General features: G+C 40.0%; 1 pseudogene; it reads right to left on the reverse strand.

Annotated features, from left to right (window-relative positions):
* Positions 1-5,989: 5,989 nt before the first annotated feature.
* On the reverse strand, positions 5,990-27,211 carry LOC141573988 (cytoplasmic FMR1-interacting protein 1-like; annotated as a pseudogene).
* Positions 27,212-72,089: the final 44,878 nt, after the last annotated feature.

Raw genomic sequence — 72,089 nt, forward strand, 5'->3', positions numbered from 1 at the left:
ATTGGTAAAATGCAGGTGTATGTTTAAAGCAGCAACACACATTGAAAGCTCACAGTGCTCACCCCTTGGCACAGAGACTGGGCCATGTTGTGAGTTTATGCTCAAACCATCACCAAGACAGAAGTCTTTGTATATCCTTGTAGCTCATTTTATACCTAATAATTTGTACCTCTTATTCTCCTCCCCTACATTGCCCCTCCACCTTCCCTCTTCCAACTGGTAACCACTAGAGAAATTTATTTTTCAGTATGATATGAGGTGTGGCTGCAAGTTCATTGAATGTCACCTGACAATCAGATGAGCCTGGGTCTATGCCCTGGTTCTCTATTTGTTCCTTTGGTCTGTATTTAACCCTGCACCAATTTCACACTGCCCTTGGCCAATACCTCCCAACTTACCAACACAGGTGAGGTAGAGCACTGCATAGGCCAGGGGCAGGGTCTCATGGCTGGAATGGTAGAGAATCTGAACTTGTAGAGAGATGGGCCCAGGGTCAAGCTGGCTGAAGCCAAGAGCCTGCCCCCAAACAGGTCTTGGGGGATCTGGCAGGGAGGGGAGGAGACCTCAGGAATCTCTGTACACTGAAGTTGGGTTTACCACCCTGACTCCTCCTTTAGTCTTCTCTGTGTCATTTATTTTTACATGCCTCAACTGGCCCATCTGTAAAATGGGAACTATATGTGAGGGACCCCATGGAGACCTATGTCCCATTGCTGCCAGTGACTACTGTAGGATTTGGGTGAGCCTCCACTCCCCTTTGCATCTCCATTTCACCAGTCATCAAATGAGGGGTTTGGACGGGGCAGGCTTTAGGGATTCTATTTTCATGGTAGGATTCAGATAAGCCTCAACTTGAGCCCAGGAAATTTGGATTCTGTGACCTTGGCCAAGGCCCTTCACCTTTCTGAGCTGCCTCAGTTTCCTCACCTGCAAAATGAGGACCACACAGGTCCCTACCTCAGAGGATGGTCATGTAGCTCTGAAACAATCCACATAAAAGACTAATCCCATTGGAAATGCCCAAGAACTACCAGTTTCTGTTATTAGAAGGAGTTAGTGTAAAGCTCAGGAGTCAGACAGCCTGGGCTGGGATTCAGAATCTACCAGGTGAGGACATCCCTGGAAAAGTTACTGTTCTCACTGGGCCTCAGTTTCCTCAGCTGTAGAGGGGATGATAACATTTCCATAGGACTGATTTCAGGCTATGAGGATGAAAGACAGAACCATGTGACATATCTATCATGGTGCCTGGTCTGCAGTAGGGACCGAATACCTGCCAGAGGTGAGGCTGAAGATGCGGGTGATGAGAAAGCAATTCCATGCAGATGCAACAAAGCCCCTTTGCCCCCCAGCTCTCATCCTGCACATTCCCTCCTGCTGTGGGTCCCTCCACTCTCTGGCTCTGATGTCCTCATCTCAGCCAGAAGGTTCAGGATCTTGTAGGGGCCACACACCCCTCCAGTCCTGGGAGCCCCTAAATCCTGTGGTTATTTGACCCCATGTGCCAAGCCCCAGCAATGATGTTCACTGCAGGCAATTACTTGAATCTTGGCCAAAAGTGGGGGGGAGGAACTGAGGACCCCTCTGACCACCCTCCTCAATCCCTGTGATCCTTAGGGCAAGGAACTTAGAGCACCCAGGGAGGAGGCTGGATTTGTTGTTGGAATAGGAAACCTTGGATCTGCTACAGACTGGCTGAGTGCCTCCAGGGGCCTCCTACCCTCTGGGCCTCAGCATCCTCACCTTTGAAGTGGGGAGATGCTGCCCTCAAGCTTGGATGGTTAGGGAGTTCTGGGAAAAGGTCCAGCTCACGGTAGGTGCTTAAGTAATGTTGGCATTCTCCACTCCCCTAGAGGGGGAGAAAGGTGAGTCAGCTCATGTCCAGAACTCTGCCCTGGTGTGTGTGCCCACTGGCACTGGGGATATTGGGGAGGGCCAGCTGCCAGTCTGAGGTAGGTTTGAAGGAGCATCATGGTATATCAGGAGCTGAAACTCTGGCCCTGAGCTCTGCCTTCAGAGCCATTCATGTGGGTCAGAATCCCTGCAGGGTAGCTGAGCAGTGATGCTGAGAATCCAGGAACACAAGCTGCCCCATAGCCCCCTTCACCTTGCAGGCAGTGCACATGCTGGTCACAGTTGTCCTGGTCATCACAGTTCAGATTGTCCCTGGCACAGCCCACCAGCAGGATGGCTCCATACCCACCAGGCCCCCAGACCCACTTCTGCTGCCAATGGCAAAGCAGAGCTGGTGGTGGGGTCTCAGACCAGACCAGCACCCATCCCCAGTGTCCCCTTGGCCAGCCTCTGAACCCCATCTCTTCATCTTCACCCCACCCTCTGAGGATAGGTCTGCTCCTGCTCAAGAAATGGAAATGGCTCCCTAGTGCCCACACCATCAAGTCCAACTACACGGCTGTCTTTCATGGATGTCCGTGTTATGTCTCCAGCCAGCATCCTTTTTCCCTAGGCAACTTCCTGACTGCAAGATCCATTCCTCCCTCCAGGCCTTGGACCCTGCTGTCCCCGCACCTGGAATGTCCCCCTTATGGCATCGCTTTGGAGCCCAGCTCAAGTGGACTTCAAGTGAGTCCTCTTTGCTCACAAAGGCCAACTTGACCCTTCTTCTCTGTACTCCTAATGCATTAAGTGCCACCACAGTCCAGCCCAAAGCTCTTAGTTTCAACCTTGGTAGATTTCCCTTTTCACTTAGATTGGGGGCTTGACATGCTACTGTCCAAGGACGACATTTGTCTCAGCAACTGCCTGTTTTTCTAAGTGAACTTTTATTGGAACATTGTCACATCCCTTTGCTTCCATGTTGCCTGCAGCTCTCTCATCTCACAGTGGCAGAACCAAGCACCTGCAGCGGAGACAGCATGGCTCTCAAAGCCTCAAATACTTACTAGCTTGCTCTTGCAGAAAATGTTTGCCGACCCCCAGTCTAGACTGAAAATCCAGAAGGACTTTTCCCTTCAAAGGAACGTTTGGGCACCTGTGTGCTTGAAAATTCTTGATGATGATTTTTCTCCCAATGGAAGACCCCCAGCCACTCCTGGTTCCTCTTTGGCAACCCCCTGACCTTGGCATCAGCTGGGAGGCAGGGGGACACCTGGGTGGCCTCATCCCTTTTAGCCCAGCCTAGAGCAGATCCAAACTCCATCCCCCTTTCTGGGCCTAGCCAGAGATCCCCTGCCTTGTCCACAAAGCCCCTGTCCTGCCTGACTTCACAGTTCAGGTCGCAGTCCAGGGCTGTGTCTGCAAGGGGAGGGCAGAGGGTAAGTCACGACAGGGTTCCCTGGAGCCCAGCACAGGCCCATGGCCTCCAACTTCTAACCTGTTTGAGGACCCATCTGGGGCCAGGCAAACAGAAGTCATTTCCAAGAAGATACTGCCCAGAGGTGAGAGCATCTGGAGCCCCTCACCCTGGGCTAGGGGCAGAGGCCTTGGGGAAGAAGAAGGGTCAGAGCAAAGGTCAACTGCTGCCCCCTCCAGGAAGCCTTCCCTGAACTCTCTCTTCTGCATCCCTACAGTCCTTGCTGTCCAGGGTGTGCCCTGTATGGAGCCCGGGTCACCCTGGATGCCCTTGGTCTGTATGAAGCTGCTTCATCTCTTTGGGATGGGGCAGTGAGCCTGGACTCTGGTGTCAGACAGTCACGGGTGTGAATCTGGGATGGCGCCTACTGGCTGTGTGGCATCTCTGAGCCTCAGCTTCTTCCCAATTCGCATCCCCCTTCCCACCTTCTTAACCTTTCTGCCTAGAAATGTGGGGAGATTTTACAACACCAGTGAAACACTGAAGGGAGAGAGGAGACCCCCCCTGCTCCCAGTATAGAGAGAGAGAATTTGAAATGATTGTTAATCATGTGAAATGATACCAAATCACCATGCAACAGTGTATGAATCTCAGAAACATAACATGGGGCAAAAAAGTCCATCCCCAAAGAACGTGTGTAATATGATTTCATCCATAGAAAATTCAAATGTATGCCAAAATAGACTGTATTGTTTGGGCATGACCACAAGATAGTGGTTACCTCTGTGGGAGGGAGGGGCTTATGATCAGAGAGGAGCTTGGTGGCAAGGTGTACTTTGGGGTGCTGGTCACATTCCATATTATGTTTCTTGACCTGATGGTTGCCACACATTTAAAATAAAGCTTTGTGCACGTTTCTGTATGTATATTTTCTTTTTTTAATTAAAAAAAATTTTAATTGAAGTATAGTCAGTTACAATGTGTCAATTTCTGGTGCACAGCCTAATGTTTCAGCCATTCATGTACATATGTATACTCCTTTTCATATTCTTTTTCATTATAGGTTACTACCAGATATTGAATATAGTTCCCTGTGCTATACAGTAGAAATTTGTTTTTTCTGTATGTGTATTTACCAATGAACAAGGATGTGTATGTGTTCTGGGATGGGGAGGCAGAGAGATACCCAACCTCAATCCTAACAAAAGAAAGGCAAATTAAAGCAACAGTGAGAACCTGTCCTCTCAGATTGTCAAAAATGGAAAAGGTTGATGATGTACAGTGTTAACAAGGCACTCCCATATGCTGTTGGTGGGTGTGTGAAGTTGTGTGGTCTTTTTTGAAGAACCATTTGGCAATATCTACCAGAGTGTTAAATGTGCATTCCCTGTAGCTCACTGGATCTGCTTCTAAAAATGCTTCCTGCAAACAGAAAACAAACTATGGTTCCCAAAGGACAAAGCATAGGGGAGGGATAAATTGGGAGTTTGGGATTAACAGATACACATAACTCTATACAAAATAGATAAACAACAAGGTCCTATTATAGAGCACAAGGAATGATGCTCAATTTCTTGTAATGACATATAATGGAAAAAAATCTAAAGAGAAGAAATATATATGTATTTATATGCATAACTGAATTGCTTTGCTGTACATGTGAAACTGTTACTGAGTCCAAACTCTGCTCACGACATGACAGGCCAATAAATCAAAAGATAAGGTGTTGGTGCAAAGAATGGCAACTTTATTTGGAAAGCCAGCAGACTGAGAGGACGGTGGACTAATGCCTTGGACAACTATCCTCCCCTAGTCAGAATACAGGATCATTTTATACCAAAAAAAAAAAAAAAAAAAAAAAAAAAAGACAGGGTTGGGGGTATGTTAGTTGTTGTAAACTTCTTGGTGTAGGAATACTTTGTTCCTGCAGCTGTCCACATGCACCAGGTCATGGTGCTCCTCCAAATCCTCCATCAAAACAAATGTTACTTTCTAGTCTGCAGCTTGTTATCTTTATAGGAGTGCAGAAGTGCTGACAACCTTAAAGGTCAGTACCCCGAGAACAGGCTCTGCTGTCTATTTCAGGCTACAGGCAACATTGTTTTACAAAAGGTGCAGAGCCGGCAAGGCTAAGCCTGGGAGACTGGGCACAGGGTTAAAGCTTAAGGAACAGATCTAAGGTGGACTCAGATTTGCTCTTTTCTATTACATCACCAGTATTTGTTATTGTCACTGTTTTTTAAACTGCAAATGAAAAGATGCTCAAGTTCACTAATAATTAGAGAAATGCAAATCCAACCAGCAATGTATTGAAAAATCCAAAGTAATCAAAAGCAGAGCATAGGACAGTGAACCCTCAGTGCCCATCTGCTGCAAGGATCACGAGCTCCTGCCACTCTCGTTGGACAAATACTCAACATCCCTGCTTCTATGCAATTTTGTGTGGGTTTTTCCTGGGGGGGGTGGTAATTAGGCTTATTTATTTTAATGGAGATACTGGAGATTGAAGCCACGACCTTGTGTAGGCTAGGCACATGCTCTACCACTGAGCAATACCATCTCTCCCTACCCAGGCTTTTCTGGCACACATCCAAGACATCATTTCAGCCCTAACTACTTCAGTTATTCAATACTCACTTAACTGTATTAAATTACTCATTACCCCAATGAACAGGCACTGAAATCAAAACAAAACTGGCCTTCAGTCCTCTAGCCACACAGATGTACGTCCCCACCCTAGTCAGAAGACACTGGCTCTCCTTTCATGTGGACTCTTGGCAAGATGTTCTGGAAAGGGGCTGTGTGCATCAGGTCACATAATTCTAAAAACCAGAACAGAGAAGTTCACATTAGGTAGTTTATCTCACAACAAAGATGGACAAAGAAATCAGTGCTGAAAACAAGGCACATCTTTGTCATTTAGTGTAAAATAAATGGAGTCTTGGGGCTGGTGGAAATGTTCTCTGCAGTCCACCGAGGTAGCTGCCAGCCACATGTGGTGATCAAGTCCTTGGCTGAGGAACTGCATTTTCAGTTTACTTACTTTTGACTAACTTCAATGTGGACATGCGCAAACACAGCCTCGAACGTGGCCTTTGCTTTCCAGCATTGATGGACTGACAGCCGTCCCTGCACAGGTAGAAAGAAGGCAGTTCCTGTGCAAACAGGGCAGGAGGGATGGCACCAGTGTCCCCAGAGCCCTGGACAAAGTTCTGAGCAGTGGCCCTGAATGTGCTGTTGGGTCACCAGCTCCTTTAGAGAGGTGATAACACCCTACACCATGCAAGGCCCATCCACTTTCCAGGAGAACCCAATGTGGAGAAAAATTTACTTCCAGCATCACAGGGGTGACAGAACTCCCAAAGCCCCACCGTGCATCCACAGATGGTCAAGCACAGGACACCCTTCCCGAGTGTGGGGCCTGCAATCAGGGGAGGGCTCTCCTGACTGTGGTGCCTTCACCTCAGGGCTCAACTGTCCACCTAACCTGAAACCATAATAAAGCAGTTATTAAACAGAAATCAGAGAGTCCAAACATATGACTGTAAAGAGTTTCCCTTGAGGAGCTCCCCCAAGGTGACAGCAAAGCTAAGACCAAGAGGAGGGAGAGAAGGCTTTCTGTCCCCAACAGGTGAGGGTCCTGTTGTCACCTAACAGACACCTAATGCAGCGGTCAGCCAGCCATCCCTGGCTCCACCAGAACCCCCCAGAAGGAGGCTGACCCCTCAAGCTCCTGGTCACCTGTGCCTGAATCCTGTGCCCACAATACATGTGACAGGTGCCCTCTGAGCCAGCACACACACGAGCTGCTCCCAGGCCTCCCGCACTAGGAGTGTGTGTGTGTTGGGGGGACATACTCAAGGAAGGAGAGCATCAGATGGTGAGGCACAGCTTGCAAACAGGAATGAGGGTGGTGTCTGTGGGAGCCTATGTATCTACAAAAAGGTACAGGAATGTCACCACTCATGTGCTATGATCTCCAGGACATACTTACTGTCAAGGAAAAAATGCAAAGTGGAGACGGGTGATTGGCCAGCCTGCACCAATAGGGCAGGAGGGCATTTGGAAGGTGACTGAGTGCAAGAAAGTGGACTGGCCAGTGTGTGGCATCACGGGGACAGTGCCACACAGACAGGGTCTCTACCGGTGGTAAAGCACCTGCCTACCAGCAGTGCCCCACCAGACGGCCCATCCAGCCATCTATGCTGCTTCCTGCCGCCACAGCCAATGAGCTCAAATTTTTGCCCCCAAACCAAACTATAGAAAGATAGTGAGTGGCTATAAAAGTCAGCATTAGAAACAAACAAGAATGCAGCAATGTGGGTGGATTTGGATAGCATCATTTTAAGTGAAATAAGCCAGAAAGAGAAAGAAAAACACCATATATCATTCATATGTGGAATCTAAAAAAAGAAAAAAGAGGACACTAATGAACTCATCTACAAAACAGAAACAGACTCACAGACTTAGTAAATAATCTTCTATTACTGGTGGTGGGGAAATAGGGGCTGAGACAAGATAAATTCAGAAGTTTGAGATTTGCAAACATTAACCATATATAAAAATAGATAAAACAAATTTCTGTACAGCACAGGTAATTATACTCAGTATCTTCTAATAACCTTTAATAAAAAATAATATAAAAATGAATATATGTATGTAATGCATAACTGGGACACTATGCTATACACCAGACAGTGACACACTGTAACTGACTATACATCAATTAAAACAAAACAAAACAAAGCAGTGTAAAACTATTGTAAAACAAAGTTTAACAAGTATACACACATACAAGTTAAAAAGAATAAACTACATTACCAAAAATTTCAGGTTGGGCTTAGATGGCAGAATTTGGAAAACAAAATGAAACAACCCTTCTCCAGAAAGCTATAAGAAGCATCTATCTAATGCAAAGATTCAGAGCAAGATCGACATTTTTGGTTACTGAACAAATTCCCGGTGCCAGCCAGGGCCACCACCACCCTGGAGCCTCACCACAGGCACAGTTTCCCCGGAAGCTGGGGGATGGCTAACCCATTTGTCTAATTTGTGGCAATTTGAAGGCCACATCCATCCTTAACATCTCCATCTATATTAGTGGGAGCCCATATGGATGCCAAACGTAATTTACCACCACTTTCCTTGGAGACATGAAAATAACCACCAAGGAGAGGTCAGTGTCTGGAGTCTGGATGTGATGAGATGGAGTGCGAGCAGCCAGGCATCTTCCACTTTCCAAAGTCCACCCGGTGGACCAACTGGAAGACATTACCCCTATTTCTATAAGGACCAAAGCAACAGTGCAGAATTCCAGACTGGAGCTGAGGAGACTGCACTCAGCTTGGCTGCAGGCCATCTTTTTATCTATGTTTCGGAAGCAGCCATCCACTCATAAGTCAAAGCTTTAAGATCAACTGACAGCTATTCATAACATCTTTTCTAGATGCCCAGTTCCTCACTCAGGGGAGTCATTACATGGTGTAGACTTGAGACCCAGGCCCAGGTGTCATAAGGAAGGAGACACCAAGGATGTGTGTCAGTGGGCAGATGGGACAAGCCCTCATCCACCTCCTGAGAGCTGGAAGGTCCAACCACTGTGGGGGCCTGTCTCCCAGGGCTGGGGGGCCTTTGAGAGTCCCAGACACCTCAGAAAGTCTATGCTTGTGTCCAGGGATAGACAATGAGAATTTAAGGGTCTGGGCAGGTAAGGATCTCATCGGTCCCAGATTTTTCTTTTCCAAGGTTTTCTTTTTTTTTTTTTAAGTATTTTTCATTACTTTATTTATTTATTTATTTATTTATTTATTTATTTATTTATTTATTTATTTATTTATTTATTGGAAGTAATTAGGTTTATTTATTTTACTGGAAGTGCTGTGGACTGAACCCAGGACCTCATTGCATGCTAAGCACTCCCTGTACCACTGTGCTATACCCTCCCCCTTCTTTTCCAAAGTATCTAACACAGGATCACACTCCTTTCAGAAGCCAACAAATGTCCAAGTGTTGCCCTGACAACTCCTTTCAGCTGATAATTGATGAGTTCTGCCCCTCCAGCTTCAAACTCCTGTGGTTCCATATATTTTTCTCCTGTGGAACAGAATATTATTATTTTATTGTATTATATCATTGTGCTGTATTACATTACCTTATACTGTAATGAGAGGTACTAAGATTATTTTATCATCAAGGTTACCCATTTGTAGGTTAATCACCAGTGAACCCAACCCATCTTCAGTTATTTTAGACAGAACAATGAAAAGTCAGCAAGAAAACAGTTGTTCAAGAAAATCAATCATCTGAAAACTAGAATTTTTTAAAAATTAAAGTGTAGTGATTTACAAGTTGCATTAGTTTCATGTGTATTGCAAAGGGACTCAGTTATACATATTTATCTCTATTCTTTTTCAGATTCTTTTCCATTATTGGTTATCACAAGAGACTGAATACAGTCCCCTGTGCTGTATGGTAGGCCCTTGTTGGTTATGTATTTTAGATATAGCCATGTGCATCCGTTAGTCCCAAACGCCTAATTTAGGAGTTTGGTTCCATAATTATTTTTTGTTCATACAAGGCATCCTTGACATTTTCTATTTTGTAAAGGAAAAGCTTTTGACAGTTAATCTTATTTCCTAAAAGGGCAGCAGGACCAGAAGAGACCCCAGACACTAAGAAGCCCCTGCCACTAACCCGATCAATCCCACAGGGTGGCACCCACCCTGCCCTGGAGCCAGTGACTAAGGGGCTCCTTCAGGCCTGGACACACATGGATGAGGCTGTGCTTTATGTGTGTGTTCACAAAAGCCACACGTGAGGGGAACTTTTCTATATTTAACATTTCAATTTCATGATAAGTGATTACTATCTAAAGGAATATTCCCTAACGTATTTGGTTATAAAACATTCACATGTATTTAGGGTGAAGATTCAGCTCTCCCTCAGCTGTTCCTGGGGCAAGGCTGCCCTGGACAGCTGCTTCTCAGGGAGCCACACACCACCTCCCCGCCACCTGTCCTGCAGGTTAAGGTGGCCATGCGAGTCACAGGGGGCAGGACAATGAGGGCCTGGGGGTCCCCTCTCTCTGGAAAGGGTCTCCTGGCAGCAGAGCAGCAGAAGGAAACCTGGAAGATGTGGATCCTGACCAGAGGTTGTACCCAGCACACTTTGATCTTTGCAGACACACATGTGAGGTGGCCAGTCCTGTGGCACAGCCAGCCCCTACAGGCCTGGCAGTCTGACTGTCATGTCCAGCACAGTGTACAGGGCTCCCTTGTCTTGGTCATTGCACAACACAACCCTGCCCCTGCCAAGCTGCCAGGGCCCTGGAGACAAGAGACTGCTTTAAGAAGCAACAGAGCAGGAGGAGAAGGGACACCTCAAGTGGTAAAGCGTGTGCTTAGCATGCACAGGGTCCTGGGTTCAGTCCCCAGTACTGCCTCAAAAAATATATAAATAAACCTAATTACCTCCCCGCAAATAAACACCAAAGAAGCAACAGAGCAAAGACCTCCCTATATGGATCTAGAAAGGCAACACAATTCCCACTGAAATCCCAATATGCTTTTTTAACCCACTTGGCAAGCTGATTTTAATCCTTCCAAAGCAGAAACAGGATCCACGAAGAGGCAGAAGGTGGTTGAAGACATAAGGTCAGGAACACGTCCTGTCAGGCGTCAGGACTGAAGTTAGAGCTACAATGCATAAGACTATGAGTTGGAAGCCAGGGGCAGATGCACAGACCAGTGGGACATGGAATAAAGCCAGGAGACAGAGCAGCATATCCACTGGGAGCTGCAGGGGGACAGAGTGACCCTAGGGACCAGCAAGGAGAGGCATCATCCTTCAGCCGCTGGAGGAGGGACAGCTGGTCACCCCCCAGGGAGAGACAAAAATCTTCCTCCACGTCTCATATCAGACACCAAAACCAACCCCAGAAGGATTAGAACTGAAATGTAGAAAGCAAAACCTGCAACGTGTAGATGGAAATACACAAGAATATCTCCATGGCTCCTAAGTAACAAAGGACTTCTTTTAAGCCATACAAAATGTGTTAACCATGAAAAAAAGTGACTATATTCAAAGAGTATCAGTTTATCAAATACCTTGAGTGAAAACTCAAGCCACAAATGGGAGAGGTGTGTGCATCAAATGTAACACAGAAGATACACAAATTATAGTAAAATGGACACATGACAAGAAGGGAGCATTTAGCAGCAGGGAAGATGCCCTGCTCCTCAGTCCTGAGGGAAATGCAGAGTGAAGCCCATGAGAGCCCGTGTCACACTCACTAGGCCCTCAGTTCAGAGCTGTCAGTGGACATGACCTACAGGGGACAGAGGGACAGGCTAAATGACACCAGAGGCAATCGGTGGAGAAAGCAGGTGTCCCACATGTGATTTCTTAGTGATGGGGGCTCCTAGTGTCTGCTTTATCAGTCTCTCCACACAGCAGGGATGGGGCATGTGCAGCGATTTAAATGTAAAATAATTAAAATTCAATAAAATTTAAAAATCAGTTCTCCTGTCACATGGAGCCACACTTCGAGGGCTCAACAGCCTCAGCTCTGAACTCTCCATCACAGACAGCGCTCCCGGGCAATGGCGCTCTACACCTTACGTGTATGTCACATACGTTCATTTAGATGCAGCAAATACTATATAATAAAACATTCTGACGATGCTCACAGAGTAAACCATTCTTTAACGATGAGCTCCATTTCATATCTGTTTTTCTTTTTTTAATGATTTTTCAAAATTTCCAACTTTATTTAATAAAATGGGTTTTGAATAGAACAAATAGAAAAAATTCAGTAGTAGTATTTAGAAATATATACAGAGAGAAATATAACATCATATGTAGAGATAAAAATAGCATAGGAACCAAAAGAAATGATGCCATGATTTGTTAAAGCTTAAAAATCATATTTCCAAATAGAAAAAAAAGTTTACTTTTAATTTGAATGTTTTTCTGTTTTTCGATTGTAGGAAACAAATTCAAATTAAAGTATAATAGTCAAGAAGAAAACACTTGCTCCCCTTCCCTGATTAATGATCCCAATAAATCAAGCCTCTAAATCCTTCCTGTCCCATCACCCCCGGGGTGGGGCCCGGCAGGATCCGGGCAGGGCTGGGCACCCACCAGGCTCAGCTGGCTGGGCAGGCAGAAGAGGACAGTGTCACTCACCTCCCGCAGGTTCTGGAAGCATGCTGTCTTCAGCTCCGCGTACTCAACGACATCCTTCATCTGGGGCTGGAAGATCTCCAGGATGCCTGTGGTGGTAGAGGGTGAGTCTGGGGTTGGGGGAGGCTGGAGGGGTAGGAGATGCCCCAGGGTGCTGCCTGGGGTACCTGGCTGGGAGCATTCTCTGACATGGCCACCATGCCCCCATGGGCATGGCCACCCATCTCCTGACCCCAGCACAACCTGGGCCCTGGGCCTCAGCTCCAGAGCCTCTGTCTCTGTCAGCCCTGTGCAGAGCTCTTGTTACTGCGCTTGGCAGACACTGTGTGTTTTGCACATTGAAGTTTGTGGTGACCCTGCATCGAGCAAGTCTACAGGTGTCATTTTTCCAACAGCATCTGCTCACTTCCCGCCTCTGCGTCACATCGTGGTCATCCTTACAATAGTTTAAACTTAAAAATTTTTTTGTTTTTTTCCCCTTATATTATTTTTGTTTTTGCTTTGAGGGCTTGGATTTACTTATTTATCTACTTATTTGTTTATCTATTTATTTATTTTTAATGGCAGTACTGGGGATTGAACCCAGGACCTCATGTATGCTAAGCACGCACTTTACCACTTGAGCTATACCCTCCTCCCTTAATTTTTAAACTCTTTTCTATTTTTTTAATTAAAATTTATTTATTTATTTAGCCAAATGGAGAGGTAATTATTTATTTAGTTTGTTTTTAGGTGGAGGTGCTGGGGATTGAACCCAGGACCTCGTGCTTGCTAAGCACACGCTCTACCACTGAGCTGTACCCTGCCCCCATTTTAAAGTTCATTATTATATTTGTTAGGGTGACCTGTGATCAGTGGTCTTGGATGTTACTATGCCAAAAGGTCACAACTTGCTGAAGGCTCAGATGTTGGTTGGCATGTTTCAGCAATGAAGTGTTTTTTAATTACGGTGTGTACGTTCTTTAAGACATAATGCTATTATGCACTTAACAGACTACAGTCTAGTGTAAACATAACTTTACATGCCCTGGGAAACCAAACAAGTCATAGGGTTCGCTTCTTTGCGGAGGTCTGGAACCAAACCCACCATGTCTCCCAGGTTTGCCTGTATCTTCCAAGGAGGCATCGTGTCCAGCAGAGGTAGGAAAGGTAATTGATAAAACTCACTTCACAGGCACAGAGGGAAGTGCACTTAATCTGATAAAGGACATCCAGGAAAGCCCTGCAGCTAAACTCCTACTCGGTGGTGAAACCCGCACAGCTTCCCCCAGGGCTCCTGAGCAAGACCATGCGTCTCCACTGCTGTCCTGGAGGCCCTGGATGTTGTGATATGGCAGGAAAAGACACAAGGCATGAAGCCTGGACAGAGAGTCAGTGTCCTCTGGCTCAGTCCTACACTCAGTGCTGACCCAGTCAGAACTCCCCAAGCTGACTCCGGAATGGGTAGTCACACAGAAGATGTGGAAGAGCTGAAACAACCCCAAGAGGGACAAAGTCAGAGACTTAAAAGGTTTCAAACCCCTCACCCCAACAGGTCGGCCCTGAATGCTGGTCCACAAGGACCATGGCCCTGCCCACCCAAGAGGCCATCCTTTCTTCTCGTGGTCCACCGCCCACCTCATCCATCCCCAGATCTCCACATCACCCAGCGTGAGCTCAGACCCTCCTGGGGGGATATTCCTCCACACGTGTAGCCCCCCAACAGGCACTAAAGAGCAGGGTGTCCCCAGCAACACAGTGTCATCTACACGAGGTGCACAAGGTGCCACGGGCCCGGCCACACAGTGGGATGAGGACATGTAGGGAGCGGCCCTGAAGTCCACAGCTCTGCCCTAGACCAGCTCTGGATTTGGCTAAATGGCTTCATCTCCAACATTAAAAATGCCCTCCTCTGGCCAGGATCTAAGCACCACCTTTATGACCCCAGTGTTACCATCTGTTTCTGACAATGGACTCAGGCTCCTGAGCCAGGCTCACCAATGGTCCTTTCCCTCCCCAGTGGCCGAATGGGTCACCTTGCCATCTCCCGAGACACCAGCAACAGCCCTGGGGGCTCAGCCTCACCAGCCAACTGCCCATCAGAGCAGTCTCCCATGGGTGGTCCACATGTGGGCTTAGCAAGGCAGTCATCCAGCTCTCAGGAAAGTATTAATGGATACAAGACAAAAGGCAGTTTTGTATGAGACAAGGGCTCCTGTAGTCCAGTTTTATCAAGGACAATGCTTTCTGAGATCATGAAGACTGTTTGTGTGGGGAGCCCCAAACCAGTGCTATTCAGGCTGTGCAGGTCTGGCACCCTGCAGAGCACCCCTGCCCCAGGGCCCTACAGCCAGCCAATCAGTGTGACAGATGGGCTGCACCCTGCGTGGAGCTGCCCCCAGGCCTGGGCCAGTCAAGCCCAGCGGGCAGCTGGACCTGGCAGTCAAGCTCCCCGCCCCTCCCTGGTCAGTGATGTTCAAGATCCGGGTGTTGCAGAAGAGCTGGAGGTGCACAGGGTTCAGAGCCCTGTCACCCCCGCCCCACAACCCCCACACCCCCCACACACCCTCCTGCAGCCTGCTCCTGGCTGAAAGGCTGCAGGCCATCAGGCTCTGGTTGGCCCCCACCTCCTCCCAGCGGGGAAAGCAGATCGGAAACTTGTCAGTGACTGCCCACTCGGTCTCCCTCCCTGCGGCTGGGCTGACACTGCCCCTGCCCCCCGTGCACCCAAGGAGGTGCCGTGCTCACTGGGAGAGCCATACTTGTGCCGAGGCAGCCGGCAGACTTCAGATATCACCTCCATCAGCTTCTCCTCATACTGCAGGATTGTGCCTTGCAGCTGAGGGAGAAGGGCCGTGTCAGCCACCAGCCCCCACTGCCCCACAGGCTGAGGTGTGACAGGGACTTGGGAAAAGGTGTCTGTTCATAAAATGCCCTGTGATGACCCAGGACTGATAATCACTGGCTGCAAAGGAAAGCCCCACTACACTCACCCCAGGAAATGGGTGTAGAATCCCACCCCCAGGAAGGCCGCACACCTGAGGGGTGCACACCAGGCTCCAGACCACCTGCAGCAGCTCCTCCCTGACCACCGCGATGCCCTGGAAGCCCGCAGCTGGCAGACGATCTGGAAGAGTGGGGCCCCCACGAAGCTGTGGCAGCTGCCATAAATACCTGAGTAGGCCAGGTTCAAAGGCTGGGGACAGAGAAAGTCAGTGCTTGATGAAGTCTCGGGGAATTCAATGTAGCCCCTACGTGCATGTGAAGAGGAGGAACTGCTTGGCAAAGTGCATGAGTATTCAGGGCCCCTGGGTGGAGGGATCTGGAGAACCTGTTAGACCCCTCTTACTGGTATCTATGATTTCAAACTGAAAACACGAAAACAAACTTGCTAAAACAGAAGGAAAATAAAACCATTTGGTTTTCAACATTTATTAAACTGCTGATCCTGCAAAAACATTTTGAGATCCTGCAAGAATAAATGAAATTACTTTACAGCCTCCTTGCTGCCCCCATGGAACTGCTCCCAGTCTCCTGGGGGAGACATGCAGGACAGACTCTGATGGGGTAGGGGGAGCTGCATTCTCAGGGATGCAGTGTGGGATGGTAGGAAAGGTAATCAGGGTGGCTTCCTTTAAAAGGGGACCTCCAAGCTTGTCTAAGGACATGGGCACACACTCAGCATGGAGACTCCTAATGCAAGCATTCAGTGCTATGCATTTCCCTCACACACTTCTTTAGCTGCACCCTGCACATTTTGATATATTTGCATTTCATTTAGTTCAATGTCTTTTTAAAAAATTTCCCTTGAGTCTTCCTCTTACCCAAGGTTTATTTAGAAATGTGTTCATCTGCAAGTGTTTGGAGATTTTCTTGTCATCTTTTTGTTACTGATTTCTAGTTTGAGTTCACTGTGGTCAGATAACACACTCTGTAATATTTCAATTTTTAAAATTTTGTTGAGGTCTGTTTTAGGATATGGTTTATCTTGGAGAATGCTCATGGGCACTTAAAAAGAATCTGTGTGCTGCTGTTGTGGGGTGAAGCGCTCTATACACATCAATAGTATCCTGTTGGTTGAAGGTGTTTGGCTGACTTTCTGTGCACTCACTCTTTCAATTACTAAGTGAGAGGAAGGCTGACTTCTCCAGTTACAATTGTGCAGTTGTTCATTTCTCCTTCCACTTACGTCAATTTTTGCTTCAAGTGTTTTGAAACTCTGTTGTTTGGTGCATCAACATTTAGGATTGCTGTATTTTCTTGCTTGACCTTTTTTATCATTGTGTTGTATTCCCCCATCCCTGGTAATATTCTGTGCTCTAAAACCTACTTTATCTTACATTTATACAGTTACTCCTGCTTCCTTCCTTCCTTCCATCCTTTCTTTCTTTCTTTCTTTATTAGTGGGGAGGTAATTAGATTTATTTACTTGTTTGCTTCTTTATTTAATGGAGGTACTAAGGATTGAACCCAGGGCCTCATGCATGCTAAGCACACACTCTACCACTGAGCTGCACCCTCTCCCCTACTCCTGCTTTCTTTTGATTAGTGTCTGCATGATACATCTTTTCCACCCTTTTATTTCCAAACTATGTGTATCATTAACTTGAAGTGAGCTTCTTATATAGTCATGTTTTTAATCCAGTCTGCCCATCTCTATCTTGTAACTGTCTTCAGACCACTGACATTTAATACATTTACACACAACGTGATTACCAATATTTAAGTAGGTTCTGTTTCAGTCTTCTTGCAGGTCACTTTAACATGTCTGAGACTCCACTGTGACTTGCCTGTGGCATTTCTGACAGCATCTCTGGCACAGGTCTGTCGGGGTGCTCCAGCTCTTACATCACACATCACGTAAGTCACCACAGTCTGCTGCTATCAGCATGGTACCACTTTAAGTGCAGCGTAGAACTCTGACCTCCATTTAGGTCCCTGATGTTTCCCCCTTCTCCTTTTATAACTGCCTTAAATATTTCCTCTACATACACAGAGAGTCCCATCAGGACAGCAAGGATTATAAAAATTCAGCACAGCAGGCCTGGTTGCTCAGCCCCAAACATGCCAGCCTACAACTCCTGGGAACTCAGCCCATGGACTGTTGCCTTTGTTACCGACTGACAGCTGTTTTCTACACCTGGGACATTGCCATGACATACAAGCTTGTCTATGTTGTTCACAGAAACAGTGATTGTTGAGGAGCTCCTCCTTTCCTTCTGGGGGTTCTGGGGTTTCAGTGATGGGGGCTGGTCACACAGGTGGCTGTGCCTCTGTCCCCTAGTGAAAGCTTTGGTCCCAGGTGTTCTGTGGGCTACTCTTTCCTGGGCAGGAACAGTCTGCATCCCAGGTCCCATGTGACCCACAAGAGGGACCACGGAACACCTGCGCCCACTTCCGTCACCACCTCTGCATCTTTCTGCCTCACTGAGTCTGTTCTGTGTCCATTTGTCATAATACACTCAGCTATGAGTCCGTCTAGAGAATTACCAAATGTGCAGGTGGTCCTAGGACTCCCACAACACAAAGTCTGAATCTAAACCAATGATCAAATGCCAGACTGACCATGGTGGAAACACTGTCAAACACCTGTCCCACACCCATGCCTACAACCCTATTAGACTCGTAAGACCATGTCCTGATCATGGGCTCAGACACAACCTCCTCCAATGTCCCTCCTCAAAGCACAAAGGTGCTTTCAATGCTGGGATTCTGGGTCAGGTTTTTCTTGATAATAAGTTGTAATGCTTGAAAAACAAATCATTAGTGAAATCAAATTGCCTCATGTTACAAGTGAGAAAATTCACTCCCAAAGCCACCTTGACTTGCTTGGGACCTGGGGCTCAATGACATCTAATCCCCGCTCCCCTTGACCAGTGTCTGGCTTCCTGGTGACCTCAGTCACCCCAAGGATGGCACAGCCCAAGGGCAACACAACCAGAGCGATGTCACTACTGAGAGGGAGGGGAGAAGGCACTGCTTCTGGAGAGGGAGAAATTCTAAAACATCTGCTCTAAAACACTCAGACTCAGAGGGAAACCTCCCAGCTCAATTCAAGAAACAGTGCTGGCACGCCCGATGTCTCACCCAGAAACCAGAGGACATGGGCTCCAGACTCATTAGCCACCTGCCCTGGGTTCTCTAACGCCCCGCCACTGTGCGTCTTCAACTGGGAAGTGCAGACACTTACAGGAAAGAGAATCAGTGACCTGCTCAAGAGCGCCCACTCAGAGCAGTGCCACTACCAAGAAGTAACCAGACTTCACGTAAGGGGCACCCAGCTAAGTCAGTTTTAACCCCATGAGACACTAGCCCAAGTTCACCACTCCTAACAAAAGAAAGGATCAGGTTCCCGTGTGTCCCACAACCTCGCAGGGGCGAGTGCCCCACCTGCACTGCCCACCTCGCTCAGCGGGGACGGCGCCTTCTCACGAGGAACACGGCTCAGCTCCACGGCACCAGGCTGTGGCATTCTGCCTCTTTTTGATCCTCAAAAAAAGTGTCATGTAAGAGGAACAGTCAACATCAGTGTTGCTCATGCAAACATGTTAAGACTTTCTTATGAGTCCAAACACTCTAACAAACAGTCCTTGTTTTGGTTGTGAGAATACAAATGACACAAACGTAATTTCTCAAACAGGCTGAAATCCTTAAGGCCAAGTTCAGTCACCTCTGGTTGCTTTAAGATGAGCGATCTATTTTTTCCTTCCCCCCAGGTGGACACCTTCTTTGCAGGTGTCCTGCAGTGCCCCCTGTGGACACGGAGGGTGTGAAGGTGGACCCCCAGTGCCTCGGGACTGGTGGGCTCATGGCTTTGTCTCACAGAAGTGGAAACACTGCTGTCTCTATGTGCGAGCACTCCTGGAGGAAATGCTGCTGAGGGGACCTTCACGCCGTGGTGGGCAGCAGCTCTGGGGGGCCTCTCAGAACCACCCCGCAGGCCCTTTCCCCAGGACTGCATCCTCCAGAGACCTGAAGGATGCCGGCCAGAGGCTTGCAGACCTGGGGAAACCAATCAGAACATCCTTCCCTGAGGGCATCCTCCTCTCAGGACCATTCTGTTTGGAGGCTGACTTCATTGTGCCCCACGACCTGCTTGCAGGGTTTGCGTGGTCCTTTTCAGTGATGGCACTGCATCCCCTGGACAGTACCTTGTTCTAATGCTCTTGGTGGCCAGTGAGTTTGCCACCATGTTTTTTCTGAGGATGTTGTACATTATGCCAGTAACAGATATTACTTTGTACTTGAGTGATTTATTTCCTCAGGGGTCCAGCTTCCCACCAGTGAGAGAGAACATTTAAATACTGGTGAGTGCTGGCAGATGGCTGCCCCAAGTCACACGGTCTCACATGCACTCCTGCGGCCATCCTTAAGGCAGTTTCACTCCCCCAGCCTTTTCTGATCTGAGAGGCAAAATTACTCACTGCTGTCATATGTTTCTCTTCAATCACTGGTGAGGCTGGAGGTCTATTTTTATTTTTCTGCTACATTTTGGGGAAAGTTCTGCTCATTGCATCTGGCTCTTTATTTTACTACAGAGTATCCCTCATAAAACTGTAAGAGGGTTTTAAATATTCACAATGCTAATGCATACCCGGCCACCGTCAGCCTGGACATGTGCCTCATCTCAGGAGCCAGCGAGTGTCCTGCGCCCACTTGCCTGTGGTCTCTGGGTGTCAGCTGTTCCCCACCTGCCCTCTCCCACCTCATCTCCTCCCTTCAAGGTGTCACACTTGGCTGGGCCCCCTACCCCTCTGTCACAGATGTGCCCCCAAGCCTCTTTCACACACTTTCTTGGCTTGATGTTCTGAAGTTTTTAAATCTGCCAATCATCTCACTTCCATTAGTGCCAGCAGTGAGGCTGGGTCCACCCACCCCATGGCCAGAAGGCTGCCCCAGCTCAACATTACTTGTCAGAAAGGGAAGAACAGAAAGGAACTGTAACATTTTGTATGTGGTGTGATAAGTTTAAATTACTGCAACTAAACTGATTCAAACTAAACTTCAAAATATAAACACAAAAGAACCTACCCTTGATCCATGCAAATACTGGAGTTGTGCATTTGGCTGTTTATCTCTTTGAAATTCTTGAGAGAATGGTAATATTGTTTAAACAAATCTAGACAAGAGAGATGAAAGAAAGGAAGGAAGGAAGGAAGGAAGGAAGGAAGGAAGGAAGGGAGGAAGGAAGGAAAGAAGGAAACCAAAAGTTTAATGGTAGTTCTTTAAAATTCAAAACTTTCCTATCACTCATCAATTAAGGCTTCCTCCCAATTAACTGATGTAATTATCATATAGGAAAATTCTGAGACACAAATACTCTAACGTATGAGAAGTGTATCCAAAGTTGAGGAACAGAGAGAGAACACCAGGGCCGTCTAGCACATAAACAGTCTCCAAACTTGGCACCAGAACATCTCAAGCCTAATTCAGTCCTTTGACAACTGGGAATGACCAGGAACTCGGGCCTGGCTAATCCTCTGGACATAGCAGTGATGTGGGGACAGGAGCAGGAAGGCAGACTTGGGCAGTGAACTGGTCACTCAGGTCACTGGTTATGTGCTAGCAGAAGGTGAGTCTATAACCTCACTTGCTGGGCCAAGAGACTGTGGCTTTGTAATGGATTAGGAGCCACTGAAAATCAGATGCTTGGATTTTAAAGCAGAAATGTCAATATCTGCTAACACTTTCAAATTGGAAGTGTTTGCTTAAACATGTAAAACTTTTGCAAAGGAGCATGATTAAAAAAATATGAAAGGAACCCTCCTACACTGTTGGTGGGAATGTAGTTTGGTACAACCACTGGAAAATAGTGTGGAGATTCCTTAAAAAATTAAAAATAAAGTTACTACATGATCCATCAATCCCACTCCTGGGCATATATCTGGAGAAAACTCAAACTTGAAAAGACACATGCACCCCAGAGTTCATAGCAGCACTATATACAATAGCCAAGACATGGAAACAACCTAAATGTCCATTGATAGATGAATAGATAAAGAAGATGAGATATATTTCTACAATGGAATACTACTCAGCCATAAAAAAGAATAAAATAATGCCATTTGCAGTAACATGGATGGACCTAGAGATCATCATTCTAAGTGAAGTCAAGAAAGACAAATGTCACATATCACTTATATGTGGAATCTAAAAAAAAGATACAAATGAACTTATATACAAAACAGAAATAGACTCACACTGACATAGAAAACAAACTGTGTTACCCAAGGGGAAGTGGGGAGAGGGCCAAATTGGGAGTTTGGGATTAGCAGATACTAACTACTGTATGTAAAATAGATAACAAAAAAGCACTACTGTATAATACAGGGAATTATATTCATATCTTAGAATAACCTATAGTAGGAAAGAATCTGAAAAAGAACAGATAAATACACATATATGTGACTGAGTCACTATGCTGTACACCTGAAAACTAGCACATTGTAAAACAACTATACATTGATTACAAAAATACAGATTTGCTCATTACTAAATTCTAAGACCTTGACTAACACATATTGCACTTTTAGAAATTAACCAAGGATGTAACTGTCAAAACAACACCAGCGCACGAAATGAACATGTGCATCTGAGGGGAGGACAGCGGCCCGCAGCACTTAGCACATTTGCACAGAAGCAGCATGTTGTTGAGTGGCTGGATTTTGTCCTCATCCTTTAAAGAGTGTTGAGTGTTTGTGGGCAGATGGCTAAACTGCTTGCAAGTCAGCTGGATCCTTTCATGACCTGTCAGGGTGTGCAGCAGACACTCCTCTAGGGCTGGTACTAAGACAGGCCCTTCTGGCAACTCTCTTGAGTGCCCGGGTGCTCAGTGAGGTTTCTCTGTTCTTGCGGGCAAGGCCCAGTGAGCTCTGTGAACTAGTCCATCTACAGCAGCTCCTCCTCTCCTAGTCTTGTGTACAGAGATTAAAATTCAAGAAAAGACTAAAAAGGGCACCTAGGTTGGTCTCAGGAGCTGTTTCTCTGTGCACCTCTCTCCTTTCCCATACTCTGCCTTGCAAATTCCAGCTGTTTTGGCTTCCTCAATTTCCAATCTGTCTCCTCCACTGAACAAGATGTCCAAAGTGCCTCCAGGCAGAAAGCCAGGGAGTCACAGAGTTCACACCCCTTGTTTCCTTTCCCTCAGGGGAACATCCGGTGAAAACAGTTGTTTCATAAATTGTGTCCAGAGTCTCACTTTCTTAAGGCAAAAGAGTAAATCCAAACTTACTCCAATATCCTAAACAACATTTTTGGGGGGTAATTAGGTTTGTTTGCTTGTTTGTTTATTTTATGGAGGTCCTGGGATTGAACCCAGGACCTTGGGCATGCTAAGCACACGTTCTACCACTGACCTATACCCTTCCCCCCAAACAACTGTTAAACACCATATTTTGACCATATAAATTTCTAAATCGAAAGACCAAAAAAATGGAAACAAATACTGAATTCCAGTTACTAGGTTTGTGTTTTGCAGTGGGTAGGGTCAGTAATTCTGAAGCTACTTTCTGCACAGTCTAGAACTGAGCAAATGAGGGAATACACTAAGAATGATGAAACAAGAACCCTCAGTGTAGAAGGAAGTTACAGAAATGGAACTGAAGCCTGCAGTGCTGAATGGAAACTGATGACCACAGTTTGAATTCATGGCTTCAACAGACAGACAGCAGGATGGAAGGAGACGCACGTAAACATTAGGGGTTTAGCTGTGTACCCCAAAACAGAACTCATAGTCCTAATCACCAGCCTCTCAGAATGTGCTCATTCAGACACAGGGTTGTTACAGATGTAATTAGTCAAGATGAAGTCATTCTGGAGCAGAGTGGGCCCTTAATCCAATACAACAGGGCTCATGTCCTCACAGGAAGAGGACAGAGACACAGAAGGAAATCACCATGTACCGACAGAGACAGAGACAGGCTGGAGTGATGTGGTTGCAGGCCAGGGACCGCTGGCCACACCACAAGTGGGAAGTCAAGAGAAGTCCTTTCCCAGAGTCCCAGAGGGGCCAGAGGCGAGGACACACCTAACACCCAGGCTTGGCTTAATTTTAAAATATTCTCCATTAAAAGGAGTCCTGGTGAATTGCAGATTTCAGGGATAAGGTAGGAGAATTCCAAGATGAACCTGGAAGCTCCTGCGGTGCAGAAAGTAGGACAGGGCTTCAGAACCCTGGGGACAACCCAGAAGACACAGAGACAAGGCAGGAGGGGATCCCACCAGCCAAAACATGGCTGACTTGAGCCACAGAATCAAGTCCTGCCAGTAACAGATTATAATCCCGTGTTAGGATCCCTGAGTCCTCACTCATAATAAATGAACAAACGAATAAACACTAACAAGCGCACACAGCAGAATGCCAACTACTACCTGTAGATGGAATGAAAACGCCCCCACATCACCACAGTTCAGCCACTGCAGTGAGAACTGCTTTGTGTGAGAATCACCAACAGGTGCTGAAACCTGTGGGTCAAGTGTTAACAAGGAGCAAGTTATTTAACGTCTCAAATTACCTCCTTATAAATTACTTATCAACTTCAAACAGAAAAATGGTACAATGCCAGCAGAGAAACTTGGCAGCCACCATCCTGAGCACGGCCAGTGGTGGGACAGCCTCGTGGTGCACCACACCCCACTCAGGACACACCCTCCTTCGGTGCTGTTCCAGCCAGAGGGTGACTCTGAGCCCAACTGCTGGCTTACTGCCAAGGCTACAGTGTTGTCACAGTGAGATGCTGTACAGGTTAAACTGAAGTCTCAGGCCACCTAAGCATCCTCCCAGAGCCACTAGGCATAACTCATGCATCAGGAATAAGCAGCAAAATAAGCAGATACACCAAGCAACAGGGAGTTCTGGTCTCCTGCAAGCAGCTCTCAGGAAACCCTGAGGCAGGAATTAAAACACTAGGCGCACACTGTGGTTCTCACTCTGGACACACAAAATGCCTTTTCCAGGTAATGAAACGTTAAGGGTTCCAACAGAAGACCTAAAAATACAGAATGGCTCTTGCTGGCACTGATGGAAGGGAGAGGCCCCCAGAGCTGCTCTGGTGTGTGCCTACCTGAACTGCACCCCAGGTTTCTGGGCCCGAGGAGGCCGAGGTCATATCACACTGGTCCCAGCCAGCACACATGCCAAGGTTGTAGCTCTGACACACATGACACTGGGTTCCCGAGTAATCACCTGGCCTCCAGGTGCCTGGGCTTTGGGCAGGCTCTGCAGACCCGCCCGCAGGCTCCCAGCACAACACCAGGTGAAGGCAGCTTTCTGCTCACCAACATGATGTAGATCTCATGCTGGGCAGGCTCAGGGAACTGAGGGTAGAGGTCCTGACCTGAGTTCTGACCACCTCGGCTCTGACACTGGGGCTCCTGCCACCAGTAGGACAGTCAGCCCTGGACAGTGAGGCTGTTCCCTAGCATCAGCCACAGTTGGGGTGAGGGCACCCACGTGGGCCCAGCTCAGAGGGCAGAGCCTCAGAATCTCTTTCCCTAACTCCACACTCCTCACCCAGCTTTCATCCAGATGCCTGAAGCATCTTTCAGGAAACACAGTGATTCAACAGAAGAGTTTACAGCACGTGCTGAACGTTCCTCCTCATGTCATTTTCACCTGCCCCACCACCACCCCGCAGTCCTTCCACAGCTCCTGGTGTTTCTGAAGACTCAGCCCATCTTAATTATTGTCACCAAGATGACCAGGACAAGTGGGCAATATGTGCATGCTGTGCAGTGGGCACAAAGGGGGCCCAGGGAACATTTCAACTGTTCCTTTTGCAAGATCTCTGGGAATCCCTTAAAAGGGAGACAAAACACTAGACAATCAAAAATGCAACTGAAAGTAATACCCAAAAATCAGCTCCCATGTTGCCTGATTCTGCTCCCCACCCCCTGCCCTCACTATAATGTATTTTCTGGACTTGCCAACACTGAGTTCTGTTATGTTTCACCTTTGGAGATGCCAGTTAAGCACTGGGCAAAAATGATTTAAGGGACATAATAGAAATTCATTCCAAAGGTTCCAAATGGACCAACCTAAGCAACAAACATCTTGCAAACACTGCCCATGACTTAAACAGATATTCAGAAGCACAACATCACGTATATACCCTTGCTAACATGGCGTGCTCTCCTTTGAGATCATGTGGGAAAAAATGTGTATTTAACAGTATGCCTAATAACAACTATTTCTGCAAAATAAAAAATGTACATCTTCTTTGACTATATGGCAAAAACTCTAGAAGATATTTTTACAATGGAAATCATTAAGAATTTAATTATTTCCATGTATAGAAATATATATATATACATGTATATATATATAAGATTTCTAGCTTTTCTACAATTATGGCGTATTACTTGTATAATAAAAATATTTTTTCAGTTAATTCTAACTCTATAACAACTTTAAAAACAAAAGTTTCAAGAAAGTGGGCACTCAGAAGGGAGCTGACAGGGATGAGTGGTCTCTCAAGTTTGGTTCTGGTGGCTTATGCCCAGCCAGGCATGGGGACCCCTGACCCAAGAAGGCTCCTCCACCTGTGGCCCCTGTGGTCACAGCCACATGTCCCCTCTGCTGCCTGGGGCTGGGCCAATGGCTCTGATGCACAGCTCCACACACCAGGAACAGGCCTGCCTCCCCATAAGGAAGGTGACGCTGGGTCCCAGACAGACAAGGACACCAACAGGTATGATCAGACTGCAGGAGAGCCTCCCTTCTGCCCTCAGGGTCAAAGCTCAGCCCCTCTGGATCAAGGCACAAAAATCTAGGCCGAGAAGTCAGCCGTGATTAAGCCAACACGTGGTGGGATGTTCAGACGCAGTAATGAAGCAAAGTAAAAGCCAAAGACACTTATTTTTAAGCAGTGGTGATGACACTCACACAGAAGCTCACATACACGCACACACTGTCTCTTACACACCCACCATCACTCATATTCCCCACTTCTCTCACTATTACTCACTCACACACTCTTACATACATGCACACTCCTGCATGTGCTGACACAGAACAGGGCACAGAGAGGACAAGCCTCAGGCAGGTGGATGCCCAGAGTGCAGGGGCCACCCCAGGGCCACCCCAGGATGTGGGCCGCATCACAAGGCGGGACTGCACAACCCTGTGGCCAGCAGCCATGCCACCCACCCAGTGGGTCGCTTTGTGCTGCTCAATATAGGAGTGAAATGGTAGGTGGGTGGGAGGCTGGCTGACCGCTGATCCTCATGTTCCCCAACATCTCAGAGTAGAACCAATGAAAAGAGAGGCGCCCAGCATGTTCCAATATCTGCAGACTTCAAAGTGTGCTGGTGGTGCCCATCTGGCAGCTGCCATCCACATGCAGCACGGGGTTCACCCTGAGCCACGGGGGTTGCTCCGGACAAGAGCCCTGGTCCCGCCACGTGGTCTGCACAAGCCATGACCACACCACACTCCCAAGGGCTGGCCCAAGGCTGCACCTGAAAACATGGGAGACCAGGAGGGCCTGAGCACCCTGGATGTGGGAAATGATGGGGGATGGGGGGCAGGGTGGAGGCCCTGAGACCATCCTGCTAGATGCCCATTGGCGGGGGCGCCCAGCACCATCCCTGAGGCGGCAAGCTCATGGGCTGGCGGAGCTGCTGTAGCAGCAGTCGGGCGGGAAGCCAGAGCTGAGCTCCCAGAAGATGTGGAGGGTGGCTCTCCCACAGGGCGCCAACACGTTGTGGCTGGCCTCCCAGAACATGGCGTCGAAGCTGTCCAGTCAGGTACCTGCTCAGCAGCCTGTGGGTCATGCAGTTGATTTCCAGAAGGCCATCCAGCTCCTATTGGACCAGAGATGGGGTGTGAGGACAGAGCTGGGCCTGGCACAGCAGCTTCCATCCCCTACACGGGCAGTGGGGGGGGTAGGGTGGACAGACCAGGGTGTGGGTGGTGAAGGGCTGCACTGTGGGGCCCGAGGTCTAGGCCAAGTGCACACAGGCGCCTGGCAGGGGACATGCGCTTGCTTCCCACACCCCAATTCAGCACGTCCTCTCCACTGCTCCTGCAATGCCCTCTTTTTCATGGTTGCCCCCCAGGGCCACTGTCCTTTCACAACACTGTGGTCACCTCCCCACTGTCCACTGCTGGCCTCCAACCCCCTCACAGGGCAGAGAGCACTGGGATGTGTCCACAGCCACCCGCTGGCAGGCTGTGTCCTAAGGTGTTGGCCTGAGTCAGCGTCCCTAAGGCACCTGAAGGTATTCCAAAGAGAGGCCAGCACTTTCAGAGCCAGCCTCCCAGGCTGTCACACTGACTGTCCACAAACCTGTCCAGGTCTGCATTAGCCACCACAGCAGCCACCGGCCACATACAGCAACGGGAACATGGCTGGTCTGAACTGAGGTGCACCGTGCATGAGACACACACAAGATTTCAGAAACTGAACGTGAAAACAAAGAACGTAAGCTACCCACGTCAGTGTGCTTTTATAATGATTGTCTGTTGAACTGTTCATTTGGGGGCATAGTGGGTTAAATAAAACAGATTGTTAAAATTAATGTCCCCTATTTCTTTTTCCTTTTCTAATGTGATGTTTAAAACAATCTCCATGGCCATATTCTACTTGTACTGGGCGGCATGGGTCTCGGTCAAAGCCTCAACCAATGTTTTTAATCTGAATCATGTAAGACCAAGGACAATGAAGATACTGTGACCCAGAACAAGCCAGGCTGCAGGAAGGGACCCTGGGGGCCTCTGATCCCAGACAACCACTGGATCCTGAGGAAGAGCTGGAGGGCTCACTCACCCCCACCCCACAGAGATGCTCTCTGCTCAGAGGGTGCCCCAAGGGGACACCCCCACCCCAGAACCTGCTTCTCAGGAACAGTCTTCCTGGAGTTCTTGCCTGCAGCCTTTACTCTCGGAAGATTGAAATGGCACAGAATCCTTAGTTTGCACTTCCTCCCACTGGCGATCAGATTTTCTGTCCTTGATCACACTGCTCAGACATGCAGGGGGCTTTCCTTCTCCTTTAAAGTCCAATACTTTCACTACAATATTCCTTGGTGTTGGCCACCTTGGGTCAGTTTTTCCAGACATGTGATATAGGCTTTATATATATATGTACACTCCATTTTTCATTTCATCAAAGTTTTCTTGAGATACCATTTTTAATATTTGTTCCATTTTGTTGCTTTGGTTTTTGTCCTCAGGGACGTCTATGATATGTGTGTTAGATCTTCACTGACCATCTTCTACATGATTTTCTCTCAACCCTTTTTGTCTGTCTGTCTTTCTTTCTTTCTTTCTCTTTCTTTCTTTCTATTGAGGTATAGTCAGTTTACAATGTTGTGTCAATTTCTGGTGCATAGCACAATTCCTCAGTCATACATGAACATACACATATATTCATTTTCACATTCTTTTTTTACCATAAGCTACTACAAGATATTGAATATAGTTCCCTGTGCTATACAGTATAAACTTGTTTATCTATTTTACATGTACCAGTCAGTATCTGCAAATCTCAAACTCACAGTTTATCCCTTCCCACCTCCCTCTCCACTGGCAACCACAAGTCTGTATTCTATGTCTGTGAGCCTGTTTCTGGTTTACATTTAGTTCATTTGTGTTTTGTTTTGTTTTGTTTTTTAATTCCATATATGAGTGATATAGGGTATTTTTCTTTCTCTTTCTGGCTTACTTCACTAGAATGACATTCTCCAGGGCCACCCATGTTGCTGCAAATGGCACTATTTTATCATTTTTAATGGATGAGTAGTATTCCATTGTATAAATATATCACAACCTCTATATCCAGTCATCTGTTGATGGACATTTAGGTTGTTTCCATGTCTTGGCTATTGTAAATAGTGCTGCTATGAACAGTGGGGTGCATTTATCTTTTTCAATTAGAGTTCCCTCTGGATACATGCCCAGGAGTGAGACTGCTGGATCACATGGTAAGTCTATTTTTAGTATTTTTGAGGAATCTCCATACTGTTTTTCTATAGTGGCTGCACCAAACTGCATTCCCACCAGCAGTGTAAGTGGGTTCCCTTTTCTCCACACCTTCCCCAGTGTTTATCATTCATGGACTTTTTAATGATGGTCATTTGACTAGTGTGTGGTGATATCTTTATAACCCATTCTTAAAAGAAAAAATATTTATATAATCTTCAATCAATTATTTTTTTGTGAGTCTCATCCCAGTAAAAAAAGAAGTGGTTTTTTATTTGCTCACTGAGATGAAGATATGTGGAAAAATTATAATCATCATTCTTTAGAACTTTTAAATTGTTACTACTATAAAAAAAGATTTTAAAAATATCTAATAACCTAATGCTGGGTAAAAAGCATTATGTATGCTACAGTTTTATTAACAAATTTTTAGGACTTCTGAAAAAATTGAGAATTACAAACAATATATTAGAAGTTGGATAAGTGGTGACAGTCCAAAAACTTTTTTTAAAGGTTGGAATCACACATGCAAGGTGAAGCTTGGGCAGAGACATGACTAACACAACTACAAGCAGTGAGGCAGGTAACAGAACATCAGTGCCGCAGGCCAAGCACATCACCAGTGAGGACAAGGGGGACAGCGCTGACTGCATGAGCCCGATCTACAAAGGGCAGCTACTGCCCCACCTCTCTGCTCCAAACGGTGGGAACACAGGCAGCCAATGACTGGATTTTCAAGTCATCCCTAAAAATCCAGAAATCCATAAGCCTCATCGAGAAATTTTCCAATTTTCCAATGCTGATCACTAGTTGAAATTCAAAGACACTGCATATCAACAAAGCACATCTCTAAGGTGGTTCAGTACAGAGGCCACCTTTAGGCTAAAACATGAAAACTGCTTTCAGAGAGGTATGAGAGGCAATGAATAAAACACTCAGCCTTTGAGATCAAATGTCTGGTTTGGTTCTGAATGTCTAGTTCACCACTTAGCAGGGGCATGATGATAGAAAAATTATTTCTTCAAGCCTGCTTCTTCAAATGTAAAACATCACCACTCTCTCATAAACGTTGAAAAGTGACACTTTGAACACAGTATGAGATACACAGCAGACATCATAGAAATGTCCCTTACACTGACTGCTCCAGCCTGCAAGTCTGCAGGATAACTTAACAGATATCAGAAAATAAACACCCTGGAAGACCTTCAGCAAGTTATAAAAAGGAGATCAGAAAACTGAGAGGTGCTTGTCATGCCCACTTCCCTCAAACCCTGCTACTCAGAGAGGCCCTGCACATACACAGGGAAGGTACTGTTAATGTAGGGGATGGCTTGAAATGGGCCTTCTTAAAATGAGACAGCTAACTGGATTGTCAATCTCAGGTTAAAAAGCTGAAGAGTCCAAGCCCCTTAAAGCTAAAGACAAGAAAAAGTCTGTCTCTTATTAATTTCACAGACCCTTACTTGCTGGTAGCAGTGAAATAGCTTACTTAAGCTTTGATACTTTTCTAACTTTTGGCCAAACTTCCAGAAAATGGATTTCTATATAGTGCCTGGAGCAAAGCATTTATCCAGATTTTTCAATGTAAAAAACATGTCATAATCTAAAGTTCATTTAAAGTATGATTTCATTAAACCAAAACATTATGGGACTGAATTTACTGCTACAGTTAAAATACCTTTTGACCTCTCAAACACACAAATTAATTTTTTTTAAGGAAAAAAAAAAAAAAAAGACAGTAACTCATCAATGTATTTTTTAAAAAAGTAATACTCACACATACATAAAAATTAATTGGGCTACACCTAATTGTGACAGTTCCAATACATTTCTAATGTGGTTACAAATAACAAAGAAAAGCATTTGTATATATTTGAGTACATGTCTATACAGACACTTCCTGAACTCTAGAAAATTTATGGTGTCTTCCTACAAATGCAGCACAGGCTGGGGCATGTGCTAGAAATGGAGGCATTAGGGAAGTTTAAGTTTTGTGAGTCTAAACACATTAATTCTCTTTTCCAGCTTCCCCCTCCTCACATTAAGTGCAAGAAAAATGAATGCAATACAGTGATTGACAAATTGGATGATGGAACAACTGGAAAAGGACTCAGTACCTAAAAATCCACTACAGTGTCTCCTAATCTACACAAACATGTCCGTCCTCTCATATGAGAACTTGAATGTGTTCTATTCTACACATCACCCTCATATAAACTTCTTGCAAACTGGACCATAAATATCTCTGACTTGTAGATAAAAATATTATACATTAAATAAAATTACAATTATCTCCATGTACCCAAAAGCTACAACCTTAACCGCTAATTTTAAAATGGAAGAGTTCTAAATCTTTTTGAAAAAGTTCTGCTTAAAACAAACATCAAAAACTAAGTAGACTTTTAACCAATGTTTAACTCAAAATGATACTTTTTAGATGACTCTAGAGTTCTGAATTTAGAAAACTTTTGTTTAACAAGGATCTTAGCCCACAAAGATAAAAAGTAAACTTACTTTTTCTTCAATGATCTGGCCACACCAGTTTCTATTCTTACTGTTTCATGATTGAAAAACAAATGATGTCATACATACTACTACTCATCAGCAGTTTAAACTGTCTCACATGGTTTGTCTTATTTTACCACCTCATAGAAATCAGTGTCTAACAAAAAGTGAAAATGGAGAGAAAAGTGATTTGTTAAAGCCATATGTAGAACATAAATACAGACGTTAAAGAAAAGGCCCTTATGGAGGGTCTATATCGACAATAGTTTAAACTAAACGTCTACTAGAAGCTCCTAACTTGAAATGTTTCTCTAGCAAATGAACACTACGAAGTCTAAAGTAAAAGTCTACCTACAAAGTATCATCCAGACCAAGCAGAAGACAGGACAAAACTACGCGTGGTTCCACAGTCGTAAGTCAAAGGGACAAAGGAAAGAAAAGAAACCATCCATGACATGAAATATTCGGATATTTTCTAAATTATCAAATTAGTCTATAAGCATCCAAAGCATTCATGAAAAAATTTCAATCCAAAGCTTTTAAACACACTTTGAGGTCTTTAAGTACACTATGGGGAAGTCAAAAAGCTAACCTAAAATAAAACACTTTACACAGCAACCAAATGATGCAGCTGGCCCTGGTATACACTGGAAATAAAAATCACCTTCAAAACCTGAGTAATCAAGAAATTATATGCTTTATCGAACTTTAACACCAACCTGGGGGGTGGGGTGGAATGTTGCCACTGTTTCCACAATCCACTAACTGCACTAAATGTCGCCTCCACTTGAGAGTTTAAGAAAACTCTTCAAGTTGGGTCACCCAGAGACCATCCCTCTAAAAGACCCAAAATAACGCAGTCTACAGAACAAACAACATTTAGAACCGGCTTTATCTTTCTCCCCACCAAACACTTTCCCTTAAGCAACAGAATGTTTTCACTGAACAAAAACACACCCTCTTGCTCTCTCTCCAAACCCCCAGGCAGAGGCGGGGCGCTGTGCGGAGCAGCAGCTGCCCGGTTCGGACACGCAGAACTCCGATCTCATCGCTCCACCCGCGGCCCTTCCGCAAAACCGGGTCCGTCTGGATCGTCGCGCCCGGTGAAGACCAGTACACCGGTCCGGCCCGGCTGCGCGCACCCCCATTGCCCACGACCTGGAATTGGCCACCCGGCGGGAGCTGGGGTTAGGAGTTGAGAATGTCTTACTTTGCACTAACTTTAATCCTAAGAGTTATGTCCCTCTTGGGGTCAAGAACCTTTACTGGATTACTGGTTACTCACTGGTGGATATTTGAAAACAATGATACAATATAAAACTATAAAGCAATAATGAAAATCAACCATATTATTTGATATATAAAATATTGAATTAGGAAAAAATATATGTTAAGAATAAGGGCAGTAACACAATGGTGTGTATAGCACATTATGAACAACTAGGGCTGAACACATATTTTTAAAAATTCATTCTGTATTTCATTGAACAAGAATCTTCTGACATGAGTTTGCTCTTTATGTATGATGGATGTCTAATTTTTAACAATACTGTTGTAAACAAAGATTGATGAAATTGGGTCTAGGCCATGCAAAAGTACACAATCTACTGCTCAAGAGACAAATTATAAAAATTAATTGTGCCATAAGTCTCATAATAGTTATGTGATTCATAGAGGAGGCAAATTTTTATTTACATTTTGTAGATGAACAGTTTACAGTTTGATGGGAGCTGGGATAGAGAATGAAAATTCTAAGTTGAAACAAGAGTAGCAAATGCGTGGAGACAGGAAAGAGTCTACAAGGAGGACCAGCTGCATATTGTTTACGACGCCTTTTGTGGGGTGACTAGGAGAGTATATGAGGAGATACACAGCAGCCAGAGAGTTAAGGGTGTTGTGCCCTCTGCTAGTTAGTTGGAAGTTTATTTTATTAGTAATGTGTAGTCATTGAGAGGTTTAAAACACAAAAAGTGTGGTCAGTTGTGAGTTTTAGTAAGAATATTCTGTTCACAATGTAAAAGTTTTGGGGGAAGGAGGTATACGACCTAGAGCAGTGATTCACAATCCGGATAGATTGTAATAAGAGTTACACAGAGAGTTAGGAAAAAAAAAAAATCCACATATTCTGGTTAACATCCCAAACTTAAAGAATCACATAGGACTGGAACTTGAGAAGCTATAGTTTTTAAAAGCCCACTCATTAGTTATATATTGCTAGATAAGAAGTTATCACAAACTTTGCAGCTAATACAACAAACATTAATTACCTCAGAGTTTCTATGGGTCAAGAATTAGAAACTTGTTGAGCCAGTCCTTTGGCTTCAAAGTCTATCACAAGACTGTAATCAGGATGTTGGCCAGGACTGGAGTTTCATGTGATAACTGTGATCAAACACTGTAGAAAACATTTTTTCAACTTCAAGAATTAAAGTCAAGCAAGCCAAGTATATGAATTCATCATAATACAATGTTAAAAAGTGATGATAAAAATATAACTAGAAATTTATATATATATACATGTATATGTATATATATAAAACATATAGGTAAAAGAAAATTTTATTTTGAAAATTATAAAGTGTTTTTAAATGAACAATACTGATAATACTATACATTAAACTTTCAGGATGCAGCCAAATCACTGATTTCAGTGAAATTCATGGCCTCAGAACCATATCCTAGTAAAGAATTAAAGTTGAAAACAAGCTAAATATCAATCTCTACACGTGATACAAATACAGACAAAGTAGAATAAACCAAAATAAAAATGAAAGCATACTTAATGAAACAGAAAACCAATATACAGTAATGGGATCAAAGCGTCCAAAATGTAGGTACTCTGTGAAACTGTTAAAGCTAGAGTGACGTATCAAAAGAAATGAGATCCGTGTTCCAAATTGCTAAGAATCCAAAATGCCTCAAGAAAATAGTCACAGTCTGAAAAACAAGAAAGGACCAAATAGTCTATAAAATCATGCTTTTAAAAATCCACCTCGGGTTATGTCACAAGGTAGGAATATAAACTGAATTCCAAAGGGTCCAAATCTCCTTTGAGAAGCCATATAAACTTGTTGATTACTAGTAAATTATAGAGATTAGAATAAATTAAATAAAATGTTAATGAATTTCTTGACTGAGTGAGGGCTAGAATCTTGAGAAACCTTGACATAAGAGGAATCCACACATACTCATGAAAAATGTCCCATTGGCCTCCATCAGGTGCTCATAAGAAACAGCAGGTGTCAGGAAGGAGATGTGTGACATCCTTGGCTGGACAGGCTGACTGCGCTTCCCAAGGTTTGAGGGGCAGCAGGAAGACCTGGAGAACCTAGGAGCCTGCAAGCACTCAACAAAGCCTTGCACTGAGTAACAAAAGGAGCAGTCTACCATTGGAGTAGGTTAGGGGCACAGAGAGAGACTGTCTGTAAGAAAAGTCTGCAGGTCTGCTAAAAGTTGAGGGTGGAACAGGAATACTCAGGAAATCCTCAGACCTCCCACTCAGAGCAATGCCATGGCAGAATCCCACTGGAGGAACAGGAAGCTTGTTGTCTGCTTGATGTAGCTACAGCAACAACAGAGGCCAGCCAGGTGGGGTACAACTGCATTGAATCAATGCCCCCTATAATCATCCTAACTGAAAATTTTCAAACATAAATTATTATCTCAATATCTACAATTTTTTTTTGACAATGCCAAGCATACAATAAAAATGGAGTCAAGCAGAAAACATAAACAAAACATGTTAAAACAATACATTATAATGAGATAAGATGAGGAACAGAACAAAAATTGGAGATAGACCAAATGTTGGAACAATCAGACAGGGCAGGGATTTAAAATCGCTATTATTATTATGTTGAAGGATCTAGTGGGAAGGTGAAGAACACACACGAACATATATGAAATGAAATGGAAACTACTTACAGAGTTAAATGAAAATCCTATAAAAGTAAAGCACAATATCAAATATTAAGAATTATTTTAATGGAATGAAGTAAAAAAGATGTGGGCAAATTGGTGGAAAGAATCAGAGAACCTGAGACAGAGCAATACCAATTAACCACATGGAAATCAAAGATAAACAAAAATTACAACTGAGCATTCAGTAGCTGAGAACATCCCACAGGACAATGTCTAAAGGTTTATTGTATGTAATTGGAAAAATCAAAAGAGAAGCAGTAAAGAAGAAAGGAGAAAACATATTCTAAGGGAAAATGGCCAGGAATTTTCTAAAAGTAATGACAGGCAAACAAATGTCAGATCAAAAGCTCATTGATCCCCAAGCAAAACAAATAGAAGAGAAATATGGCCATGTACCTCACAGACTAGCAATAAAAACCAAGTATAAAGAGAAAAGCTTGTAGGCAATTAGTGAAAAAATGAAACACTACATATAGAGCAACAAAAATTAGGATTGGAAGCAAACATTGCTAGAAATTATAAAACCTAGGAGAAAGTACAATAACATCTCTAAAGAGCTGAAGGAAAAATGTCAACCAGAGTTATCTATATAGTAATAATATTTTTAAAGTGAATGCAAAATAAAGACTTTTGAAGTATAGCTTTTGAACACTTGTACCCTGTTGATGGGAATGTAAATTGGTGTAACCACTATGAAAAACAGTATAGGGGTTTCTCACAAAGCTAAAACTACAACTGTCATATGATCCAGCATTTCCATTCCTGTGTTTGTATCTGAAAAATCAAAAACACTAATTTGAAAAGACACTTGCCTCCCAATGTTTATAGCAACACTATTTACAATAGCCAAGATATGGAAGCAACACAAGTCCATATCAACACCTGAACTGATAGAGAAGATGTGGTGTATGTATATGTAAATATATATATATATATATAAAGTAATATTATTTAGTCCTATAAAAGAATGAAACTCTGCCATTTGCAGCAATGTGGGTCAGCCTAGAGAATAGTATGCTTAGTGAAATAAGTGAGACTGAGAAAGACAAATACTGTGTGATATCATTTATCTGTGGAATGTGAAAAATGATACAAAACAGAAACAGACTCACAGATGTAGAAAACTAGTGGTTATCAGTGGGGAGAGGGAAGGACGGGGGGCAAATTAGGGGTACACCATTAAAAGACACACACTACAATGTATAAAACAGACATCTAACAAGGAGACATTGCACAGCACAGGGAAGTATAGCCATTATTTTATAATAGCTTTGAATATAGTCTGTAAAAATGATGAATTACTATGCTGTACTATGCTGTACAGCATAGTAATTTTTCAAAAAAGGAAAAACATAGAGGCAAGGGCTGGGAGGGGGTCAGGTATTGCCAAAACTTTAAGGACTAGCTACTTACGAGAATATTAAATGCATTTTAAAAAGTCAAAAAAAAAAAAAAAAAAGCTGACAGGATTTACTGCCATCAGGCTTTCACTTTAAGAACTGCTGAAGGTGGGTGCGTCGGGCTGCAGGAAAAGGTGGCCACTCCACAGCCGGTCCCTGGCCCGGCCGCCTGCTTTCCCGCCCCGACCCGCGCTGCGCCTCCGCCTGTCGGCCGCTGGTCTACTCCTACCCCCCGACCCCGCGGAGCGCAGCAGGGAGCAGGGAGCAGGGAGCAGGGAGGGTCCGGCAGCCGTGCCCGCTCGTCGGCCGCGCTCTTTCGGGGGTCGGGCAGGGCTGGGCTACGGGCGGCTGGCGGTGGGGGGTCCCGCGGGCCCGAGGAGAGGAATCTGGGGAAGGCCGCGTCCACCTGGGTGCGCAAGGGCTCGCGAGGGGTCCTGGATGGAGCAGATCCCATCCCCCGACTCGCCTTGACGTGGGCGGAGGAGGACCAGACCACTCTTACCCGAGTGCGTCTTGTCTTTCTCTATTTGAGTGAAAAACTGCGGTGCAAAATAAAAGCGCAGAGCAAGGTGGAATCTAATTGAAGAAAAAGTGACATCTTAGATTAGCTGTTCAACTGCCATCTCATACTGGATACAATTTTGGTTTCCTATGAGTACAAGACTTTAAGTATTAACACTGAGGTTTTAGGAATTCGACCGTTAAAAGGTTGTGAAGTTTAAAAGGCTGTTTTGTTGCTTAAAAATATTAGTACATATGATCTTTCATTTTCTTAATCATTGTTGAAACCAGATTGTAGAATAGTGTCTTATATTTCATGCCATCGTTGCATAATAAAACGAAGTTTCAATTCTATAGGCGCTAAACTGGAAGGCTTCAGGGTATATTGTGTTTGATACTTTAAAGGTAATACCAGTTTACATTCATTTTAGTGAAAAATTGTGTCTTTTAAATTTCTTTTTTGTTATGTGCAGATGTCAGGGTAAGATCTTTAATGGTTTTAGTGTTGGGGGAAGTATTTCGATATACCTGAGGTCAGAACTAACTAGTAAAGCATGGATGATTTAAAGAGTGACATTTTAGTATTAAAATTTTAATTACTGTCCTTGCTATTTGCAATCGAATGTGCTTGTGAAGGGGGCCATATCTTTTAGAATTGTGCTTAGTACCTACCTATAGGCTCTTGAAAATGTAGTAATGAAGTAGTGTATTTTAATTTGATAGTTTTCATTTTGTGGATTTCATTTTTTATTTAAACATGATTTTTTCCCCCTAATATGGTACATAAGAGAGTGTGGATATGTTTTGAGATTAGATTATGTTAATGGCAGATACTTTACATTTAGTCAGTTTTGGAAGTTGAATATAAACTATAAAAAGTTACTGATTATTAGTATATTTATTGTACATTGGAAGCCTGCATTTTCTGGTTTATATTTCACCTGTTATATTTACACTGATTTTAGCTTTATGAAATTTTATACCTTAGCACAGTTAAAAATAATATATTTTAGGCAGTTATTGATGTTTTCTTAAACCACTGAACTTTGTTTTGAAACTGTTGCTAAAAATTGCTCTGGCCAATTTCATATTCCATTTGTTCCTTTTCTGTACTTTACATCATTGACAGTATTCTCCAACTGGGGAAGGGAAAAGTGCAGAAGCAGTTTTGGACTATGTTTTAAAACTGTTTTAAAATTATACTTTCTATTAGCTATACTTTTGTATTGTTTGCTTCTTGGTAGCATGGGAGGGAAAGAGTATCTGTGTAGTTGTGAAATTTAAAATTAGGTGAGCTAGATAGACATACTGTACATGTTTTGTATTTTAATCTTGATAAATATAGTTGTTTGTTAGGCCAAAAAGCAAAAACACCTGGCAAATATTTTTTGATCTTTATTAAAACATTTTTTAATGTGCCTTATCTAAGTCACATGCTTTTACCCCTTTTACTGGAAGAAAAACTGAGGAGGGGGGATTCTAATTAAACTGAGACTTCTGAGCTGAAACACACTCTGCCCTACCACCCGGTCCTCTTGTTTTGCAGATGAAAAAACTGAGGCCTGAGGAAATATAAGATTTTATGTAGTTGGTTAGTAACAGAGTCAAGATCAGAATCAAAGTTTTGTTTTGTTTTTTTTTTTTTAACTCAATCTGGTGCTTTTTCCCTCATGTGGTACTATGATTTATGGAAAAATCCTGAAATCAGGAATCTTACTCCCTTTTAGGCTTGAGAGTGGCCTTCATACTTCCCTTCCCAGTAGAAACCTTGTTTCAGACTCTTAGATGGTTCATGGTTGGAGGCAGGGCTGTGGTGGAGACCCCACTGGCTAGGTTCACCTTTCCCAAGAGACAGTCACATCTGGGGCAGGATGGTTTCACATGACATGGCTGAAGAAACACTACTCTAGGGAATAGACATTTATTAGTATATTTAGTACTTGTGATTCAAAAATTTTATTATATCCCAGCACTAATACAAGAATTAGTGTTAGATTAAAAAGTATGTGCAGTACTTAGAAAGAATAAATTTTTAATTTGCAAACAGTCTTAGATTTACAGAAAGGCTGTGAAGGTAGCACAGAGAGTTCTCACGCACCTCATGTTCAGTTCCCTGTTGTTCACATCGGACATTAGTGTGGGGCATTCGTCAGAATTAATGAGCCAATCTTGACACATTTATCATTAACTAAATGTGTTCACATTTGTTTAGTTTTACCTAACGTCCATTTTCTGTCCCAGGATCCCATCCAGGATACATTGTAATGTGAAGCATTTTAAATTTTTTCTTATCCCTTAGTTATACTAGTGTTACAGTGAAGTTCTAGTTTCTGAATGCAAATGATTATAAAATGTCTTTTTTTTTAGTTTTATGAGGGGGCAGTAATTAGATTTTTAAAATTTATTTATACTTGGAGGAGGTGCTGGGGATTGAACCCAGGACCTCATGCATGCTAAGAATGTGCTGTACCACTTGAGATATACCCTCCCACATAAAATGTCTTCTAAGTTATGAGGGGCTCAGAAGAAAATGGAATATTTTTTCTTTGATGATAGGTCTATGTAAGATGTATGGGTTGAAAACAAAACCAAAATAAAACCAAATTATACTTTTCAGCCATGGTCAGTGTTATGTGTCCTGGAACAGGAACAGGGTTAGCAGTGTTTTAATTCCTCTGCTTCCTGGGAGGTTACTGTGCCACGCTCGGTGTGCCCCTTGTGTCTCCAGAGCCTTACTTTCCCCATCCTTTCTGTGGGAAGCTCGGACAGTATGGTTTTATCTGTTTTCCCCATCTTCAGGATGGAGCTGTGCGGATATGGGCAGACCTTGAGCGTAGCGTCAGAAGCGGTTTACCACTCATGTTCTAACCGGTGCTTCTAACTGATGACCAGGTCAGGATTGTTCTACATGAAGAACACATGACAGAGGGTAAGGGTCTAAACCCTGCCTTACCAGGTGAGAGGTTTATCCTCACATTAACAGTTATAAAGCCAGATAGCAAGCATGCTTCAAGCAGTTTATTCTTTGTAAGTACCGTAATTATGCCATAGATTTTTCAGCCTAATTACGGAATGTTATTGAAAAATACAGAGAATGCAAAAAAGAAAGAAAGAAAGAAAGAAAGAAAGAAAGAAAGAAAGAAAGAAAGAAAGAAAGAAAGAAAGAAAGAAAGAAAGAAAGAAAGAAATGCTAAAGAAAGTTCCTCAAGCAGAAGAGAAATGATAGCAGGGATAAATTTAGATCTACTCAAAGGAATAAAAACACCTGAACTGGTAAAATTGTGAGCAAAAATAAGTAGAAGAGAAAGCAGACATCCTGTCAGAAATGAGAATCTATCAAAATGTCTATTTGCTGTTAAAATCCTACAAATATTAAATACTAAGTTATTAATGACCAATTTTATGTAAATAACTTAAGAGTTGGATAAACAAATTCCTTAAAATATAAATTACCACAACTGATTCAAGGGCAAAATACAAAACAGAAAGTCATAATAACTATTAAAGAAATTTAGTCAGTGAGAATTCTTTTAAGCTAGCTCATAGCTTGGCCATTTCAACTGTGATTTTTACATTCAATAACAATAATTTAAGTGTTAGCCAAACTCCCATACAACACAAAGAATAAGGTGCATTATTCAGCTCATTATTTGAGTCTTGGAAATATTTAATTCCAAAATACCACTAAAATAGTATACATGAAAATAAAAGCTTATATCACTTATGAATGTAAAGGCAAATAATTTTTGGTTTGACATTTAAAAAGCTAGCCAGTCAGGATTCCCATCACACAACAATAAAAAAGCTGAACAAACTGAAATCAACAAGTCTTCCTAGATACATGGGAGCATCGAGGTCATAGGTTAACTGCTGTCCCCCAGTCTAAAGAGACAGGTAGAAGGACAGAGAATATAGCGCACCAAGAGCAGGCTCCAGTAGGGGTGGGAACAATTTCACTGTAATTGATGAGTTGATGGAGGCTTAGTGTGGACTAAGTTGTGAGTTAAAAACATGGGGGATGGTGGTCTAAGGGGGTGCCTCATACTTTCTTGAGTTTTACTTCTAATGATGCAGGAAAACAGATGTGGGGCATGAGGAGAGCTGTGTCCCAGGCTTCATTTGAGCCCCTGGGACATGCCCTGCCAAATGTGGGTCCTTGGCTTCATGCAGGAAAGAATTCAAGTGTGAGCCGCAGTTGAGTAAAGATATCCCCGTCAGTTGAGAGTTCCGGGTTTGTATGCAAATATTGTTACCTCAGTATATCAGAAATTTCCTTTTAGAATCATCTTCAAATTAGGGACAGATTGAAGTGCAAGGTCCTAGATCAAAACAAGCAATGCTTTTAAAAAAAACTCTTATTTTTTGCTGTAGTTCAAAGCAAGTTAATAAGTGCTATCTCCTCAACATCATTACAGGGAAGGAAAATTTGACTTTGGCCCTCTCATCTGCTTACCATGAAGACTAAGAAGGACTTGTAAAAAACAGAAAAGTATTGTTTCATGTCCTGAAGAAAACAGAAGCAAATTCTTGTGCTATAAAAAATAATTAAATGTATACAATGGAAAAGAAACCCTTGTAAAACCTTTGTCCATACCTCTGTCTTAGCTCTTATCACACTGAACTATGATAATATGCTTATATTTTGTTTTATTTACTGTGTAATAAACCTCTTAAAGGAAGAGACAATATCTTTTTTATCCTTGTTTCATTAGCACCTACAGCAAATATCTGCCTCACAATAGCTCCTTAGTAAGTGTTAAAAAGAACTGGGGGAGAAAAGAAAGAAAAAAAGTCCTTTTGATAACAGAGTGTTTTTGAGTAAATGAGTCATGAGAACTTTACCTGGTAATTAATTGTGTCGTATGTAAAACCTAAAAGGTTTTATGAAGGGACTGTTCAAATAACATTTACTCTGGGGTATTTTTCCATCCACTTAAATAATTGCATATATTTTACCTTAGAGTATAAAAACAACTCAAAATGACACTATCACATTAAAGACATAAAACTCACTTCAACTTTTAAATTGAAACTTTTAGTTTCCTTAAAAAATACAGTTGTTTCACTAATGCTAAAAAATTCATAAATTGAAATTAGTCATTCCTTTAAAAATGTAGTCATTTCACCAATATAAAAAATTCATAAATTGAAATTAATCATTTACATTAGCTTAAGTGAATTACACAAACCTCTAAATAAAATAGAAATTCCTAATATGAAATGAATTCTATTTTTTACATTTTTATAAATAAACAAAATAACTGAATTACTGGTATTTCACATGGCCCAAAGTGAATTCTTAGACTAGATGTGTAAAAATCTGTTATGTATTCATGACAGTATCAATATTTAATAAGAAAGATTATAGCAGCAAATAAGCCAAATATATTACACATATATATGATTTGAAAAATATTCTATAGACTTTTAATAAGGTTTAGAAATTTGATATTTCACAGAATATTGTCTCATGAGATGTCCCCTGGAAGTGAAAACCCAAACAAGACTAGAACTCAGTGATAAAAGAATTAAGCCCCAAATAGTCATAACTTATTTGTGACCTTTCAATTCTGTGAATAACTGAGAGTTGACATTATAGAACCACAATGGTGTGGAAGTTTCCTCATTGAAATTGTTCCCTTGCTTTCATTCTTGTAGGAATAGAATATAAACCAGTCTGAAACCAGATTGTTTGGTCTGGAGAATATCATTTCAAATCCTAGATCATAGGTATCTTGTCAGGTATGTATTTAAATATCAATTCATCATAAATGCTGCTTATATTCAGTTAATGTGTATGGAAAACAACAAAAATATTTGATTTCCAATGAGAAAAAAAGCAATTATAATTTCCATTTCATAAATAAGTGCATACAAATTTAGGAGAGAAGAGATGTCAGCTTACTGCCAGGTGTACACTTACATCTATGACTACATTGATACTGACATATTTTGCACCTATGCCTACATATTGACGTCCACATTTATATTACATCTAGATCTATATCTCAGTAGAATTTCCTGCAGCATCATGAGTCACATCACATCAGCACAATTTACCTGTCTCCTGAATTCATTCACATAATGTAGGAACTCAGCCTTCTGCAAAAATGCTTCAGTTTTTTTTTTCTGGGATTTTCCATGCTGTCTCAAAGGCATGTGCAGTCTCTTCATGTTCTCCTGCTCAAGCCCTTCTCTCACTGGTTGTTCTCTGAATAACTGGCTGAAGGCAGTATCCTTCTGACACTGATCATCAGCACCCTCCAGAGGTCAGTGGCTAGCTCCCAAAGCTACAAAGCCTCAACGAAGGAAATGTTAACTACTGCTCCCTAAGAAAATATCTATTGTAAGACTGACATCAAAGCTAAGTTTTCAAAATATATGAAATACTTTCAGTTTGTTGTATATGATCACTAATTTAAAAGATTTTCAAGTTTATATACCCAAGATCAGTTCTAAAGTCAGAAATTTGAGAGAAATTAGGTAGAATGGTATGAAAAAGTTCATAGAACCATAGATATAATGGCTTAGTGAGTGCTGATAAAATAAAATCCATTTATATGCTCTCCAAAATGAAAATACCTTTAAGAGTTAGGTCTTTTGAAGCTCTTAGGGAAAATTGAATATGTGTTTGTAAGATTTGTAGTTTAAGGTTATTGGGGACCCTGAGGAGCAGGGGAGAATGTTGGCATATAGGATTGAGCAAAAGATCTTAGATGATAAACAGGAACTTATTCAGTACCTGCTGTGATGCATTAGTTGGAAAATAAGCTCTGTTGGTTATGGCATGATGCTAATGAGCCCAAGGTTGAGTGGTCTCTGTTGACTTCAGGGTCTGTTAGGTGTGCTCTTCAGTGGCCTTTAATTATAAGAAAGGCTTGGCAAGAAGTTTACATGTGCTGCTTGAGCTCAGGGTACAGCGCAATCATGGCAGCTCTATACACCCAACCCTCAGACTGAATGCATACTCTCAAGCCATGTGCTTTCTACTAGCTATCACAGCAATGTCAGGATATGTATAATCATGAACAAAAACAAAAGCACCTCTCTTAACATTTGTCTTATTTATATTTTCCTTTGAAGTTAGTATTGGAGTATGTTATGGCATGATTTCAATAAAGCATTTTGGTTTTATACATAAGTCATGCAAATGTTCATGTACTTTAAGAATCTTCTGGGTGGAAAGGTATAGCTCAGTGGTAGAGTGCCTTCTTAGCATGCATGAGGTCCTGGATTCAATCCCCAGGAATACCATTAAAAAATAAATGAATAAGCCTAATTACACCTGCCAAATAAATAAAAATAAAAAGAAACTGCCACTTTAAAATTTTTTTTTGAAAAATAGGAAGAACCAGCAAAAAAAAAAAAAAAAAAAAAAGAATCTTCTGAAAATTTACCTTGGAAAATAATTTTATAACTAAACAAGCTATATATGTATAAATTTATTTTAGAGTTGTTTATGTCAGGCAAAAATTGAATGCAAGCTAAATGAAATGTTAAATCATAGAAGAATGCCTTTTTCAGTTTTAGAACATTATTGTATAGACTGTTATGCATCAATAAAATAAAATATATTTATGGCAATTGAAGGAGAATATGGGAAAAACTTATGAGAGAATGCTAGAAGAAAATGCAGCATGAAATGTTAAGTACATTATGAATACAACTTTGAATATCGAAATATGAATGCAACTATTTGAATACATACACACACGTATGTGTGCATGCACAGAAACAAACAAACAAAATACAAGACCCTAGTTGAGAAAGAGAACAGTTGAGTTCAAGTGGTGGCAGGCAGTATGTACTACAGATTAATGCTAGAATATGTAGGTTCTGCAGTCACACAGGCATTGGTTTGAATTTTGACTCCTCCACTTACTAGGGACCATGATTAAATTACTTCATTATGTATATGAACTTAAAGAAAAGCACACAACATATGAGTTGTGAGTTTAAGTTTTATTCCAGGTCTTAGTGATGGCCATAGCCAGGAGATAGCTGCTGAGTAGCTCTGGGGAAACAGCTCTGAAGAGGGAGAGGAGAAGTCAGTTTTTATATGATTTTTGGCTAGGAAATATATGCAGTCAAGCATGCATTCTTGGTAAAAGATTATTGCTAACACAAAGAACAGATATCTCAGGTTCATGATTTTAGTGCTTTTCTATGTATGGGGAAATACAAGAATCTGGGGTCACTGAAATTCTTCCTGGGGTTTGCATCTAACTATTCAAAGGCCAAAGCACAGAGTGACTTCATCTTGTTTTTCACCCTGAATTCCTTTCAGACTGCACTCTCCGTGGGCACCTGCAGTGGGTTCCAACTTAATCCTTATAGAACTGTCTGGTGAGAAATGCTCTTAGTCTTAGAGATCTTAATTTTTCCATGTCCACATGTACCTAGGTCTGCTCTTCTGTAATTCTGAGAAAGTATATATTGTTAATTCTGAGAAGTTATTCTATTAGTAAATGTTATTAATTATTACCCTATGAGGTAATTCTATCCTCATAAGGATGTTTGACTCTTGAACAAGATATGTTATGCAAAGGCCCTGATCATACACTGGCACTCAGTATATATTTGTTGTTATTAGAGCAATAATAATAGTACACAATTATTATTTTTGCCATTAGTGATTTTGTAGTTTTTCAGTTTTCACTCTTTAACTTTAATAATTTGATAGCAGCAAATATTTAAATATATATCCCTTGTCAGGCTAGGGCCAAATGCATAGACTGCAGAATTAAGCAAACCTGAGTTTGAAACAAGCTCTATAATTCACTAGTTTTTCAATACTGGAAATGTTACCCGTCTTCTCCATCAGTCCCTTCACTCATGGGTTTGTTGTACAGATTACAAAGCACTCAGAAATTTTTCATTAAATGGCAATTTTTAAACTTCACAACAATTCCACAATACAGTTATATGTAAGTTTAACCTTACATACTACTACAGTTGAAGAAACTATTTAGAGAGTCAAGAAGCTATCCCAGCCATGCTGTGAATAAGACGCTGAATCGGGATTTCAGCTTCTATTTTCTGACCTCAAAGGCTTTGTTCATAATTGGTATAGTATACCATGGCTGATTTTATGACCAGCCATTGCTATAGCCACATCAATTTCAAATGTAGGGGAGCAAAATATGGCTACCCAAAATGTCTCTTTAACATGAGGATTAATTTAGAATGATTATTTTTAAGAAACAGAAGATTCAGCAAGCTTTTCTTGTTACCTCCCATATAACTGCCTAAAGAATTTAGATAAAGGACCTGCTTTTAGAATAGAGATGTTACCAGAGATATTTGCAGAGTACATGGTCTGGGTGTGACAGGGGAAACTCAGAGAAGCCTAGAGAGCCCTGTCTCTGCCTGGCCAAGCAAACATTTGTTTAGCAAACACTTGCTTTTCTATTTCCATGTGAGTTGCCTTCCTCTCCTTTGAAGTCTCAAACCACTAAGACCACCATCTTCTTTTGTCTTTTGCTGAAAATAGCATTTAAGGTGAGGGTTTGGGCCATCTTAGCAAGTTACTCAGTTTTCTTAGATTACCACCATATATACAAGTCATTTAACTTGAAAAAAAAAATCTCCTGTTATTCTATCTCACATCAATTTAATTCTAAGATCAGCTAAGAATACAGAAGGGTAGAGGAAGATGTTTTTTCCTCCCTTACAGAAGAAAAAATAATGGTAAATGGAGGGCTGGAGTTATACCCCTTTTGCATCCTGGCCTGTGGGAGCTGGTGCTGTTGGGGGATATGGGGAGTGAAAATGCCCAGGGTTTTCACAATTGTCATCTTCTTGCCATTTTCTCTAGGGTCTGTGGGTCCCAGGCTACAGTGTCACATACTGCCCTGACTCTGCCACCAACATAGCTACTGTAGAAATCCTTTACCCCCCACCACGCTGTCTCTGGTATTTACTCTCCTTCCTTCTTTCACTCACATTCATAAAAGGCTATGTTTCAGATAAGGAAATCTGGGACTTTTGAGATATCTGCTTAGTTTGATATTGAATGATATCAGCTTGATATTGAATGACTTAAATGCTCAATTGTCCCTTCCCCAGCCAACAAGGAGGGGACTGCTCAGGCTCCTTGTCCCTTATTTAAAGTGTAACCCCTCAATTCCCCCTGGGAGGTGTAAGTCTCCTTAGGGTCTGAGTTAGAAAAAAGGGATGCTTAAAGACATCCACTACTAATTGGTATCATGGCCAAAAGGAGAGATAATACAGAGATAACCCAACTCTGTAAGATGACTGTGTAAGATAATAATGATAAAATAATTAGCAGCCCTTTGTATTGTAATGTAAAAAGACACAAGACATTTAAATCAAAGTGTTGTTAGTATCTTACCTTGTTTCAATAAATGCTAAGTAGAAATATATTTATTCAGATATTTCCCCCTCATACATTTTGAATCCACAATCAAGTGTTTCCCTTTATATTCAGCCTCCCATACCTTTTTACATTTGGAATAGCATCAATCCGTTTTATAGCTGAAGGCAGTGACATGCTAACAGAAGGTGAGTGCTACACGATCTGGTTTCCAATTTAATTTGCTACTTGCTTCTCTAAAAGTTTGGGGAAATTATTTTCTTTGAAAACTGGGAGTAAAAGACTCATAAAGATTAATCCCAGTTAATGGTAATGTGGGGACCCAGGATGCCAGAGGGGAGTAGTGCTTAGATTCTGACATCTTAGCTTGAGAAGAAACAGTTTTCTTATTTGGGGGTGTGTGTCCTTGATGTTTGGGAACCTGTTCTTGGAACTTTCCTTCTTCCTATGATTTCATGAACTAAAATGTAATGATTTTTCATTTTTCCTTTCATACATAAACAATTTTTCTTTTCTTTTCTTTCCTTTTCTGCTCATAATTTTTCTTTCTATTCCATAATTATTTGGTTCTCACCTTTGTTTCTAGATTATATTCCCTCTACTGGAGAGTCTATAATGCCCTGGCCTTTATCCTTATCTGTGAATTCTCTCTTGAGGGACAGGCTCAAATCTCCAAATATCAACCAAATATTACTTGAGTATTTTATTGTCACCTGATGCTTATTCTCAGAACAAAATTCATTAATTTCCTTCCATATCAACTTTCTTGATGTTTTCATATCACCATAATTCTATCCATAGATGCAAAGTCTCTGTATCTTCTAGGTGTTTATTTCTTGTTTTTCCTCATCAAATTCAATAAATTATCGATTCCCCTGTTTTGTTTATAATGTATTTGAAATTTCTATCCTTCTCCCAGAATATCTGGTGAATTATATCTAACAACTTTGACATATTAATATCACAAATTTATGTTTAAATGATGTGATAGCCAGCCTCCAAGGTGCTCCTGAATGATTTCCATCTCCTAATGGCCATGTCCTTGTGTAATTTGTCCCCACAAATTAGAGGCTAACTCTGAGTGGCAATTAGAACTCAGCAGAAATAACGATCACTTCTGAGATTTCGTTATAAAAGAGACAACAGTTTCCATCTTGGCCATGCCTTCTCTTTTGCACTTTTCTCTTGGCTCACATTCACCATGTCATAGGAGCACTATAAAGAGGTCCATGTAGCAAGGACCTAAGACCACTGTTAAAAAGCCACTGAGGAACTGAGGCCTACTGTCTGCAGTCAAATGAGTGGTTTATAAGAGACCCACCATCAGAGACATGTAGCTAAGCCTCTTCCAAATTCAAGACCTGTGGAAACTATGTGAGATACTGAATGTTGAAGCTAAGTTTCAGGATAAATTGTTATGTATCAAAAGATAACTAATACAATGACTTTCCTCAAGGTAGAGTTCAGGATAAATTGTTATGTACCAATAGACAACTAATACAATTTCTTTCTAGTATAAATAGTATATTAGTGTGATTAAATTATCTTCAAAAATTAAGGAATGGAGTAGTGTCCAGCAGAGATCTGCTGGAGTCATGCAGTCCCTGGAGAGAGAAGTCTGCTCCCTGAGTGGAGAGAGCTTTGTGGCCATGGGAATGTGGACAGTCTCACCCCATGAGACTCCTTTGGAAAACATGAAGGAGTGGAGTCAGAAGAGATGTTAAGTTACCTAAGTTCACCCAAAGCAACCATCTCCTCTGCAGTCTTTTGGTAAGTGGCTGATAGGATCTGAAAGAAAAAGGCAAGATTCACTTAGGATGTTTGAAATTTGTCTCATAGCTGTGGTGAGGACCCAAGTAGGTATTCAAGCTCTGATGAGAGTGAAGAAGTTGCCTCTTTATCTATTAGTTTCTCAATTATAAGACATTAATTGACAAGCATATACCCATCCAGATGAAAATCTGTCAAATCTACTGGCATAGTGTGTGTAAGATGTTTTTGCTCTAAAATAAAGTATTCTTGCAGTCTTTCATGTTTGGGAACATATTCATCAAACTCCAAGAGGTTTGGCCAGTTTCCAGATAACAGGTAAGCATTCATCAAATAAACAGAGAAAGCAAGAGCTCCTTAGAAACAGACTTAGTCGCTAAGCTAGCAGCATATGCACAGTATCATGCCACAGTGCAAAATCAAGTGAAGACTAAAGTAGCATCGGTAGCCATGGAAGTTTTGATGAGATTACATCTTTAGCAGTAGCTTTATGGAACTTCTTACTGGCTGTAAGCATGCACCTACAAGACCCACTGGGGAAATAGCTCAGAAAGTGTAAGAATCCCCCATGTAGACTTCTGCCTACCTACCTACCTACTCTTCTAGACTTTTGTAAATATGATATTTGTAAATGTTAATATCCTATTTAGATATAAACCATTGGAAATCAATTGAAGCCTGGACTTCTGATACAATATATGTGGTTTTGATGTTCATCACATTGGTTGATGTGCTGGTGGTAGAGGGCCATTTTGTCTATCCTACAACTATTTAACATAAGTATACAAATTGGCAAGATGTTTTAGTGGAATAATGTAATAGTGCCAAATGCTGATGCCTGATTTTTCAAAAAGAGTTTCAGAAAGTATACAGGACTCTCAATCTTTGAATGAGAGTAGAAGTGATTGACAAGGCATTTATTTGAACATGAGTAGCAGTGGTGAAAAGTGTGATTGAAGAAAGATGCACACGCATACAAAAATAAAGTGAAGATAAAACTGGAACCACATGTATGGTCCGTTAAATCATCAATTTGCTTGACCTTGAGATATAGGCCATTGATTTAAAGCATTTAAGATTATAAAAAATAGAACATGTTTATATACTGATTTGCTAAAGTAGAAGAAATGGGGAATGGTTGAAATAATGAATGATACTGGAAAATATAAACTCATTAAATCTTTCTACAGTATGCATTGCAAGCATTGGAAAGGTACTGTCTAGTGATTCCTTATGATTGGGATCAATAGCCTGATTGGCTTTGTTACTGTGCACCCTACCCCTCTATTTTCTCTCTTAGCTTCTGTGATATTAACATCATTGAACTCATTTGACTCAGAAGTTACACAAAAATTCCTTTTTAATATTTTGAACAATTTAGAGAATGCAGAACCATCATAGAACCATTAAAACTATTTTAAAACAGAAGTTCCAAATCACAGATATCACATGGGAATATTATTAAAAGGGGTAAATTTTATGAAGCTACATTTAATAAGGATAGTCACAGTAATTTGAATTAGGCATTATCTCTTGAGGATACATTTGGATGGAAGGGAAGACAATTATGATTAGTGGGTAGAGGATGAGGCCCTGATTTCTAGCCTGTAAGATGGTATCAATTAACTGGGTATCAACTATAGTCTTGAGAAAGGAACAGACAGATTCATTAAAACAGAAAACAAAGTCCCAACCCCAGCAATGTAAAGGGTATAAGAAAAAACTTACACTGCTTCTGATGAGGTGCTGTATGGAGAGCATTGTAATTCTGATCCACAACATACCTGATCAGTAAAGCAATGGCTCTCTCAACTTCGACATTTAACAAGACCCATCAGCTGGCTCAGAAACACTGGGAGAGGAATTTTACATAGAACAAATGTATAACCAACCCTTCTATACACTGCACTTTTCTACTGGGAAACTGAAAACCACAGAGATGATCTATCAGTTCTAGACTTGTCAAGTGTATGGAGAAACTATTTTAGTCAACATGGTAGAAGTGTCATTGTATAAAGGTGGCCAGTTTTGTTCTACATTCTAAGTTTTTGAAGAATTTTGTAGTATTTTCTGAGCTAGAGTTAATATGCATTATTAGCAAGAACTGAAAATTACAGTATCAGTGGCTGGATTAAAGGAAATGATAGGAGGGTAGAGTTGTCAATGTGTAGGAACCACAGATTTAAATGAGAGTTTTCAGTATGGGGTGAATATTTGGAAGTTTTAGAAGTTATTCCAGTTGTATCTTTAGCGTTCTTTCTTGTAGAAATGAGCAAGATTATCATCATGGTTAGCTTATTGCCTAATTATGGAAGGTGAAATTAATTCTGAATTTGTTAGCATTCACTGCAGCATGTTTAAAAATTTTACAGAAATAGTTATTTTCTGATTTTTTTTCTTTGGAGTTCTATATAAAACTGGAAAACACTGTGTACTGTTATATGTTATATATATTTAAATGTTATGTTTAAAAAAATTAAAATCATCCTAACACTAAAATATTTAACTGGAATGACTCACAAGATTTTATTCACAGGATTTCATTCTCCATGCTGAAGAGCTGCAGAAAAAAAAAAGTGCCCTAAGTTGATTTTGGAGAAACACATCCTTTCTCCAAAAAAAGGGATCCTGTTGTTTTCCGGCATTTCCCCTCAGTCTCTGAGATAATACTTAATATAACAACATCTCAAAATATATATTCTGAATTGGCAGGAGAATCAAAAGTTGTTTAAAGGTAAACTAACTTCAGATTTCAAAATTATCCCAACTCTACTTTAACTATCCCAAATTTGTAAATCAACTAATCTGCAAGTGAAACTCTTGATTTTCTTAAAATTCAACACATGGTAGGGATTGTCTTTCATTGTATTCAGTAATAATTTTAACAATAATTACTAACGTGAGTGACTTTAAATATTCTTTTTCAAAAAATTAAAAGAAGATAAAGGTAAATGATGAAAGATTTACAGTGTCTATTAAAAAAAAAGAAACAACTTTCTAATGAGTTGTGACTGAATAAGAGAGATTTAGCTTTTTCCAGTGAGGCCCATAAAATGCATTGTCAGAAATTAACTGTGCATGTTGTAGAAGTGATGCTGGATCTTAGCCTGGCTTTTCAAATGGTAATATTGATTATTTCCTCTGTAATACAGGTAGCACTAATTAGAAATTAATCAAAATGATTAACCTCTGCACTCCTTCAGTGAATGAATCACTTTAAAAGACATCAATGGAAAGCCCCAGGAGACCATTTTAGGTAAGGTTTTTGTTTGAAGTTTTAAATGCGTAAAAAGCTAAAAACTAGCAATTTACTAATCTAAAATATTGACCTAGTTGGAGTACAATAGCAGTCATAATTGTCACAGGTTCCCTTCATTTTACACAAGAGGCATTAACAACTTAAACTTTCTACTGGAGGTAAAATGTCTTTATCTATTGTGTAAAGATATGTGGGAACCATATGTCTCTTTGGAGACACTTTGGAGACCTAAACATAGATAATATCAGCACAAGTTATTTTTCATGTGTCAAATATATGTGATTTCAGCTGAGAAATTAATGGACACATGTTGTAAGCCAGTGGTTCTTAGAGTTTTGTCCTTGTACTTAATTGTGTAACAGCACCTGAAATTTGTTACACAGGCAAATTTTACAAGCCCCACCCAGATCTACTGAATTACAAAGTCACAGGATCTGGATGAGCAATCTGGGCTTTAACCAGCCCTTCTACTGACTCAGGTTAATGCTTGTGATAGAAAAACAGGATCCTAATAAACCACCATCGCTGAGAGTGATCCACTGTTAAAGGGGGCATCCTCATAATTCTCAAATCTTAGATGTTGAGGAATTTATCAATAAAACTTAACCTGTAAGACTTTGAAAGCAAAGACTTAAACAGCTTTTGTTTCTTGGCTTAGTGAATTAAACCCAAATCTTAAATTTTGTAACTCAGGCATAAAAAGCCAGTTATAGGGGGACACTTTAGGGAACTGGAAAAACCAGGAATGATATGATTTGCTCTCAATAAGTTCTGTTGATTAGTTCTTTGAATTGTTCATATGTAGATGTAGACATGACCTATTAGCTTCCGATTCTAAAGCAAAATGAAGCATTGGCTATTTTAGAACTTCCCACCTAACTATGAAATATATATCAGTAACACCACTATAAACAGCTTTCCTTGCTTGAATCCTGTGAACCACAGTTAGAAGGTAAGGAACTCCTAATGTCTAAATGCAACCTGAAGTTCTGTTCATTTTGAGGACTCCAACTCCTACTGATAGTGAATAGAAAGTAACAACGCATAGAACTTTTGTTTCCTAGCCATAACCTCCAATTTCTCCTTTCTGGTTTAAAATGGATTACTCACCTTGGATCTGTCTTTATTTTTTCTTATTGATATATATATATTGTGTGTGTGTGTGTGTGTGTGTGTTTTGGGGGGCAGAGAAGAAGGAGTTTAAACTCATTCCTCTCTTTGCCCTGTATGAAGCAGACTAAAACTGTTATCAACTTATTATCCCATGAATACCCAATTCCATCAATATTTGTATTATGATACTATATGTATTATAATAATTCACTTATATGGAAGCTTATTTTTAGAACTTTTTCAAATATAGATTTTTCAGCTGTTTCTTGTTTTAATTTTTATTTGACAAATGTCAAAGTAAGTTTCATTATTTGTGTACTTTTGATACTAAGCCACTATCTTTACAGATTTAATATTTTGTTTTTGGTAAATTATTTGATTATTGAGAAAGTGTTTGATTCTCACATGAAATAGTTGTAGATACAGATAGATATAATCATACCTCATAGATACTGAGGGTTCTGTTCCAGATCATTGCAATAAAGCAGATATGGCAATACAGCAAGTCAAACAAATCTTTTGGTTCCCCAGTGCATATAAATATTATGTTTATTCTATGCTGTAGTCTATTAAGTGTGCAATAGCATTATGTATAAAAAAAATGTATATCCCTTAGTTAAAAAATTCTTTTTGCTAAAAAATGCCAAGCAGCACCTGAACCTTTAGCTAGTCATAGTCACTGGTTTGGATCACCATAACAAATACAATAATAAAAGAAAGTTTGAAATATTCTGAGAATTACCAAAATGTGATGCAGAGACATGAAATGAGAAAATGCTGTTGGAAAAATAGTGCCGAATGACTTGTTAAGTGCAGGTTTGCCACAAACCTCGAATTTGCCAAAAGTGCAACATCTGTGAAGCACAATTTAAAAAAAAAAAAGCACTATAAAGCCTGTAAAGCTCTATATCACCAAAGTGTTCTCCAGAATGTCTGGCACGGTGATCTCCAACTGCAGTATTTCTGTCTTTATATTTATATATAAATATACATCTATATAGTGCACGTTATATAACTAACTACATTGTTTTATAGATATATTATCTAATTAGACTGTATATTTATATATTATGTAATATTGCATATTTACAAAGTTTACATATACAATTTTATATATATGCAATCAAGTTAGAATGAAAATTGGAATGCTTATAGCTAACCCTACAAAACTGTAATGTGTCTTCTTATAAAAATCTTTAAATACAAACTATTTTACACTACATAATTAAATTTTTTTTAGAACAACAAACAACATAAAGCAACTTGTTAAATAAAAATATTTAGCCTGTGACCCAAACTCACATATTACTCAGCAAATCACTAATTGGTTTAATTCGAGGAGCCCAGTGGTCAGCATCTGCAGCCGCTCAGGAAGGCAGCAGCTTGAAACCAAGAATGTCCTTCAAAATTGCCTGAGGGATTTTAATATACACATACCTGGAGTCCAAGCTAGAACTCCCAGAGAAGAATTTTCAAGGGAGGAAGTGTAAGACATTTTGTTTTAATTCAAGTTAAGGAATTTTCATTTTATAGTAAATAATCAGGGCAATATATGATCCATTGGAAACCTGAGAAAATAAAGAATCTCTGAGGTGCTGCTGATTTAGATGTTTTGCTTTTCTGAGGCTTCCCTGGGATGACTCCTACAACTAGTGTTTTGATTTCTCCAGCTCATTTCCCAGCTATCCCATCCGTTCTGCCTCGTGTTCCAGGTCCTTGGAATGTCTGATGGTTGCCCTTTCCCAGCTTCCAGCCCTTTGGCAGGTTTGTCCTCTCTTTTGCTGTTTCTCTTTCTCAAGTTATCTATTATTTCAGTGGCTCTTTATAAGCAGAAATATATGCTTAGTCTATCATATTTAACCAAAATTAGAATTAATGTGACTGAAATAATGTCAGGCATTTTGACCTAGAAAACCATACGTTCTTTTCTTTGGGAGAAGAAGGTTTTCATCTAAAGTAAATCTGAATATAGCTTTTGTCCTAACTGACCAGGTCATGTCTAGCTTATTTCTAGTTTGGATTTATTTTCTTTGTCCTTTATACACATATCCTACATCTGGTTTCTTTTAATCTTTGGTTGTTTGTTTGTTTCAAAGAGTAGTTTTTAGGTTATTCTCAAGTTTCCTTCCATCCCTCTTTTCAGATGGTCCATCTCTTGCTACCTACTGTCATCTTACTTCAGCCATTCCTGGTCTCCTGTATACTGCCTCCTCTCTCAACCAGCACTCTTTCCACTCCAGCCTATTTTTAAGATATTCTAACCACAAGTGCTACAAATTCCACAGTATTTTAACATAAATTGGTAAGTCAGTCTAATATTCTTCAGATTCCTGTGGCAAATAGTTTCCAGAAATATGCCCATATTCAGAGTAATATTTCTTACCTTTATTTTTCATTTCTTCAGGCAAGGATGGTTCTAAAATATGTATAAGACCAGTCTAGAAGTGAGAATTATGGCCTTCAAAATGGTCATATTTATATGCACAGGTGAAAATTAATGAGACTGGAATGTCACTTGAAGAAACAGCAGTGACTGCAGCTTTAAACCAGCATATATCAAATACTCAGAGTTTTGTGAACAAAAGCCATGCAATTTTCAGTCCTTTTTGTGCCAATAGCTCACAATATCTTATTACTCTGGACATTGTTGTTCTTTGGTTCCAGGTCTCCTCAGCCCATGACTCTGATTTTGGGCTCCTACTTTCATTCTTGCAAGTTTTTTGGCCTCTTTGACTGATCTTGTGTCCTCAACTTGAGGCTCTATGCTCTTATGAACTTAGTGTTAAATGATCCTTTAGTATTTCTGTTGCCTGAGTCATGTCCATGCTCTGATTCCTCAGAACCCAAACCCTGACAATGTGGGCTGGCACCAGGAACACTCTTTCATCCCACGTGGCTGGAATTGGAGCCCCCAGAAATGTAGTGAGTCAATGCAGTCAAACTATCTGAAGCACTCTGCATGTTTGGTTGGGTATCTTTTTAAATAATAACCAAGTCAGTATTCATTTATTTCAATTCTTCCTTGATTCTGTGTTGATTACTTCCTGTATAAAATGTTTTCAGCTCCAAAAGATAATACTTTCCCTTGATCCTATTTTGCTGATTGAGGATGAATATTGTGTCCTCTTAAACCAACAACTAAAGGAATTACTTAATCCCCTCCTCTAACCAACTCACTCCATCTGGGCCAGGGGCAGAGTTTACTACTGTTGCAGATATGTCAAGAAAGGATTTGGTTATGGTGATTTAAGAAAGTTCTATCCATATACAGATGTCCATAGCTTGAGAAATTACTGACTTTCTAAAGTGATGTCATATTTTTTGCATTCCTCATCAGTTACTTACTATCGCTGTAATACTTGGTAACAAACAACTACTGAAGCTCAGAGGCATATAGAGCAACAAACAGCCATTGCTCACATCTCTGAACTGGTTGGGTTAGGAGACTGCTGATTTTGGCTGAGCTTTTTCACAGGTGGCATCAGTTGGCTGTTGACCAATCTAGGCTGACTGTGGCTGGATGGCTGACTCTCTCAGCTGAGCTGCCTCACTCTGATACACGTGTCTCATCTTCTCCTAGGAACAACAGGATAGCCTTGGCTTACTTAAAAAGAAAATTATGGCAATGACAGATGGCAAGAGAAAATATCCCAAAAGTTCAAGCTTACTTCATGTCTCTGCTTGTATTGTATCAGCTAAAAGTCATGTTGGCCAAAGCAAACAATATGGCATTCAAGAGCTGAGACGGCAGGCGCTACAAAGTTACATGGCAAAGTCCCTGGGTAGGGGAAGGGTGAAGGTCATTGATGCATTCAGTTATCATATTCTTTGTACACATGGGAGCAAGACATTTAAGCAAACAGAAATTACAAGTCCAAATTGTCTAAAAATTTTCAGAAAATATTATTATTACAATATTATCCCTTGGAAGTCTTCTCCCAAGCATGAAGTCAAAACTACTAAGAACAGTTTGTGTAGAAGCATACCTAATGGAAAACTGCCACTTTCACTAATAAATGCTTTCTATTAGGAAATGAAAATTATCTTAGTTTTTATGTTAGTATTGTGTTCAGGAAAAAGTACGTAGTTTGTTTTATTCTTTGAAAAATAATTATAATCTTAGACAGCTAATGGGTGTGGGATTTCTTTGGGGATGATGAAAATGTTCTGAAATCAGATAGTAGTAATAGCCACACATCTCTGTGAATATACTAAACACCACTAATTTGTAAATAATAAAAGGGTGAATTTTAAGGCAGGTGAACTAATCTTAACAAAGTTATAATTTAAACTATTTAAAATTTGAAGCATCTTTAATGTTGCATGTTTAAATAAGAAGTATGTATTATACCTAATATACATAATTTTCAACTTTACTGCTTAAATTTAACAACAGTAAAGGAAAATTTTTTAGTAGTTACTTTTTCTATGCAGAATTTTGGAATGCTTACTTAAAACTGATTTTGGTATAGTTCTGAATTAAGTGCAAGTAAAACCTTAAAATAAATCTAAATGAAATAATGTAAATCAAAGCCTTAGGAAAACATAAGCATTATCAAAAAGGATCTCATTGCTACAGTAAGTAAACAGGTATAAGTTTATGATTTATAAAATGTCAAATACACTGTTAAAATATTTGTCTATCATCTAGGCTTTTTCCCTCCCTAAGTTCCATTTATCATGAATCACTAAGAGCATAATCACATTTTTATACAAAACATAATACAAGGACTCCATGAAGTGCATATTAAACACAAAGTACACACGCTAGGAGAAGGCTAGGAACATGCTGATGACTAAGCCAAGGTCTCTGCCTTCAAAATCAAAGAAAATTTTAATACCTGGATTTTAATTGGAATATTTTTTCCTGAATTAATTTTTGTTATTTTCTTGGGTTCTTTTCACAATAAGCCATTGAATTAGAAAAGATGCTATTTATGGATTTTCTGACATTATAGCATAAAGTAAATATCTGTATTCTTAAATTTGGATGCTAACATTATACCCTGAAATTCAAAAAAAATTGCTGCTGTGACATTCTCATAGGGACCTTGTCATCTACACAGACAAAAATGCTTGAGCAAGTGTTTGTTACTCAAAGCTATGATTCTATGTTATGAGTCTCTTAGTAACAAAAAGTGTATAAACTAACTATGCTAAATTAAAGCTTTATATATACAAGAATTATTTTTTAAAGTGTTGTGAGCACAAATTAAGCTGATAATCTAATTTATTCTCTTTCTTCTTCTCAGATGTTTTTTAGCAAAAATAAAGATCCAAATGTGCTAGGTTGAACCAGATGAAATTGCTATTTTGTAGGTCCCAAGTGGTCAGACACTGACAATTCTGTGTAGTTCAAACAAACAGAAGTAATACTGAACTGATAGACTGTATATTGAGATACACAAAGGCATGCTCCAGGCCATTTCCTCACAAAACTATTCTGCCCTCCAGAATAAGAAGATATTAAATCCCCAAATTTGTTGGCATTAAAGTTCATCATGGTTTAATCCCTCAAAATGACTTATTCCTGAATATAGAATCATCCTTTCTGGTCTTCTATGTATATGTGATTTTGTTGCTAACATTAATGTAGATTTTTAAAGACAGTTTATTTACTGCAATCAAAGCTAGTGTCCTTCTAAGTGGTTTTCACTGGATTACTATCTAATCCACATTCAGCTTCCCTCTCAAAATTAATCTAAGTCGGAAAATGGGATGGGGAAGCAAATAGAGGGCATACTATTGTGTATAAAGAATGTTTTAGTGAGAATCATTAAAAAGTGCTGAGCATATCATTGAAGTCTATCAAGCTTTAGAATAGATCATTACCAGATAAGCTGGCTTGAGACATGGGAGGTCCACATATTAGTACCAGTATCTTAATTTACTTCTGCGTTAGTTTTTCAAATCTATATAATATCAGTCACAATATTATTTCCTTAGCTTCATTGCAGAGCTGTTGTTCAGATTAAATACATAATATCCATAAGCACTATTTTCAAAATAAACAATACATTTTAATAACTATTATTTTTGTATTAACTTCAAATTGCAACAATGCGATCACCTAAACATTTGACAAAAGTAATCCATGTCTCAATGGTATTCGAAAGAGCATTTTTGACATAGCAAATGCCAAAGAAAATGGCTCTATTTTTAAATCATTAGTATAATGTAGTACATTTATAATAATCCTGCCAGCAAGAAATCCTCCCTCCCAGACTTCCCATGTAGGATTGCACTTTCAAATCCTCTGAAAGAAAGCTCATTCAATTGTGCATTTTCAAATTTATGTATAATCTGAAATACTACCACAGCCTGAAACCTCTCTTCCTTTCAGTTAGCTAATTTTATTGTACCACAAAGTGTGAACCGATTTTTTTTACATTTACTTTGAAAGTAAGTACGCTCATACAGTACATTGTCCTACAAGAACTATAGTCTGTGTATTAAATATAAAGCAATTTATGGTATCAGTTGAGATGCCTGTAAATGAATACATGACTCAACCTGACTGAATAAGAATATTTATTATCTAATGTAACAACAGTATAGAGTTATCCCAGGACTGTTAGACACATTGGTCCAATGCTGGTCTCAAAGACAGGAGGTCCTTTTTACCTTTCTTTTCCACCATGTTCAGTTTGACTTTATGTTCATGGCTGCAAGACTGTAATTGATTCAGATGAAATATTAAGATATGAAAATATCCAGGTGAAGAAAAGGACTATCTCTTTCCATGTTCTCTAAGGAGAACTGAAACTCATTGTAAAACTTTTGCTCACAACACATTTGCCAGGATAGGTTTGTATGTAAATCACTGCCAAGGGGCATAGGATTGCCATATTGACCAAGGTAAGTCATTTAGAGTGGAAAGGATGTTGGAAAGTCAACCACAAAAATCACCTTAATCACACTCTCTTCCGTTATTCTCGTATAAAGAGTCATCATATGTATGCATAAATCTTAACATGAAAATACAGGCTTCTGAGATGCTTTTTTAAAAAATACTCAGAAGCCAGAGGAAATCCTGCACTCCAGATTAACACATAAGTAGCTTTCAATTGATAAGGAACAAATAAATAAATAAAAATTTTATTCATTTCATCTGACCTCATGTAGTTGTTGATTATGCATGCTTCTGTTTTCTCCATAAGGGTACACTCTTCATGCCAGAAAAAACACTGAGTTACCTACTTTCCACAAAAACTTTCAGAAGGCAAGGTGTTCATCAGGTGGTAAAATATGTTCATTTCATTTAATTTCAGAATTTGCAAGTAAGAGTAGTTGAAAATCTCAACTTATATACTCAGAATTTTAGCATTTCAAGATCACCTACAAACACATGAAAAAAAATTATCAGACATTTGAAGAAAGCCTCTAACATGAAAAAAGTCTTAACAAAGAAAGGGAGAAAAAAGGAATTTGGAGGAAATAGAGAACATTTTGTAAACAGAAATTTCAGAGAGAAAATTTAAAATGATTATATGTATAAAAAAATAGAATCCTATAATAAATAATATTTAAAGAACAGAGTTAACTCTGTGTGTGTAAAGTGTGTATGTATAACTATATATATAAAGATAGAGTTGATAAAAATGTCCAGTTTTAAAAACAAAAGACATAGGAATATATAAGAAAAAATATATCAAAGTTAGGGAACCAATCCAGAAGTATCAATAGCTAATAATAAGAGTTCCAAAAAAATAACAGAAAATATGGAAGTGAACATTTATATTTAACTATTATGCAAATGGCCCATAACCGAATAAATATTAGTTTCCAGAAGAATCAATAAAAGTGCCCATAGCAATGACCAAAAAAACCCCACACCTATACCAAAGCCAGTCGCCGTAAAATTTCACAACAGTGGATATAAAGTGAAGATTCTAAATTCTTACAGAAGGAGAAAAAAGAAAACAGGCCCCTCCAGAGGATCATGATACAGAACGTCCTTAGCCTTCTCATTGGAAGCTAGGAGAATGTGGAATGATGTTTTCAAAATTCTGAGACAAGATGGTGTAAATCCAGCCAAACCACCAATCATGTGTGAAAGTTGTCTAAAGGATTTTCAGATATTCAAAGTCTTGATGCACATATTCATCTTCAAGAAGCTAACTGGGATCTGTGCTCTGCACAGTTGAATGAGAAAAACAAGAAAGTGGAAGAATGGATACACTGGAAAGAGTTTTCACACAGAAGAGGAGTGAAAGTTGATAGGCAAGAGAAGGAAGTCCGAAGATGACCGCCAAGCAGGAAGTCTAGACAGCAAATGATTCAGACTGGAGCTGGAGGACAAAGGACTTCAGGAGGAAGACCTCCAAGAAAAAGTAAAACTAAATAGGAATGTGTTTAGGTCCTTTGAGGAGACATTTAAAGATTGTTTGAGGATGAGCTTGTGATGGTCACACTGAAAGGTGACCAAATGAAAAAATTAAATCCAAGGCAACAATGAATTGGGCAGAATATGAAATATAATGTTACTATACTACGTGGCATATTCTACGTGGCTTAGCTATTTACATAGTTACATAATGCAAATATTGACTATTGAGTTAACTAATAAACACTAAGAATCAGATTTATGTAATTTTTTTGGAAGAAATTTTGTGTGTGTGTGTGTGTGTGTACATAGGTATATGCTTATACATGTGGCTATAAATATGTGCTTTTGCAGAGAGAGGGCAGCATAAGAAGGCTCAATCATTCTCCTGCTTTCAATTTTGGCAGGTCCATAGATACTGCTCATGACTGAATAATCAGGAAACAACAGGATACACATATGATTTGGAAAATAGAGGTAAATAACAGAAGGAACAGCTAAAATGTTAAGTGGAGTACGGTATCTGGGGTTTACAATCTGAAGTATGGAAGAGTAGAACAAAAGACTTGTTTTGGTGCAAGATTCATTGAACTATCAAACTCTTTCAACAATAAGTGGTATGATTTTGCTAAAAATGAGAATCAAAGAAACAATAGGTAGAATACTCCTGAAAACAAAATAGCCCCTAGTGAAGAAAGGAAATGAGTGGCCATTGAACAGGTTTTTTTTTAATTTGTCAATTATTTTATACCTATAAAATAAGCATGCCATGTGCATGTATAATCTCTTCAAAAATTAATCATATGTTATATAAAGGGAAAAAAAAACAAAGACTATGGTATTATATAATCATGCCCCTCCAAATATATACACAGTTTTAATGAAATCTTGCCTGAAATACAGGCACAAAATAGACCATAAGTATCTCTGGGATACCTTGAAGAAAATGTCATATAATGAACTTATCACCTTCCATCTTATGGTATTCCATTATGAAATATAGAGTTTAAAAGTTGAGACTGTATCTTGAAATCAGTATCTCTTCAAAACCTTTTACTGGACACTTACCTACTTTTTAAATTTTCTATTCAATAGAAACAAGTGATGCTCCATCTTAGTGATTTCATAATTGATTATTCTGAAAATTATCATTTTCAAGTTTTGATATTTTATGCAATAAAGGCATTCCATTTTTTACATTACTTGTATTCCACCACAGGAGTTTGTAAATATAACATGGATCTATCCCAGAATAGCAAATACCTAGTAAATAGGTCCAGATGTTTAGGAGAACAACTTTCCACCTGCATGTCTGTAGGACTCCTTTGCCTTCTCCCCCTCCACCTCCCACAAAGTTCTCTTCTCTCATATCTTACTTAATGTAGCAGATGTGGATTAACTAGAGATACACAACAGCTTTTTAAAAATTGAACAATTACTGATTTTATCAGCATAGTAATAAAAAAGTTTTATCTTTCCAACTCAGAAAACCATTGGGTGCTAGAAAACATTTAAATAAGTTTATATTTCTCACATTAAGATTCCCTGATTTTTCAAAGAATAGTACATATTGACAGCTACAAAGAGCTTTAAGGAGGGGGAGTGGTTTTTTTCTTGTAAAATACAAAGTCCAATCTAAATGTAATGGCTGCATTTGAACCCATTTAGAGTTAGAGAGATGGGGAGGTTTAGTTTCCTGAGTCCTATGTAATGTAAGCAGTATGTCTTTAGAGAAATCTGTCCTATTGGGATAAAGGGAACTTCAGTAATATCTTCAATGTACCCAAGGGTGGATCTAATCTTATGCAAATACAATAACCACAGTTCTGTATAGGAAGCTTCCTTCTATGCATGATGCTGCTTCTGTGCCAAGCTACGGAGGGAGAGAAAAATGATTACGCTCTATGTCCAATTGATTCTGCCTTTCTTGCAGAGTGTGTCAAATACATTGCATTTTTCCTGAGCCCATTTAGATGGAGTATTATCCTGCTGTGTTCCTTTGGATCCTGTACAGACTTCTGATTGCTGAATTGTAACACTAATCATAATAAGTATCTATGTAATAAGTTCACAATATGAATTGTTCCAGATTGTCACATTTTCTTTCACAGAGCAATCAAGCTTATTTGTACAATCTACTTGCTCCCAGATAAAACAAAAGGCAACAAGTAGTTTTTGTATGTTCATCACACATTATAAGTGGCAATTTAGGTCTAGTACATCAGAGAAAATGAAAGATGATAAGAGAAAGTGCTAAAGAACTTTTCAATAAAGCATATTTGGATTTTGCTATTAGTTTTATAGATATTATCATTATATATCCAATTAAATAATAAAAATTTGTTTTTTTCACAGCAAGCAATTTTGTTTTTCCTATCTAGAATCTGATATTCATTTTGACAAAAGAGGGCATACAAGTTAATTACAATTCAAATATAATACTGTAAATATAAGTTACTGAAATAGAATATAGAGCAAACTTATGACCTTCAAAAAATGGTCTTCTAGGATTGACTGCGGTTGGAAACAGTTTACCCTCCCTATCACTTCAACAATTGCCATGTGGTCCTTTAGTTAATGAGCCGAATCTGGTCACCACTTACAGGTGGTGGCAGAAATGGAGAGGGATTTTCCTGATATTGACACTGATACTTTGCTGAAGAGATATTTTACTTTTGTCTTGTTGCTGATTCTGAAACATAGCCCATTTTGCTGACCAATGTTTTCTACTAGTATGCCAACAAATTCATTACAGCAAAGGGGGAATTACTTCTCCTCTGACTTTTATTTAATATTTTATCAAAATCAAAGGAGCCTCTGGCATTATGAGGATAAATGCACAGAACATACTTGAAAAGACTAGGAATCTTAGTTGACTGTCTAATGGTGCCTAACTTGTATCTACTCATGATCAAATAGAAGCAAATATTCAATATACATCTATAAAGGTGATTGCATCCCATTTCTCATGCTCTGAGTTCATTTTTGGTTTTACTAGTGGTTTAATTTTTAACCACTAGGATATTATACTGGTCCATCCTGAAGTGAAAACCAAACGTGGTTTTTGGATAGTAACTTCATATCCTAGTCACTGGTCTATAGTGTGCTTTCTGCACTGTGTCCTCAGTATTGAAGTAGTTGTTGAAGTATTAGGAGTGAAATTATGTAACAGCTTTTTAATTAATTAAGTGACATAAAGTTTAAACTGAACATCATAAATCCATTTGAATAGACACACAACAGCTGTAATGCCTGAGAAATGAAGGGTTCAGATATTCTTTAGAAAATAAAAACATACAGAGTGAATTTTTCCTGAGGCCCATCTGATAGTTTATCCTCTTCACATTAAAATGTATGTGATAAAGTGAATGCTATCTTTTAACTCTTTCTTTTTCTGGCTACAACTGCCATTTTTATTTCCTGAAAACTTGATTCCTCTTTATTGTAAAGAATAAAATTTAAACTTCCCAACTTTCTAATTTGAAAACCCAAGGAATGAAAACTCTGTTCTGGGACAGCTAGAAGATGTCAATTAATTCATTTAAACTCCAAAAGAAAGTAACAGAGTAACAGACATCATGTTCTTTTGGATGGATGGCAGATAATTAACCAAGTGATTTCCAAAAGTTCAAATATAAATAAATAATTCACAGTCAATTTTATTTTTACTAGATATTTTTACTAGATGTAATACAGGCCATATTAATATGCCACAGAGATTTCCATAACTATCCTCTTTCTCTCTGACTCCCAGAGATGTGCCTTCTAATAAGACCATGATGTTATATAAATGATTTTTAGGCTAAGATATATATTTCCTTTGATATTTTTCAAGTGAAAGTTACAATAGCTAACATTTATTTTTATAAGATAAGAAAGACATCGTTCTTATTGCAGAGTCACAAAATACTTTTCAAGAAAAGTATTTAGGGGTATAGAGTGTGTAGACATAAAAACTCATCTAAATAAATTTTCTTATTAAATATTACTTCCAGGTTCTAGATATCAAATCATAGTTTTCTCAAGTTAAAATATTTGCTACATCCAAATATCAAGTGCATGCTTTTCAAAGATTTATTAGCTCATTAATGATTGAAATAGTTAAAGAGTAAAGCTGTTTCAAAGAGCATTTTGAGGAACCAGGCAAGTATAGGCATTTAAAAGATAAAGCTGGTGAATGATCAACAGAGGGGTAAAAAGCACACATTGGAGGCTATCTTTTGTAATGGACATCTTTACCAGGCAATAACAAGTTAATGCATAATTTCCAGAGTCTAAAGATAAACAAAAGTACATTCCCCTAGATGATGAAATAATAGTTGAATGAACTTGATAAATTATGTTCCTAGACTCTTTCGCCTTATTACTATGTTTTCCACAATTTTTCTTTACACAATTATCAACCCTAATTCCTGACACCTTACTTGTAGTTCTGACTTCATTCACACTCTGAAGCTCCGTTATCCCTCAGTCTTTCCATTTAAGCCCTCCTCTCTCCAACCCCCGATATTCTATAATTTGCCTGTAAAGTATGAGTGGGTGTTTTGTTAATCATCCTTCCTAAGCCGTTTTAATCTGATGTTTCTTTTAAAAAAAAAATTGTGAAATTGATACCCATTTTTTACCTCAAATCATTATTACTTTTCATCTTTATTTCTTCTGTTTTTGAAATAAATCAATCTTTTTTCCAGATATCAGCAATTTTTCTTCTAGCATGCCTACCTCTAGTTTATCTTTTAGTCTTTTGTGTTTCTTTGTTATTTTTTCTCCAAGAAACTTTCTTGATCTGATCTTCTTGCTAATATATTCCTCATCTGTATCCATATGGTCCTAAATTCTATCTATATTTATTTTAATATTATATATATTTTTTCTGTTTATTTTGTATATTGTTATTCCTGTTTCATCTTAATAATATCTTCCCTTTTATCTTTTAGTTTATCATTTCACTAATTTCAAATTGTGATACATATATTCTAATACTTTTCCTTCTAATAGAGTTAGTAGTTGTGCTTCTCGAGTGTCTTGTTGTTTATACCTGTGAGTTCATTTCCCCTTAGGAATAGAAGCTACTCTGTCTGTCAGTGCTTATGCAGGAAAGTCAGACTTGTAAGTGTCAACTCCAATGTGCTTAAGGGATTTGGGGTGAGGGGAATAGATCAGTCCCAGAGTGGAAAATCCCAGTGACCAGTAAACCATTTCTAATGGCCAACCCCATTAAACAAAGCCTTAGCTAAATGGCTTCACCTTTTACCTTCCAAGGAGAATCAGCATTAGGACAGACAATCCCTACAATAGAGTGTCTCCAACACCCAGGGCGTTTGCAGACGGGATGGGCAAGTGGCTGTGCAAATTTGTTCTCCATCTCTTTCTGTCAGCTCTCTTTTGTCAGGGCTTCTGTACAGTTCTGATTTTATTCTTGACCATGTGTGTTGGAGTTCTGACTGGTCATTGGAGCTGACACTCTTAGTCCCAAGATAGTTTTGGGGAGAAACTGAAGCAGAACTTCCACAGATCCCTCCCATTGTTTGTTCTCACAGGCTGCCTCTTGCCCAGTCAGAAGCACCCCCTCACACATTACAGTTCCAACTTCTGTCACCACAAAATTTTCTTACATCTATAGTTTGATTTGTTTTTACTTTTACTATTAAAGTCATATATAATTTGAAATAATACTTTTTTATTCATAACCCACAAGTTTATAATATGAAGCAAGCAAAATAAAGTGAAAAACAGTTCAACTATAAATATTTCATTGTCAAGTTTCTATAAAATAACAGTGTTATTAATGGAAATGTTCCATATTCTATATGCATTTCTCTGCAGTCTTTTAAATGTGTTTTGTGGAGGGAAAAGAAAGCCTAGATATCTTTCAGTCATTATGCTCTTTATAGGGGCTATAACTGGGTTATCATTTGGAAATGCTCTATTTTGCAAGGCAAAGAAATGTAGCAAGAATCTTTAACATTTATTTAGACCTAGTTAAAAGGTGGCATGAAAATCTAGGCCTTTCATCTCTTCTTGAGTGATTTCTTATTCAAACTGAGCTGGAGTTCTGAGAGCAGAATGTTATGCTTTCTTGAGTCTCCATTCAAGAGAGACTTTAATTCACTGTGTTTCATAATAAATCGTAGGAGAGCCAGTTATGACAAAATATGCAGTCATGTGCCCTACTTGAGTAGTGCATGGCTTTCAGTTCTGCAGTATCGTGTATTCTCCATTCATTGACTTCAGGCAAAAAAATATGTAAAACAGTAGGCTAACGATATGTCCTCTGATTGACTTTACATATATTTAAGCTATTCTAAGCAGTTTTAGGTTGAAAATTGTTTCCTTTTGTTTGTGAGGATTATGAAGAACTGAGGTATTTGGCTATTGTTACATGGGGCTCAGAGCTCAGGTTTTGTCTATGAATTATTTTGTAAGGAGTTATGAGTTTGTCCAAGAAGTTTTCATGTTTTTCTTTCTTTTGTGTTTGTTTTAAAATATGCCCAGCAAGTGGTTATCTGAAACTGATAAAAGTACCCATGAATTTTCCCTTGTGAAAAATAATACTTTAAATTTAAACTTTAACTTGGAGAGAAATTCCACATCTTGGAACATGGCAGAAAGAGAAATCAGTAACATGATTCCATGGAAATCATTTGAGGAATAAATACTATTTGATGATGATTGCTACTAAGTGGGAGGAATTGATTCTTGCTATCTGTAGCATCATAGTCACTGTACAGCAGGATGCAACACTCCTGAGCTACTAGTTCATGGGAAATACTGATATGACTCTTTGATCTATTTACAATAGCACTGGATGTTTTTCTTATATTGTTATGGAAATAAAAGGCCAGCCAAGAATCAAGCACCACTTAAGAGGGTTGGAGTACTCAGATGTAATATGCCTGCGGGCTCAGAGGGGCTTCTGCTCTGAAGCTCTGAGCACCTCCAAGATGTGCACATGAGGTTTTATAGGGTAAAGTACAAGCTTGAGGTATTTGGCCAATTGGCATGGAACAGCTTTAGCAGCATCATTATCACAAAAGTGGAGGCAGGGAGGCAGCAAGCCAACATTCCAAAGCCAGATATATCTCTTTGAAAATCCAGCTGGCTAGCAAAAAAACATGAACAGCAAACCAACACTAATTAACTTAGATTTACAAGTTAGTCCACAGAACTCAGATCAGTATTCCGATACTTAGATTTGTGAGTTATCTTGTTAGCCCAGCCCAATTTTTCTTTCACATTCTTAGACTTGTGAGTCATCTTGTTAGCCCAGCCTGGCTTTTCCTTCATAATATCAGATACTCTGGCAAAGGTAGAAAAGGATATGAATGAAAATGGTTTAATGCACAGGTGCTTCAACTACCATTGTACTTCTGTGTTTCAGATTATAATACATGTCCTTAGAACAAATCCTATTTTTCTCATAATGCAATAACAACACTGCTGTTACATAGTGGTTGGTATTATAAAATGTGCTGGGAGATAAATGCTGTTATGAAAATCCTACTAGCAAGTCTCTATACATGCAGGGCAGATTTATTAGCATACACTCTGCAGTCACTTTCCTGAAAATAGTTTTATCAGCTATGAAATACTATACAGTAATGCCATTAATAAATGTAGCTAAAAAAATAAGTATATCTAAATTGCAGTATATAAAAGTGAAACATTGAATAGCTTGAAATGGCCTCTGTGAATGGTGAGATTATTTCAAGTAGATGCACTGAGCAATGGATACACTTTGTTACCCCTTTTTTTCATACAGCCACATGTCAGGTAATAGATCATTGAAGTGTACAGCCAGTTAGGCTAATGAGAAAATGCTGGTTCTTTTACAAAAAGCTGTCAGTAGATGGCAATGTGACTCTTTTATAAGGCATTTTTATTCCATATGAAACTAAAAACTTAGATCATTCACACTTGCTACCTAAATTACTGTAATTTCCCCCCAAAGGGCTTTGAGAGCCATTTTAAACTATTCTTTAAATAATAGATAGTTACAAATGAAAAGCCAATCTGAGAACTTCCAAAGTGATCAAAGATGTTTTAATTTTCCATTGGTCATGGTTGAATAAAAATAATGTTACAAACTATACTATCAATAACCAGGGAATGCAGAGCCTCCATTTCAAAGTAAAGCACTTTTAGCAAATCCATATTATGTCCTCACTTAGGCACTATGACCGGCTATGGCCCACTGGTGCAATATTTGTTGCAAGACTCTGAGGAATAATGTTGCATTTAACATTTAATTTTTTTCTAACTTTTTTTATCCTTTCAGCTCTCTTCTTATCTACTTAAATCACCACTATTATTCTTTTATTTCCAGTGATACTTTATATAAATACTTACATGCCTATATATTACATATATGCATATATAATAAAATGATTTTAAATATTCCTAAAATCAAAGAGTGCTAGCTAGACAGTCTGCATATACATTAAGAGGTCATGGTTTCTGACTTCATCATAAATTATAAAAAAAAAACCCAAAAGAATAATATATTTTTGAGGGAAATTCTTGGAATTGAGTTTTGGTTAATGTGGAAATCTAGGAAAAGAAAAAATATGTTGAAATTCTTAGACAATTCTATCAGAAGACACAAAGACAATATTCAGCTCTATAAAATCACTTTAATCATATTGAGCCTTAAACTTGTGATTCCATTTTAGGGTATATAAGGGGTAAAGATAAAGATGTATTATTAGGAGTGGGACTTTATGATTGTGCCATGCACCATAATAGGGAATCATTGGTCAGCTAAAAAGACAGTTACAAAAATAAATAAATAAATACAGTTACTAGTCATGATCTAACCTGTGGGAAAATCAATTAAATAGCCCAAGTTACTATTTTATCAATAACGTAAATGGAAATAACTTGTCAATGTCTAATATTTCTTCAGATCTGATTAGTGATAGAATGTTTACCCTTTTATCCCACTTTGATTAGCAAGGTATGCTAAAATGGGAAACATCTGATCCTGGGAATCCTATTCAGTCCAGGATCTCTGAGTCCTAATTGGTGTCCACCCCAAAGGAACTAGAACCGATCGGTTTGTGTCTTGAAAATTAGAATTTTTAAAGCCTGGCTTCCTTCTTTTCATGACTCCTTAAAATAGGTTTTCCTGAATGTGACAATGGAAAATCCATAAACAACAAATGATCCTTGAACTGTATTTAGATATAAAATTTAAGAATAATATTGCCAGTGATTAAAAGTAAGGATAGTGTGGAGGATAAAAAATAATTTTTCTTCTACCTGTTGACCTAAAGAAAAACACAGAACATAAGAGTTGTGAGTTTAAGTTTTACCCAGGGTCTTACTGAGGTCTGCAGCCTGTGAGACAGGTATTCAGTTTGCTTTCAGGAAGTGCTCTGGAGAGGTAGGGGAGAGGCCAGTTTACATATGAATTTTTTGGCTGTATGAACAAAAATGATTGCAAACCATATCAATAAAGAATACTGAAACCATCAAGTCATCAGCTGCTGCTGCCACCCTCCAGTGAAGACAAGCCTGCAGCCCAGCCTCTGAAGCCTCTCACAATGGTGCCCTCTGAGCGGACTCAGAATAACAAAGGACAAGATACTGGCCCTGGATAGCTAGATGCTTGTCCAAGGAA

This window comes from Camelus bactrianus, chromosome 19 (assembly GCF_048773025.1).
Source record: "Camelus bactrianus isolate YW-2024 breed Bactrian camel chromosome 19, ASM4877302v1, whole genome shotgun sequence".
In the NCBI taxonomy this organism is placed as follows: Eukaryota; Metazoa; Chordata; class Mammalia; order Artiodactyla; family Camelidae; genus Camelus; species Camelus bactrianus.